The 72,089-nt window shown below is 40.4% G+C and overlaps 2 protein-coding genes and 1 pseudogene across 2 annotated transcripts; 2 read left to right on the forward strand and 1 right to left on the reverse strand.

The window, feature by feature from the left end:
* The first annotated feature begins 3,650 nt into the window (after positions 1-3,650).
* Positions 3,651-4,577, forward strand: LOC149450077 (olfactory receptor 11L1-like). The gene has a single exon (XM_089692374.1). It carries the CDS (start codon positions 3,651-3,653, stop codon positions 4,575-4,577), a length of 927 nt encoding a protein of 308 aa, XP_089548500.1.
* A 21,442-nt stretch (positions 4,578-26,019) lies between these two features.
* Positions 26,020-53,868, forward strand: LOC149450078 (extracellular calcium-sensing receptor-like). The gene is made up of 7 exons (XM_089692375.1): positions 26,020-26,090; positions 38,492-38,722; positions 41,431-41,722; positions 42,326-43,168; positions 47,587-47,811; positions 50,342-50,465; positions 52,895-53,868. Exons 1-7 carry the CDS (start codon positions 26,020-26,022, stop codon positions 53,800-53,802), a joined length of 2,694 nt encoding a protein of 897 aa, XP_089548501.1. The 3' UTR covers positions 53,803-53,868.
* Positions 28,715-28,829, reverse strand: LOC149450079 (U2 spliceosomal RNA; annotated as a pseudogene).
* Positions 53,869-72,089: the final 18,221 nt, after the last annotated feature.

The raw sequence follows: 72,089 nt of genomic DNA on the forward strand, positions 1-72,089 counted from the left end.
CTGCCTGCACCGACCCCGGCTATCCCCGACTATCTGCTTGCCTGCTCCCTTGCACTTGATTTGCTCGTTTGATCCTGACTCGGCTTGTCTGACTCTGCTGCACCTACTTATCTGTATCTGCACTTGGCTTGTATCCTGATGGCTGCCATACTTACCTGCTGCTGCACCCACGGTCCTGCACCCGGCCTGCATCCTGGTCACTGCTATACCTGCCTGCTGCCGCATCCATGCTCCTGTGTCCAGTGCCAGTCTGCATCCTGATTGCTGGCATACCTACCTGCTGCTGCATCTACGTTCCTGCACCTGCAACAGGCCTGCATCCAGATCTCCTGGGTCTTCACCTACCTGCCACCAGTTTCAGACCTACCTGGCACTCATGCCACTCCTGGCTCTGCGCCCTCTGTTCCCATTATCAGGGGCTCCGAGAGGGAGTAGTAAGAGGACGCCTCCTCTCAACGTCAGGCTCCCCAACCAGGTACGTGACAGGCTGCTTAATTTTCACTAGTGATATCCTTTGCAGCAGTAGTTACTGTTCTTAAAAATTAACAAAAATCATCAGCATTAACATTTAATGCAGACAGCTTGATTTAAACTTCTAATAAATAACAAGACAAAAATACCATAATGGCTTATAATACATGTTTGTTTTCTGACATACAAAAGGCAATTATAGGCATGCTAGTTACATTTGTTATGCTACTATTCCCTAAAGTCCAGAGCTAATTTTCCAACCAAATACATTCCCCTGTGTTATCACATCTCATTTTACATATGTTATAAAAGGGGTAAAACTGTTTTAAGCTCGAGTTCTTATTTACAAGATGTTCAAGCAAAACTTATTGAGCGTCACATTAATTATTATTAATGTTAAATTGACAAGAACTAAAGATGAAGCATTGTAAAACCACATTTAAATCCCAGCTTTTCAGCTTCAAGTAAGATGCTTTCATAAAATTATCCTTGTGACTTCTGAAATGTTGTTGTGTGCAATATGAAGTAGGGTAGATTAAAAGCTACAGGTTTTTTTTTGGAGAAATGCATTTTAACAAGTCTAATAAGCATGGTATGCAATTTTCTAAAAATCACTATAAATATCATAGTAAGATTAAGATACATGGGCATCACTAACCATATGGAAGAAAAATATATTAAAATACATTTTAAAAATATTTTTCCCATTTTGCCATATATTTGAAATGCTACACTTTTGGCCATATTCACTATATTTCAAAATATATTTCAATAAATAAATATATATATATACTGCACGTTATTACAAAATATATGAAAAATATTTGTAAAAATACATTTCAAATATACTGTATGTCTTTAAAAACACAAATCGACATTCTGGAATGCATTTATAAATGTATGTAACAATATATGGTTAAAATGACTTTTTTATATATTAATAAACATCTAAAGAATATATTTAAAAAATATATTTTTAAACGTATATATTTTTTAAATATATTCTTAAGATTTTTTTTAACATTGAATATGGCCAAAATTGTAGCATTTCAAACATATGGCAATATATTTGGGGAGAATATTTTTAAAATATATTTCAACTATATTTTTCTTCCATGTGGGTAGTACTTGTGTATTAAAGCCACTGATATCTTTAATAGCATTTTATTAATTGTTTTTGTTGCATGTATTACTCTGCTTTATTTTTAGCATATATTTTCATTTGAGGCTGTCCAGTACTACATTAAAGGGTATGTGACAATAATTTTGACCATACTCCACATGCATATATTATATCCATATTCATAGTTAATTTGCATTAGATACAGTTATTCATTTTCTCTCTTGCTTTTCCTCTGCTTATTATTAATTTCAGTCATGCCATTTTACATGCAATCAAAATACTTGTCCGGAAATGCTTCCTTCAATTAAAACCTTATTGTGATCTTTTGAAACATTTCATTGCATTACATATTCTGCTGTACTTTTAACTCAAATTGTCAGTGTACTCTGTCATTTTCCTAGTCACCGAAAAACATATAAAGTTATTAGGTCCAAAAGGTCATACTGGAATTTTACAGTACAATGTATTCCTTTATCAAAGCTATTAAGAATTATTTTATTATTATACTATAAAGAAATACACAAATGCACAAACATCTTATATTCAATTATGCTTAGATCTCCATAAGGAGAGTCACATCAATTTTGGTTGCACTTGATGTGTCTTTTTCACATTAAATTGTTTGTTTAATTACAATAATTTTTATTGAAGTTTAGAGAGCTTGTACATAAATGAAAAATAAGAGACCAAACAAGAAAAAGGAAAAAAAAAATGTTCAAGTCTGATAGTTGAAGGCACAAAACATATAATAACATCTGAGCTATAGGATTAACAGGGAAACAAAAGGACCAACCAGTTTCTGTTACCAGGGTATTGAAAGGCTATCCAGCAAAAGCCTTAGGGATCCCCGCAGTGAGAGCAAAGAGTTAGAGGCAGGGAAAGGAGAGTCCAGAGTATATGATGTGGCATTCTCCAAGATGTTTAAACAAAAGCATAACTATCAGGTGGAAGTGAGACATGGGCATTTTAAATCCATCTGGATTACAATTTGTGAAATTTTCTTGTGGGTGGACTTTTGACTTTTATCAACTTGACTATGTAACTGTCAGGAGCATGTAACACTTCTGTTCCATGGCAGATGTAAGTCATTTCAGCATCCTGGTTTTGGCTGAATTGAACTCTCCTCGTTTTTCTGTCCACCTGCAAGGTGATTGATGTAGACACAGCCTCTGGGTGGAGATCAAACCTGCTTTACGCCTACTAAGCTCTTAGTGTTATGCTAGTGTTTGAAACTCGTGCTTCAAACTCCCTGTGTACCTGCTTTGTTCCCGTTCCTCAACCTTTACCTTTTCTGGATGGATCCCCGCCCTGCCAACCAGTTTGGATTTCCATGTTTTCAACCTCGGATGGGACTTTGGACTACTCTCTGAACTATACCTGCCTTTTGACTCTGGATTTGACCCAGATTACTCTCTAAACATTGTCTGCCCTGAACCCATACTGCCATTGGACCTCTCTCCCTGTCTGCCACCCATGTGTACCTGTTTGCTGTGCTTAGCTCATGCCTGCCCCAGCGTGGTAGGCAGGCACTCTAGCATTGTGTATAAAACCTGGGGGCAACCGAGTATGGATAGGCCTTCTTGCCTTATGGGAAGGAGGGGGATGCTATAGGTGCAGAACACAGAGCCAGCTATAGTACCTGACCATCAATGCTAGGGGTGGACATGACAGTAACTATGTAAATAGCTATTTTGTTATATACGTTGAGAAGTCTTTCAAAACTATCTTTGTACCTGTGTTTCCAGCTCTGATTAGTTTCCAAAGCATTTTTAAGGAGGTTCCACTTTTTTTTGGAGTCTGCATGCATTTTACATAATGGAGACTACAGTAAGGAGGATTGAGATTCCATAGTCATGGCTAAAACGTCAAGTGGGTAGGTCTCAACTACTGAAGAAACCCCTAACCATACATATACAGGAGATTGAGCCCCAAAATAAAATACCTGTGAAATATTGTATTTTACTTGTGTTGCCCATTGTATGACTGTTTGGGTTATTTAGTGAGTTTGAGTATAATATCAGGTTTTCCTTCATTGTAGATACTGATTAGAAAGAAAATGGAAGAATTTAACATCACTACAATAGCAGGATTTGTTCTGCTGTCTTTCTCTGACTTTCACCAATACCAGGCTGTGATCTTTGTTTTGGTGCTGTTAACATATGTCACAAGTGTCATTGGAAACACAGCAGTCATTGCATTTGTTCAAACTGAACCTTCTCTTCATACGCCAATGTACTTGTTCATTTGCACATTTTCAGCTCTAGAAATCATGTTTGTTTCTTCCACTGTCCCAAAACTCCTAGCCAGCCTTGTGTCAACCAATAAAAACATTTCTTTCATTACTTGTTTTACACAGCTGTATGTATTCAACTCCTTGGGCATTACAGAATGTTATCTGCTTGCAGTAATGGTCTTTGATCGGCACTTGGCTATACAGCACCCTCTGCAATATCCAGCTATAATGAACACTCGACTTTGTAACAAGTTAGCGGTTCTACCATGGATGGTTGGTTTTGGCATTGTTATGGCACCAACAATCATCACGGCACAACTAGAATTTTGTGGTTCTGAGATTAATCATTTCTTCTGTGACTTTGCTCCACTACAGAGTATGGCATGCTCTATTCCACTTGTCCTCATTGTGATAACTAGTTCCATTGCTTTCCTTGATGTTGTAGTTCCTTTCATTATCATTTTAGGATTCTATGTACAAATCATCACAACTGTTTTAAAGATTAAGAGTAATGAAGGGAAGCTAAAGGCCTTCTCCACATGTTCATCTCATCTCATTGTGGCCAGCCTCTTCTATGGTACAGCTACCATTGTGTATGTAAAACCCAAGGGCAACCAGTATGACAAATTTCTTGCCCTTATGTATACAGCTGTTACTCCATTCATTAACCCATTCATTTACACTTTTCGGAACAGAGATGTTAAAAGTGTGTTAAAAAAATATATTGAACGAATTCTAAAGAAGCAATAGCTTCTACTGTTATGATCTTAGTTATGTTTGGACTTATGTTACATGCCTTAGATATGCATATTCTCACTTTTTTTCACAAGTAGACATTGGGCTGAGATGATATAATTTTGCTAAACTGTTAGGCGTCAAGGTGAAAGAATTTACAGATCACATTATCTGTAAATATAAATATTGTCCAGTTGCACTAAACCATTGATTTCTATTTCCTGCCCAGAGAACTTTTGACCATAATTCTTTTCCTCCTTTGATGGTTACATCCTGGGTCTTAGGAACCAAGGCACCATCTTACAAAGATGTACTCCTCACTGGTCTTAACCATTTAACCTTTGAAAGATTTTACCCCCTTCATGACCAGGTTATTTTTTTGCTATTCAGCACTGCATTACTTTAACTGGTAATTGCACGGCCCTCAAACACTGTGCCCAAATGACATTTATATACTAATAACTATACTAATGACACTGGATATGTAGTGGTTAACATTAGGGGCAATCGAAGGGTTAACTACTAATGTTTACTGTGTGTAAACTGTGCTGTTTTACCAAGCAATGGGCCTGTTTTTTCTCCCTGCTTTGCAGGGAGAAAAAAAACAGCACATTGCTGCTTTATGTAGAGAGCCCTGTGTTGTTATCATGTCATTTGCTAAGCTGATTAGTAGGTTCCGCCATACATCATTGATCGATACACACTGATCTGCACGGGCTGTCAAGAATGACAGCACAGACTGGGCATCGGGGGCATCTGGAAGAGCCAGGTTACATACGTGACCTGGCACAAAGGGGCCACTCTGCCACAGTATATCTGCGGTAGGTGGTTGGGATGTAGATAGAGTGTCAGACTGAGAAGTGGGGCCTGGGATAAATCAGACTGTTGTAGGCTGCAATTTTTTCTATTCCTGTTGAAATGCATTTGTCCTGTTTTATCTCTAACAGAGGCTCAATAGCCATAGTGATAGCTCAGCTGGTGTTATTGCCAGAGAGGCAATCGGATATTCCCTGGGTCAACTTTACTTATAAATGTTAGTAACCAGTTATAGTCTGTATCTAAGAAACGTTTTTTTCTGCCATGGGAACTGACTGCACTAGTGTGAACCAGGACCATTGGAATACATGGAAAACACTGTGCATGCATTTTTGATGCAGAAAAAAAAGCACACTGCATTTAGTGTGAACTATCCCTTAGGGCCAGTTCACACTACAAAAATGGACTCCGGATGCATACTGGATAAGTTTTTGCTTACAGTTAACACCACCCGCAGTTCCGGTGCAGTTTGCCATGTTCCAGTATGGTTATGTGCAGAAAAAATGCAGCATGTTCTACTTTTTTTTTCTACGCTGGAAACTGACTGGAAATTACTGCACTAGTGTGAACCAGGACCATTGAAATACATGGAAAACACTGTGCATGAATTTTTGACGCAGAAAAAAGCGCACTGAACTGCATCTAGTGTGAACTAGCCCTTAGTACTATGGAAAGCTCTTTTTTGGCAGATTAGATGACTGATCACCAGCAGCTGCATTCACCTCACATCTATCCTACTAAAAAACAGGAGATGTATAACTATGAAATGCAGGGAGAATGCCACTAAACCTCCGTGCATTCCCTGGGGCGAATGTAAAAAATTGACTGGGTGAATTTTGCAGTAAATCCTTAAAACATATTTTGTGATATTCATTATTACGCACCATCTTACAGATTCCCCAATGCATGCTACAACCAGGTGGGTTTATTGTGAAATGATGTTCTTTTCACTCCCGGATTATGGCCCCGACAGTGCTCACTGGAACATTCAGAAGTTTAGAAATACTTCTGTGACCAATGCCATCAGTATGTTTTGCAGCAATAAGGTTGTGAAGGTCTTGAGAGAGCTCCTTGTTTTTACCCATCATGAGATGACACCTTAGTAACGAGACACCTTTTTATAGGCCATCAGTTGAGACTGAACCAGCTGTTATTAATTTGCAAAGGGGTCAGGATTGCTTTCTAATAACTCAGATTTCAGCTGGTGTCTTGGCTATCCATGCCTTTTCGCACCTCCCTTTCTTCAAGTGTTCAATACTTTTTCCTTGTGTCATTCCATTTTATTACACATAACTTAATTTCTGAATGTATTTGTTTTGGTTTCTTTGTATGTATGGATTGCATGGGTTGTTACCGACATGCGGTGAACATTTCATGTCACTAGCACCTCTAGAAATATATTTACTGAGAAAAATGGGGATGTGTTCAATACTTATTTTAATTATATATATATACATACACACATACACATATACATACATACATATACATATATATACACATACACATATACATACATACATATACACACACACACTAATAGGTATAACCAATAGGTCCATATAATGTCTTGGACCATGCACCCCCATATAAATATCACTAGCCTCAACCTTTCGTATACAGTATGGCATTAACAGTAATTCACTGCTGAATCATGAGGATGAATGGTACGAAAGTAGGAATGTCACACACTATGGCCCCTTTCACACTGGTGTTCCGTATGTCCATTTTTCATCTGCCCATTTACGGATGATAAACGGACCCCCATGTATTTCTATGGAGTTGCAGATGTAAACGGATGAATATCTTTTTACATCCGGTAATGTCCGCATCCGTTAACATGTTTTTTTAATGGAAGAAAATCCGCAAAAAAACCCGGAATGGATGAAAATGAATGTAAGTGAATGAAAAACTGATCTAAGCAGATCAAAAATGGATGTAAACCAATGTAAACAGATGTAAATGGATGAAAAAACTGATGAAAAAACGAATGTAAACGGAAGAAACGGATGTAAACTCATCCGTTTTTATTTGAAAAAACATGACTAAACTGAAGAAAAAAAATTGGAACGCCTGTGTGAAAGGACCCTATAATTAGAATTGATTCAGAAGATAAAAGTAACCAACCGATGATTAAAGTCCAAAAGGAATCCAAAGTAACCCCTAGGAAACAATTCATATATTTTACCTTACCACCAAAAGCCCCATCCCAGTCTGAATCCTTACAGCATAATATTGCTAGGATTACAAGGGATCAACTAGACGCAGCTCTAGAGGTGAAAGATGTTAGAGCAGGGTAATTCAGGATAGGTGGATTAGAAGAGATTCTTTTAACCCTTTCACTGTCAGAGCCGTTTTGTGATTTTTTTTTTTTTTTTTTTTGCACACATTTAAAAAAAATCACTTTAGGCTTGAAGATGACTTAAAAGCCTTAAAACACTATATATTTTCTGAAAGTAGAAGCCCTGGAGAATAAAATAGTGGTAGTTTAAATTTTTTAAGTCACACAATATTAGTTCAATGGTTTATCAAGTCAAAATCTTAGTAAAAATACCCTAAAGTTATTTTGTTTGTAATATATAAAAGACGAGGTTATGCTGAGTAAATAAATACCAAACATGTCAGGTTTTAAAATTGTGTGCACACGTGATACAAGGACAAACTTAAGTATAAAAAAAAAATCACTAGGAGCGTCTCTACCTCCACGCCAGTATACACAGCAGGGATGCCAGTTTCCACAGGTTCCTGAACACAACATAAGCATATATTTGAGGAGAAGGCTGGAGTTTGCTAAAAAAAAAACCTTCACAGTACTTTATCTGGTAAAATATAAGTAATCTGGGACATCCAAATAAACCTAGGGGAACAGGAACGTGTTTCAGCCGAAGCCTTAGTCATGAGCTTTGACTAAGACTTTTGCTGAATGAGCTTGCATTCTGCTGGGTTTATTTGTTGGGTTTATTGGTTCTGTTCTTGGGCCCCTCCTTTTCTCTCTCTATACCTCCTCCCTGGGCCAACTGAACCTCCCATGGCTTCCAATACCACCTCTATTCTGATGACACCCAGATCTATCTCTCCACTCCCCAGCTCACCCCCTCAATCTCCTCATGTATCACAAATCTAAGCAATATATCAGTATGGATGTCACACCACTACCTTAAACTCAATCTTTCAAAAACTGAGCTTGTAGTATTTCCTCCCCCCCGATCCCCCACTCACGACTTTACCATTAAGATCAACAGCACAACCATAGGTCCTTCGCCTCATGCCAGGGTGCTAGGTGTAATCCTAGACTCTGACCTCTCCTTTGGGCCCCACATCTACTCACTGGCTAAATCCTGCCGCCTCAACCTCCGGAACATTTCCAAAATCTGCCCCTTCCTGACCAATGACACCACAAAACAACTTATCCACGCCTTAATTATATCCCACCTCGATTACTGCAAACACCCTCCTCACTGGTCTACCGTTACACAGGCTATCCCACCTTCAGTCTATTATGAATGCTGCTGCTAGACTCATACACCTTACAAACCGATCAGTGACTGCTGCCCCCCTCTGCCAATCCCTTCACTGGCTTCCACTAACCCAACGTATAAAATTAAAAATACTAACCACAGCTTACAAAGCCATCCACAACACTGCTCCTAGCTACATCACCAACCTCATCCACAGATACCGCCCAAATCGCCCACTCCGCTCCTCCCATAATATCCTCCTAGCTCCCTCATCACCTCCTCCCACGCTTGCTACCAGGACTTCTCCAGAGCCTCTCCCATCCTCTGGAACTCCCTACCACAGCATGTCCGGTAAGCCCCCACCCTGTCTGCCTTTAGGCAATCTTTGAAAACTTACTTCTTCAGGGAAGCCTACCCCACCTCCACCTAAGAACTGTACTTGAATCACCTCCGCCAGATCACCCCCCGCAGCTATCACCTTTTGTATCACCTCCCCCTTCCTTTAGATTCCACAAGCAGGGCCCTCCTATTCCTTCTGTACTGAAATGTATCTGTTGGCACTATATAAATCCTGTATAATAATAATAATATTAATATAATAATGTCCCAGATTTCTTATCTTTTGCCAAATAAAGTACTGTGAATGATTGTTATTGGACCATAGGGCTCTCTAAATTTTCCATAATCAGTGCTTTAAATGCCCCTATAGGTTAATTCAGTGTTAACTAAATACTGACCCTAGAATTATTTCTCACACTTCAGTATGTTCAGCAATATGTAGCATAATTGATGTTTTTGTACATAGGTGCTCCCAACATGTGTGTTTACAACATGTGTGCATGTGGGGGGCTCAAACATTTGGGATGGGGGATTAAGTGCTAGGGTGTAACTTTTTTTTTCAACTTTTTTTTTTACACTAAACTTTATTTTAGTGGACAAGCTTCCTTTAATGAGACATCTGGAGTTTTTGTTTAGACCCCTGATGTCTAACTTACCTTTGATTGAAGCTAATGGAGTGCAGATTGCATTTCACTAGCCTCTTCCCCCTGCCACAGTGGCTAAAGAAAGGAAAGATGGACCTGGATGTGATGTTTTACATGTTGCCTCTGGTTTCTTAGTAAAAGAGAAAGATCAAGGAATGTACATTTATTGATCTCCTTATCCCTCTGGCAACAATCATGAGTCCCATGGATGGAAACATGGAAAACATGGTGGGGGTGCAAGCAGGATGGGGGGGTACAATTGTTGCTGGGGTGTGTGGAAGGTATCAGGTGGCTGTACAGTAGAGTGTGTGTAAAACCCCCTGCTGCTGGCAACATATCGCATACAGTGTCAGCGAAATGGTTAAGAATTATGTAGGCTGCCATTGCTGTCCTTTTTTTTTCTGAAAACACTAGTTGTCTATCAAGCTAATCCTATGAATTTATTACCCAAGTCACTTCCCAAGAATAAATATTTAAATGAGGAGCTTTAATATTCTAACCTCACTGCTTCCATGCAGGTTTCATGTTGGAAAAGGGTCAACTAGCAGTTTGAGTAGGAGGTTATCATTGATATCTTTTGTGTCTTTTCCACCACATTTCCTTTTACCTATAGTATCCATGACCACTTAAATTTCTATATCTTTGCAAAATGGCCTGAATATGAGGTACAGTTACTGTTATAGGCCTAGGTTCAGACCATCTTGGATTAAGAAAAAGGCTCAGATACTCACATTTGTATTCCAAATTTGTCTCAAACACAATACAAATAGGTCAGTAGTTTTCCTTCTTTCTTATATTTGCTTAGTGGGAGAACCCAAGAGAGAATTGTATCATATGTTAGACATTGACACAAAAGGGGTTGACTTACTAAAACTGGAGAGTGGAAAATCTGGTGCAGCTCTGCATTGGTACCCAATCAGCTTCTTAGGCCCCTTTAAACAAGGCCATTTTCTAGGTGGACCCAATAGAACCACCGATTGTTCTCTATGGGGAGGCAGATGTAAATGGTCATGGGTTCATTTACTCCCGCCTGCATCCAATCCACTAAAGACAGATGGACAGTGGATCCATTCCCCATCTAGCAAATAGGATGAAAGTCGGATGTAAAAAGGTCAGGAGGCCTGTTTACATCTGACCACCCATAGAGAGCAGTGAGCTGTATCCATGTCCACTCTGCACAAGCAGAGCAGACATGGACCTGTCATTTATATATAACAAAACCACACCTAACTAAAAGTGTAATCTCCCACAAGCCCAATGCATAAATACCTCCCCCCCAGAGGTTATAAATGTAGGTACAGGTCGCTATATAAGCAAATTTGTCAGTGTCCAACCAAGATAAATAACGGGGAGTCCTTCTAAAGTTCTCCATGTACCCCGATAAGGTCTTCTTTAAATCTACCAATTCTTAGTGATCCTTAAAATCTCCAAAATTCCTCATAGCAATAAGTCTTCTTTTACCCTTAGTACTTCAAGAAAAATAAACTAAACAAACATAGTGCATTATCCTTAAACATAATAATGAATGGTGCGTGTGCTTCCAAATATTCACACAACCCATAACCAATGATCACAAATACATTCAGTGATTGGAGTTCCTGCTTTTATCCAAACAGAGCAGGATCTCTCTTATATAATCAACATTTCTCTATGTGGAATGAGTAGGTTCCATGCCACAATGAGTGATCAAAGTGCAATCAAATCAGGTGACACCTGTCAATCAATGTACCTTACCAGATCGACAGGTAGTGCAGACTTTATTATAAACCAACTCTCTTGCTCCAGGATCCTTCTTATATCATGGTGTCACTTATCCTTCATGTAATGTGAATCCATGCTCCAACAACCATCCGCAAGTGATCAAGTAACACATGTGATAAAAGATTAAATGTGACACCTGCCAACCCAAATCCTTACCAGACTGACAGGTATTGCAAGCCTTCACTCAGAACTGATTGCTGTCCAAGTTATAATGCCAAACTCTATTTAAAGAGAGAAATGCATGGACCGGTTCCTCTATGTGCAGCTCCTCCTATCCATCTCCTGCTTCCCTGGGCTCCTCTATGCTCCCCCCGGTGGCCACCCTCCCTCATCCCCTGCAGCACTGCCAGGATAGACTGTCCCCAGTGCTAACAGTTCCCCCACCTCCACAGACAGGAGAGGAGAAAGTTTGTTCTTTTTTTTCTCTTTACCTCTCACCAAAGCCCCCCAATGGGGTTCCTAAAAAACAAAAATTGTATAAAATAATTAAAATAACAAAATAAAAACCTACTGACACTTGTGACGGAACGACCAGGGTTGCAAAGGTTGCTTTTGTGACCAGGCCCTGGTGTTCCACCACTGGGCTCCAAGAAAAGGATCCTCGGGCTTAGGGGCTGCTCAGTTTAAAATGCTCTGGCCTAATTTTTGTCTCAGTCCAGACCTGCATAAGACACAGCAGAGGCTCCCACCCTCCCTCTCCTCATTGGCTCACTGGCTGTGGATGACAGCAGCAGAAGCCAATGGGAGGAAGAGTCCCCAGACAACAGAAGCTGTTGAGAATGTCGCTGGATCATAGGAGGCTCAGGTAAAGATTGGAAGGGCTGCTGCACACAGAAGGTTTTTTACCTTCATCAGTAGAATACACAAACGGTAAAAAAAAAAAAACTTGAGCCTATAGAACCCACTTTAAAGGAGAAGTTCAACTTTCAGACAAAAATAATAAATACACATTTTTTTGCAGGTTAAAAAAAATATGCATTTATTATTTTTTTGTCTTCAGGAGACTGGAAAGCATTGCCCCGGGGATCTATAGATCACTGATGCCATGCAGGTCTCCTGCAGACCTATCAGTATTTCTGCCCTGCTCGTAAATCCCATACGGCAAGCAGATATTCTAACAAGAAGATTCAATGAACTACCACAGTACTCCACAGCGTCATGGTAGTTAATGGAAAACTACAAGCCCACAGCCGCCAAGGCTGTCAGGACTTGCAATTAATTCATGGAAGTCCATGAATGAATGACGCAGCTGTGTGGGTGGAGCCTCGCATGACCGCACTGTTTTCAAATTTGACAGATAGTACAGGAAAACATCTCCTCGTACTGTCAGCCAGGGGGAAGGGGGTGGCAGCGGCTATGGGAACATGTTATATGTTCTACCCTAAAAAATGGGTGGAACATGTAACGTGTTCCAAAGGTGAACATATACTTTAAGCTTTGTAAAAAAAAAAAAAAAAAAACCTGGAAGCCGATTGTGCACTCTCCATTTTTAGCAAATCAACCCCAAAGAGAGAACTGGACATTACTATACAGACCTAGAGCCGTACCTGCTTTATGGGTTTTTAATTGGCTCAGCTATGTTAGGAAACCCACTGACTCTACCCATGGTTCTGTCTATTTTGGAGCAACTTGTCTTAGGACAATTGATAGTCAGCGTATCCGTTTTCTGTTTTGGTATGTGTAAAAGGTCAAAAGTAACATTAAATTATAACTTACTTGACTCAAGAAAAAAAAGTTATATTTATATTGGCTTATCGTTAGTTGGTGGTGGCTACATTTTCTCTCTTTCTTGAGGTTTTTTTTAATTTCAACTGCTGATCCTGCCAAGAAGATACTTCCTCTCCTAGAAGTACTTACTAAGTGACAGTGTGTGATAGGTCTGTTTATACCTACACATGTACTTGTACCTATCACACTATCACTTACCATTTGATATCCCTTTATTATTTTTATGTTGTATCTGTACATATATATGTGCACAATATATTTATGTACATCACCCATGATTTTCTATGTTGTTATAAATATGATTAGTATAAAAGTATATTATATTGTGTTTTGTTGTATACCTAATGAAGGGTTCTTTCTGGCCTCTCAAACTCATTGGCTGTTACTTAGTGTAAACCAATAAATTAATTTGGACTCTTTAATCATTTGGTCTGGCACTCCTACCATTGGTATATGATTTTTCCATGTTTGTTCCTGGGCAGCAGAGTTAAATGCCTTAATCCCATGTGGAAGTAGCGCCTGACTATATCATCTAGAGAGGCACATTGAAGCATAATTTATTCTTTCCCATAGTATACAGCATTCTTTTCTGCAATTCTGTGACCTGTTTTCAGCCGACAGTGGGCTTAAGTCCACTATTGGCTAATTTATTTATTTCAGGTACTTATATAGCGCTGTCAATTTACGCGCATTTTACATATATATTGTACAGTAACATCAGTCCCTAACCCTCAAGTGGTGTACAATCTAAGGTCCCTAATTTACATTCATACATACACATACTAGGGCCAATTTAGACCGAAGCCAATTCACCTAGCAGCATGTCTTTGGAGTTTGGGAGGAAACTGGAGTACCCAGAGAAAACCCACACAGGCACAGAGAGAACATGCAAACTCCAGGCAGGTGGTGTAGTGGTTGGGATTTGAACCAACAACCCTAGTACTGCCAGGAGGAAGTGCTAACCATTCAGCTAATGTGCTACCCAATGTCTAATGTCACTCAGCCCATCCAGTCGCTGGATGGATCGTGGCTTTACAGTCAGGATCCACCCAGATGCCTGAACTGGCAGCTTAGAGGCTGAACCAACTGCTCCCACCTCCTCCACATCCCAGTGCTCCAGTGAATGCTGGAGGAGCAGAGTAGAGAGACTGTAACTGACAGTCATTCTCTGCTCAGGGTGGAGGGGAGAACTGATCTATCAGTGGTCTTTGATAACTCAGTTCTCAGTGCAGAGGTGGTGGGGGATCGATGCTGTATACACCTAGGTGAGATTAAAGTTTTGTTTCTTGGAAACCCCTCTCTTTTAATAGGTTGCTCTGTCCATGAGTGTTTCCAGAAAATGACTGAATGAAGAACAGGGAGGAGCTTTGAACACTTTTGGGGATTATTAACAATAAGACAAGGTTTCAATTGATGAGGCTGTAAAAAAAGACATCCAAGAAGGCTGAAGGAACAATATGGTACTGTTTCAAAAGGTAATGATTTTAAAACACTTTTTTTCATCAGTGAAAAACAAAAGGACGTGGTCTCATGTTTTTAATCACATATTATGTTGAGATGATATCAGGTCATAGGACTCTGGCCCAGTCAGTTAATACACACGTTTATGGGTGTTGCATTAAGGCAACCCATTCATTTTGAATGGACTGTGAAAGCAACCCAGAGGCCGAAAGTGCACCTGTCCCCATAGTGCATTGTGGAATGCTACAATGTAGGTGATTTGCCTCAGTGTGCTGGGCTGCCATCTAAAATAAATGGCACCGCAGCACACTTAGGCTGGTCATACATTATACAATTTTCTTTAGAATTTTGCTTTAGATTTACCATATAATATAAGGTCAAACCTAAATAACACTTTCAGTTGTATCCAGTTAGACAGGCCCTTGCATTACATAGTTGAAGGTAAAGCTAAAGGAAATTGGCCAGAAAATTGTAGAGTATATGGCCAGCCTTACAAATGTAACATGCATTAACACAGGAGAGTTGCGTGAACCTACCCATAAAGCAGAGCTTGCACTGCAAGTTCCAGCTTGGCTCCCTCCCCCTAGTTAAAAACTGTAAATGGGTAAGTTAAAGTGTATTGCAAGGGATGATGTCACTATACTTTTATCAAAATGCAAAGTTGCCTAAATCTTTTGAGATGGGGCTCTAGCACAGCATAGGACCATTTTCTTACAGTATTTGAGCTACTCATTCCTCGATTAGTTAATCAAGGAATGCATTGTAGGACCATGCTGTTACTGCAAGCTAAACATTTGCCTTAGGTATGGTCCCATTCGCTTACATGGATGAGTTTGGTATCACCTGTCAAGCTTGACATGTTGACTTAAAATTACTGTATCAGGATGCAAAGTATTGCAATCTTGGCAATGTGTACTCATCTGAGCAGCACCACGTCTGCTTGTAGGTGGATGGTTTGGGGTGGTAAAAGGGAGTCAAATGCCTTTTTTTTACTGCTCCCTGGCCACTCGTGTCAAAAGAGCCTTAGAGAGGAAACTCTTGGGGGAATGTTTTAGACACCAATTAGATGCCATTAGGTTGCAGCAGTGAAAATGTCAGTGCTTACACCAAGGTGCCTTGGGTAGAAGTGTAAGGAAAGGCAAGTACATTAACCATCCCCCAAATACTTTTTTTTTCCAAGGTCTAAGGTCTCATTTGCATAGGGCATAATGTAGCATACAGCCATGCAGGGCCATAGACACAGGAATGCACAGGTGTTCCATGCATCTCCGTGAAGGTGGTCTCATTCATTTCAATTGGATCACAGAGGCTCCATATACACAGATGATGCTCCCAATTTAATATCCATGTAGGTGTGTGGCCCTGAATGCATGCTGTCTGCATTTGGGGCTGGACACCCACTCCATTGTCTAGTTTGGAGCCGTATGTGTGTCTATGCAGATACTGTGCACCAATTTACATCAATGGGACTACTTACATGGGGATGCATGGAATACTCTGCATGACTGTATGCTGTAGTATGCCCTGTCTGAATGAGACCATAGTAAGAGTCATTGGAACTTCACTAAAAAAGCAATATTTGTTTAGTGAGTGGAGGATTCTTCTAAACACCTTTGGTTGGTGTACACACACACAAACATATTTAAATGATTTATTTTAGGATTCGCTTAATTTGGGATCACCTTTCCAGGGAAAAGGATGTGCACAGATAGCATGTATGGTTAAAAAATTGATACACAGCACCTTTGGTTGACCTCATTCACACTGCATTGTTACACACACACTATATATATATATATATATATATATATATATATATATATATATATACACATACACACACACACACACACACACACACAGGTGTAATGATTTTACAAATGGTATTTACACTGAGCATTTCCTGTATTTCAGGGGTGATCAGATTAGCTGCATTTTCAGAAATTAGAAACTCTAAATGAAAGCATGAGTGCACTGGGGAAATGTGACAGGTACACAACCTGGGTGCAAGCACTGACACTTTCGCTGCTGCAACCTAATGGAATCTAAGGAGTGTCTAAAACATTCTTCCAAGAGTTTCTTCTCCAAGGATCCTTTCACATGAGTGGCCAGGGAGCAATAATAAACAGGAGTTTGACCCCCTTTTACCACCACAAACGATCCACCTACAAGCAGACGTGTTGCTGCTCAGGTGAGTACACATTGCAAAGATCGCAACACTATGCAACCTGATGCAGTAATTTTAAGTCAACACATCAAGTTTGACAGGCGATACCAAACTGAGCCATATAAGCAAATGGGACCATACCATATACCTAAGACAAATGTTTAGTTTGCAGTAACAGCAGGGTCCTACAATGCAAACAGTTTAAATGAACAAAAAAAAAAAAAAAAAAACGCAGGCATTGGAAAGCAGCGGTATCAACTCCCGAATGCTTGCAAATCTCCTTTTACTACCCACTCAAAGCAATTCATTGATCTCTTTTTAGAGAGCAGTAAACACTGGTACTAGTATGAAAAGAACCTAATTTGTTAATAGCTTTTCAGAGTCCTTCCAAAACAACACAAACTCTTCCCGCAGAGCCAATTACAGCCCTCATTTGTAGCTTCCCTACATCCAAAAAAAAAAAACAAGTTCTATCTCTGCCTCAGACCTTCACCTTTATCTCATCTGTAACCTAATTAGAGGTGAGAAGTGAAACTCCAGACTGGATCACAACAAACTCCAGGAGGAACCCAACACCAGGACTGGATTAGCCCTAGTTTCTCACATACGATAGAAAGCATGTGGAAATATACCTTCCCTTAACCTCTTTCTACCCATGTACAGCATATGTGTAACAGCACGGGCTTTGATGCCCTCATATACAGAAATGGGCAGCCAGAGATTATGTGCTGAGGACATGCTCACTGCATGTTTCCAGCACAGCGAGTGAGATGTCATAAACAGATCCCTATTTCTAATAATGACAGTGGTCATGGGATCAGGCAGATCTACCCTCTTCCTGAGCATAATGGGATCAGATCTACCCTCTCTGGGTGAAAAGTGGTTAAAGGAAAGGGGTTAGTAAAAAAATACTCACACTCTTACCTCCATGCTACAGCATTTTTGTGACACTGCAGCTTTCCCATGCCAGGTCCAAGACTGAGAGGTGAGTGATCATCTGATCTTTGATCAGTCAGTTCTTGTTCTCCTTGCAGTGGTGGTCAGAAGGATAGTCACTATTCAGTACAATAACAGCTTTTGTCCCTGCCCACTGCAGTGCACTGTCAGCCGGAAATAACATGGACCTGATGGGGAACTAGTCTCTCAGTTCTGCAACCAGTGACAAGTCATTTACCAAATATGGGCATTGGCCATAACTATGGCCATATTTAGGTATAGACATTAACACTGTTCCCCGCCCCTTTGTCTACACTTTTTAACTTTCAGCTAGAAAATCGCCCAGCTGAATGGGTCCAGGGATAGAGCACTGCACTGAAAGCTTTCACATTCATGACAGCTTCCCAGCTGTCAGATATCTGGGGGCTCCCTTAAAGAGGGGCTTCCAGATTTCGCTAAGCCCCTGGCCTTCAGATACCCACAACCACCAGCCAGGGTTGTGGAGAAGAGAACACTTGTCCTTATCAACATGAGGGCAAGATGGGTTCCCCCTGGCAAGGTGATCCCTATGTTGAGGGCATGTGGTCTGGTATGATTAGGGAGGATGGCTCCCTTTAAGGCAGCGGTTCTCAACCTGGGGGTCGAACGACGCTTCCACAGGGGTCGCCTAAGACCATCGGAAAACACATATTTCCGATGGTCTTAGGAACCGAGACACCGCTCCTCGCCGCCACGGCGCCACCGCCATCACCGCCATCTCCAGGTGTGGGCGGGATGACATGCCGCCCCTGTCATCTGGACACACCTCGAGATCAATCCTCGTCTGTGATTGGCCGCCGGCACTGTAGCTCAGGAGAGGCACACAGGCGGCCAATCACTGGCAAGGAGGTGGAGCTTGGAGAGGAGGAGCCGAGCGGCACCGCGAAGATCGAGCGAGTGAAGAGGAGGAGAGCGGCCGGAGAAGGAAGACAGCTGACAGGTAAGTGTCGGTACCATGGGAGAGGGAGGGAGCGAGCGAGCCCAGGCTGGAGCAGGGGTCTGCAAGGTAAGTATCATTGGTGTCAGTGGGAATAGTGCCCCATCATTGGTGTCACTAATACCAATAATGGGGCACTATTCCTCCCACTGACACCAACGATGGGACACTATTCCTCCCACTGACACCAATGATGGGGCACTATTCCTCCCACTGACACTAACGATGGGGCACAATTCCTCCCCCCACTGACACCAAGGATGGGGCACAATTCCTCCCCCCACTGACACCAAGGATGGGGCAGTATTCCTCCCCCCACTGACACCAAGGATGGGGCACTATTCCTCCCCCCACTGACACCAAGGATGGGGCACTATTCCTCCCCCCACTGACACCAAGGATGGGGCACTATTCCTCCCCCCACTGACACCAAGGAAGGGGCACTATTCCTCCCCCCACTGACACCAAGGATGGGGCACTATTCCTCCCCCCACTGACACCAAGGATGGGGCACTATTCCTCCCCCCACTGACACCTATGATGGGGCACTATTCCTCCCCCCACTGATACCAATGATGGGGCACTATTCCCCCCACTGACACCTATGATGGGGCACTATTCCTCCCCCCACTGACACCAATGATGGGGCACTATTCCTCCTCCCACTGACACCTATGATGGGGCACTATTCCTCCCACTGATACCAATGATGGGGCACTATTCCTCCCATTGATACCGATGATGGGGCACTATTCCTCCCCCCACTGACACCTATGATGGGGCACTATTCCTCCCACTGATACCAATGATGGAGCACTATTCCTTCCACTGACACCAATGATGAGGCACTATTCCTCCTACTGACACCAATGATGAGGCACTATTCCTCCCACTGATACCAATGATGGGGCACTATTCCTCCCACTGATACCAATGATGGGACACTATTCCTCCCACTGATACCAATGATGGGGCACTATTCCTCCCACTGACACCAATGATGGGGCACTATTCCTCCCACTGACACCAATGATGGGGCACTATTCCTCCCACTGATACCAATGATGGAGCACTATTCCTCCCACTGACACCAATGATGGGACACTATTCCTCCCACTGACACCAATGATGGGGCACTATTCCTCCCACTGATACCGATGATGGGGCACTATTCCTCCCACTGACACCAATGATGGGGCACTATTCCTCCCACTGACACCAATGACGGGGCACTATTCCTCCCACTGACACCAATGACGGGGCACTATTCCTCCCACTGACACCAATGACGGGGCACTATTCCTCCCACTGACACCAATGACGGGGCACTATTCCTCCCACTGACACCAATGAAGGGGGCACTATTCCTCCCACTGACACCAATGACGGGGCACTATTCCTCCCACTGATACCAATGATGGGGCACTATTCCTCCCACTGACACCAATGACGTGGCACTATTCCTCCTACTGCAAAATTACAGTTATGAAGTAGCAACGAAAATAATTTTATGGTTGGGGGTCACCACAACATGAGGAACTGTATTAAGGGGTCACGGCGTTAGAAAGGTTGAGAACCACTGCTTTAAGGGTAACTTCCAGATTTTGCCCTGGCCCACCAACCCCCACAACTACCAGTCAGGGTTTCAGGGCTGCGGAGAAGAGATTATTGTCTTCATCAACTTGAGAGCAAGGTGAGTTGCCAGGGGGTGTTCCCTCTGGCAAGGCACCGCTCTCCCATGTGGTCTGAAATGGTACAAAGAAGGGGGGGGGGAGTATATTCATCTCCCGTCTTTCCTGTCCAGTCAGGCTGCATGTTCTAATAAAGAGTATTGCATGAATTTTTTGTGGATCTCACCTTTTTGCATATGTAGTGCCCCTCTAGTTAGCCAGGGGGAGCTAGATTTTTTTTTAGATAGAGGGTGAATAGCAGTCTGAATAGCAGTCAGTCAGGTCATGGTAGGTCAGGGCTGGGGGTTCTTCAGGCCAGTTCCCTGATACCTCCCCCTGCTCTAGAAACTTGAGAAGTTTTTAGAAGGCAGTAGGTGGGGGTGAGGAGGGGCTGATCTGCACACTTAAGTGACTTTGGCCAATCCCCAGGCAGGAGGCTTAGCATGGGGCCATTGCAGCTCTTAAGTGTGGCTTAGTATGCTCAGCAGTAGAGTTTGGGTGGAAGATGGCGTGAGAAGCTGGGATGCAGAGGCCTGAGAGGAATCCCAGGGAGGGGCCTAACTACAGGCAGAGCTGCTGGACAGGAGGATCTCTGAGCCTCACCGCCCCTGACAGAGGACTGCCTGGGAAGCAGGGAAGGAGCCAGCCCAGGCCTGAAGGCAGCCACCAACCCACAAGCTTGCAGGAAAGGAGTGAGTAATCCGACACTCTCTAGGCCAGGTGAGGACATTCTGGTGGGAAATCTGACTAGCTCCTCACCAGGGACTGGCAATTTAAGTGGCAGATTCTGGATCCCCTTGCCAAGAGATTCCCTCAGGCAGCTGTGTGAAGACAAAAATTCATCTGGGGTAGTACACCCAGAAGGCTGGAGAGCTCTCCCAACAAAGATACTTTGCTGTTTACGGACTTGTACATACAGTCAGGTCCATAAATATTGGGACATCAACTTAATTCTAACATTCTTGGCTCTATGGATTTGAAATGAAACAAACAAGATGTGCTTTAACTGCAGACTGTCAGCTTTCATTTGAGGGTATTTACATCCAAATCAGGTGAACTGTGTAGGATTTACAACAGTTTGCATATGTGCTTCCCACTTGTTAAGGGATCAAAAGTAATGGGACAGAATAATAATCATAAATCAAACTTTCACTTTTTAATACTTGGTGCAAATCCTTTGCAGTCAATTACAGCCTGAAGTCTGGAACGCATAGACATCACCAGACGCTGGGTTTCATCCCTGGTCATGCTCTGCCAGGCCTTTACTGCAACTGTCTTCAGTTCCTGCTTGTTCTTGGGGCATTTTCCATTCAGTTATGTCTTCAGCAAGTGAAATGCATGCTCAATCGGATTCAGGTCGGGTGATTGACTTGGCCATTGCATAACATTCCACTTCTTTCCCTTAAAAAAACTCTTTGGTTACTTTTGCAGTATGCTTTGGGTCATTGTCCATCTGCACTGTGAAGTGGCATCCAATGAGTTCTGAAGCATTTGGCTGAATATGAGCAGATAATATTGCCCGAAACACTTCAGAATTCATCCGGCTGCTTTTGTCAGCAGTCACATCATCAATAAATACAAGAGAACCAGTTCCATTGGCAGCCATACATGCCCACGCCATGACACTACCACCACCATGCTTCACTGATGAGGTGGTATGCTTAGGATCATGAGCAGTTCCTTTCCTTCTCCATACTCTTCTCTTCCCATCACTCTGGTACAATTTGATCTTGGTCTCATCTGTCCATAAGATGTTGTTCCAGAACTGTGAAGGCTTTTTTAGATGACGTTTGGCAAACTCTAATCTTGCCTTCCTGTTTTTGAGGCTCACGAATGGTTTACATCTTGTGGTGAACCCTCTGTATTCACTCTGGTGAAGTCTTCTCTTGATTGTTGACTTTGACACACATACACCTACCTCCTGGAGAGTGTTCTTGATCTGGCCAACTGTTGTGAAGGATGTTTTCTTCACCAGGGAAAGAATTCTTCGGTCATCCAGGACAGTTGTTTTCCGTGGTCTTCCGGGTCTTTTGGTGTTGCTGAGCTCACCGGTGCGTTCCTTCTTTTTAAGAATGTTCCAAACAGTTGTTTTGGCCACGCCTAATGTTTTTGCTATCTCTCTGATGGGTTTGTTTTGTTTTTTCAGCCTAATGATGGCTTGCTTCACTGATAGTGACAGCTCTTTGGATCTCATCTTGAGAGTTGACAGCAACAGATTCCAAATGCAAATAGCACACTTGAAATGAACTCTGGACCTTTTATCTGCTCATTGTAATTGGGATAATGAGGGAATAACACACACCTGGCCATGGAACAGCTGAGAAGCCAATTGTCCCATTACTTTTGGTCCCTTAACAAGTGGGAGGCACCTATGCAAACTGTTGTAATTCCTACACCGTTTGCCTGATTTGCATGTAAATACCCTCAAATTAAAGCTGACAGTCTGCAGTTAAAGCACATCTTGTTCGTTTTATTTCAAATCCATTGTGGTGGTGTATAGAGCCAAAAATGTTAGAATTGCGTCGATGTCCCAATATTTATGGACCTGATTGTAGTTGCTAAGGAGGCTGTCCTCAGTTGCAGTTCCTTTGGGCATCCCATACACCCCTCAACTCCATACAAGTTAAATAATCCTAATAAAGCTAAACAAACAAGCTCAAGGACAGATTACTGTTTCTAAAATGCATATCTGTGAAAAATGTGTGTTGCCGGGCTGTGCAGGACTATAGGGGGGCCCAAATCTTCAGCAACTCCTAATGGTGTAGTGGTACACATTCATTCCACATTAAGACCCATACCAGACTTAAAGGGTCAGACATGCATTTTATTGTGTGTGTGGGGGGTACTCTATGCAATTTTTATTTTTTATACTTTTTGATATGCTTTAGCTAAGAGTACATTTACAAAGGAAAAAATTAATTAAGTTTAGGTTGTTGGCATATGAAACTTCTAATTTAAAAAAAAGTCTAAGTATTTTGGAGGACCTTTTTAATGTCGTTGTGCTTTTTTTTCTTTGTCAACAAATAACATTTTCCTCCTGGCTTCCTTTTTTTAAACATTTTATCCCTTTGTAAATATCTGTGCTTTAAAAACATCACTGCTCGCCGCATTGCATTAAAAAAAAATTGCATTAGCAAATTTTCCTCAGGGCATGCTATTATTTTTTTTTACACCTTCTTGCCTATTATCCCAGAGAATGAGCTATTTTATTTGAAAGATTCAACTACCACTGATTTCAATGATGTTAGGGTTTGTCATCTGTACTTTTCACCAAACCCAGGGATGTTCAGCTGCATAATTAGAACCTGTGACCAAATCATTTAGAATTCATTAACAGTTGATTTTAACCTGCAGCTGTTCTCATTTTCACCTTTTGTGTTCCCATAGACTTGAGGAGATATTAAAAAAAATCAAATGGAAGCAAGCAAAAGCCCATCAACACAAGTTCTTCCAAGTAATATCAGAATAAAAGTTCTACTGATGTTGGAAAGGAGAGGTTATAGGGTGCCTACATTGAGGTTCCACAGGCAAATGAACACTGTTTAAATGAAAAATCTTTAAAGAAGAATAGTACAATTAATTTACAGTATATTATTTATGTTAATGTTTTTAAAAAGTTTTCTGCTCAAAATAGGAATGCGGCCATTACAAAAACAGGCTTATAAAATAAAAGTAAGTTATTCACTCTCTTACAAGCTGGATGAAAATGAAATGTATTAGGGCTCATTTACACTATTATGCTGTACAGCATGACTCAGCTGGTGAGCAGGGCAGTCAGGGACTACATTTCCCAAGAGAGGTAGTGTGTGTGGGCGGGGTCATCTAAATATCAAAGCCCAGGAAACTAGCCAGGAGAGTGCAGGGAGAGACTGAAAGAGGAGGTGTGCTGACGGCTGAACTAGGCTGTGGAGTTGGAGAGAAGAAGAGCCTACTGACCACCTGGGTCTGCCATGCTGCCAAACAGGCCCATCTGACAGCAGGAGACCAGACGGGATGCCAAATATGAGCCGGAGAGTCCATGGACTCCGTTTGCAGAGAGACAAGCTACGATCTGCCAGACTACTTAATCGGTTGAGTGAGACCCATGCATCTCTAAAGTGAATACTGAAAGTTTGCCACCTCAGCTATCTACCTACATATAGTTGTGAACATTACATATAGTTGCTTTAGTATGTGGCCTAGGTCTCGCAGCCACCATTGTTGAAATTCATCTACATTGCAATTTCTTGTACAAGCTGACCGCAGGACATACAGTTGCAGGCCAGGATACAGCAGGAACTATATCACACATCTCAACTCAACTTCATACCAACTGGGCCCCAACGAGAAGACACTGTATTGTATTTAAAGGGACAGTGCTCAATTTCCAATGAGAATTTTCTTTACTTCACATCCAACCCTTGTCATCTAGCTCTGAGGACCCACAGTGAACTTACCTATATCTTGATAGTTTTCTGCTCACTGGGGATTCAGCAGTTCCCTCAGATTGGAGGCAGTGGATTATTTCTGAAAGCAGGCCTGCTAACAGTTATTGTTGCTGTATTGTAAATGTCGTTACTCTTGCTCGCAATTACCAAGAGTGATTATATTTACTGCATCTATCAATGTCATTTTGTTCTTTTATTTTACCATCTTACCTTTAATTCCTATGTAAACTTCATATTGGTTTATCCTAAATTGTGTGTGTGAGTCCATTTTGCAGTTGTTATTTACTTTGGTCAAGAAAGCATGGTAGTGTCAGTAGAGGTTGGACTTTCAACAAAAGGTTCAGATTGACAGGGAACCCAAAACTATTACTAAGCAACCCTTAAGGGGGTAATGCTACACATGTTGTAAAAGGTGAACTTATCCTTTAAAGCACATGGGTTAGTGCATCTATTTACATGTGTTATTGAGCTGTCAACACACCTCAGTACAATACTGCACACCATAACACACAGTATTCACATCTGTATGTTGTGTTGCATTATTTCACAGATACATTTACTATGTAGGTGTGATAGGTGCCAAGTAAAATTGATAGTGTGCCTAAATACCCATGCATTAACTTGTGATGTGGTAAAGCATGGTAAAATGCACATTTCATTTTTTGCTACTGCATTGCAATAGTGCAGTTGCAGATTTTGTGTTTCCTGATGTATCTTCATGGCCACACACAATTTGCTCTCTTTTAACTCCATAGGACAAATTATCTATAATGTTGCCCCAATCGCACCAACAGTCATTCTCTTTTCTATGCTCGTCATGGACAGGAAAGGTTTAGTCTCTCCTGGTCTAAAAGTCCCTACCTATGACCATCTTGGGACATTATATGTATAACAGCATTTTTCTTTAGGCTGCTGTCCATTCATTTTGTATAACTGCTTTTTCGTGCTTTGCCCCCAGCTTTTCCTGCATTCCAGAAAATGTCCTAATCCTTCTCCTGACCGTTTCCTCTGCTGTAAGATGTTTTGTCCCCATCCAAAATGTTGTTCTCAGTGCTATTGCGCGCGCGTGCATGCATGCATGGCTGCATCCCTTCTGGCAACTATTTCCTATACAGTGAGGACTTTGACCTCATTCAAGATGGCAGGTGAGCCACTTGCAACTAATATGCCAGGTGAGCCACTTGACACTAATATGGTCATGGCATGGGGGGACGACTGAAAAACCTTTAAAAATGTCATTATGTTGTCCAGGCAGTTGCCCTTAGGCCGTCTTGCTTGTTTGCTACCAGTCCTCCCATTCCCCTGCCTCCACTGCTCCTGCTGCATTGCCTCTTGCTTTTTGAATGGTTTCCTATTAAAGCCTCCTCTCTGCCAGTCTCTTCAGTGCAGAGTTTCATAACTATCAGAATTGTTCTAGCACAATGTTGGCAGGTAGAACCTGCCATGGGCACCATGTGACACTTGGGCACCATAGACAGACCAAGCACCCGGTTCCACAGTCTCCCAGAGGGAGCTCCTTACTAATGGTTCAGCTGTCATAGTTTCTATCCATGTTTGTGGCTTGATAAGAATCAGGCATAAGTCAGTTGTGACTTAGTTTTTGAACTTTTTACTAAAACTCTATAGCAGTTAGATTAAACAGTTCAACAAAGATTGAATGGCAGATATAAATGTAAATGGTAACACAGGCGGGCCTCAGAGAGTAGGCAACCTTCTCTGCACATAATAGTGTAGTCCTTCATAATTTCTTTGAGGTGTGGAAAGCTGTTACTCTGCTATCCCTACCACTCCCAGGGGCAATGCCACCGCTCCTGCTGGGGACTATCTAGGTCATGTGCTTTCCTGTAAGTAGGCCTCAAAGGTTTCCATGGGGGCCACACAACTAGAGGCTGTACCGCTGCCTTACTCTGCACCTACACACTCTTCCTTGAATTCCAGTCCACTAACTTTATACAGTGAAGGAAATAAGTATTTGATCCCCTGCTGATTTTGAATGTTTGCTCACTCACAAAGAAATGATCTGTCTAAAAATCGAATGGTAGGTGTATTTTAACACTGAGAGACAGAATAGCAACAAGAAATGCATGGCTAACAAATTATACACTGATTTGCATGTTCATGAGGGGAATACGTAATTGGTCCCCTATCATTCAGCAGGATTTCTGGCTACCGGGTGTCTTTCATACAGGTAATAAGCAGAGATTAGAAGCAGTCTCTTAAAAGGAGTGCTGCTAATCTCATTTTGTTACAGACACATGTCCACAGGAGCAATCAATCAGATTCCAAACTCTCCACCATGGCAAAAGACCAAAGAGCTGTCCAAGGATGTCAGGGACAAGATTGTAGACTTACATAAGACTGGACTGGGCTACCAAACTATCGCCAAGCAGCTTGGTGAGAAGGTGTTAACACTTGGTGACATCACTTGCAAATGGAAGAAACACAAATCAACTGTCAGTCTCCCTAGGTCTGGTGCACCATGCAAGATCTCACCTCGTGGAGTGTCAATGATCATGAGAACAGTGAGTCCCAGAACTACACGTGAAGATCTTGTCAAACATCTACAGGCAGCTGGGACCACGGTCATCAAGAAAACAATTGGTGACACACTATGCCAACAAGGATTGAAATCCTGCAGTGCCCGCAAGGTCCCTCTGCTCAAGAAAGCACATGCCCAGGCCCTTCTGAAGTTTGCCACTGAACATTTGAATGATGCAATGGAGGACTGGTTGAAAGTGTTGTGGTCAGATGAGACCAAAATCAAGCTCTTTGGCATCAACTCGCCGTGTTTGGAGGAGGAGGAGTGCTGCCTATGACCCCAAGAACACCATCCCAACTGTCAAACATATTAGTGGAAACATTCTGCTTTGGGGGTGTTTTTCTGCTAAGTGGACAGGACAGCTTTTTTTTTTTTTTTTTTTAAGTCCGCAAACGTGCAACTATATCGAAAAAAACCCGTAAGTGTCCGCAAAAAAGTGCAAGTGCAAAACACCACACGAAAAACGTGCACTTAGGGGTGTGCTGTGTCCTACCCCGAAAGGGGCTTGGACCGCTGTCCCTGATCCCCCGGGGCACGAAGCTCCTGACGGGGACTAGGTTCCCACTTGGTCCTCCTGACCAAAAGGCCGGGTGGACCACCGTTCCCTATGCCAAGCCGAAGCCGGACATTCAGTACTAGGCAAGGGGACTCTCCCGAAGAAGAGTCCTCTAGGGATCAGGGGAGGAAGGAACCGTATGGCCACACATCCTCCCCCTAGACTTCAGGGTAGGCCCGAGGACCCACACCCTCCATCCGTGAAAAACACACACATAAGGCAAAGAAAAAGTGACAAACGTGGGAGTGCATAATAAATAAAGTAAAAGATAAAGTAAGAAAATAATAAAAATGGTACCGTGCCGAAATGTGCACAGACCAGGCCCTGAGGCCTGTAGCAAAAATTGCCCTGAACTTAGCCAAAAGGCCTGGTCCTTAGGGCGCTGTGCAAAAAAGAGTGTAAAAACAGTGACCATGTGTCATTTTCACACCGTGGGGTCCCACACCCAAGTGTTACTAGTGACACCCCTGAGCGCGTCTCCTCAGGGGGCACTGAGTTTGCGGACTTTTTGCCTCCTCAGCCCCAGGCCAGACCAAGGTAGCATGTTCAGATCAGGAGGTACTGGGTCTTTCCGGTCTCCCCAGAGGAATTACTCCCAAGGCCCCAGAACGAATCATGGCGCTCCCTGGTTTCTGTCCCTCCGGTACTAGCCTTCCGGACCCCCATCATACCAGTGAGGGTACTATACAACAACCATCCCCGTAAACTAGAATGGTCGGGAGCACCCCCACTGGACACTGATAAGAACAGATACTACACTTGATCTTAGCCAAAAGGCCGAGAAGCGATGGACAGGACAGGACAGCTGCACCACATCAAAGGGACGATGGACGGGGCAATGTACCGTCAAATCTTGGGTGAGAATCTTTTTCCCACAGCCAGGGCATTGAAAGTGGGTCATGGATGGATGTTCCAGCATGACAATGACCCAAAACACATAGCCAAGGCAACAAAGGAGTGGCTCAAGAAGAAGCACATTAAGGTCCTGGAGTGGCCTAGCCAGTCTCCAGACCTTAATCAGATTGAAAATCTGTGGAGGGAGCTGACATTCGAGTTGCCAAACGTCAGCCACCAAACCTTAATGACTTGGAGAGGATCTGCCAAGAGGAGTGGGCCAAAATCCCTCCTGAGATGTGTGCAAACCTGGTGGCCAACTACAGGAAACATCTGACCTCTGTGATAACCAACAAGGGATTTGCCACCAAGTACTAAGTCATGTTTTGTGAAGGGGATCAAATACTTATTTCCCTCATGAACATGCAAATCAGTGCATAATTTGTTAAACATGCATTTCTTTTGAATTTTTTGTTGCTATTCTGTCTCTCAGTGTTACAATACACCTACCATTCGATTTTTAGACTGATCATTTCTTTGTGAGTGGGCAAACATTACAAATCAGCAGGGGGTCAAATACTTATTTCCTTCACTGTATATCACCTGGTGGCCAGCAAAGGGATCATGCTACACCTTCCTATAAGTATCATAATGGACACTGCATTCTCTGACAGGTTAGGGTAAGAAAAAAAAAAAAAGACGGTGAGGTTGTTTCATAGTTGAAAACAATGTTATGATATTTCTGCCCCTCTCAGCTTTAACCAGAGACCAACCCTACCAAACTGCCATAAAAAAGTCACTCATGCTCTTATTACTGTAGTCATGAGCCAATCTTTGCACTCCCCCTCTTGATGCTTGTTGATAAGATTGGCTCAACATGTTAACCTCCTAATGGAAGGTCTTTCAAAGACTTACTGAGGAAATAGCTCAAGCAGTAGGACATAAGAGTTATTGCTGTGCAGGTTAAGATCCATTTTTTTTTATCAGTGACAAAAACACTGAAGCAATGTTAGGGGCGCAAATGTCAACAGGGAACATGTCATTAACTCTTTAGGAGAATGATCAATGTCATTGCTCAAATATGGTCAGTGGCTATATTTGAGCATGGATGTTATCACTATCCTCACCCCTTTGCTTACATGGCTGGAAGATCTTGACCATGTAAGTCAATGGGGCTGGTTATATCAGCTGTTGCTAGGTACGCGGCATGTGCCAGCATCCACCCATTATAGCACCCATTGAAGGCCAGAGGCAGCTTCTATACAGTTGCAAGAAAAAGTATGTGAACCCCTTGGTATTACGTGGAGTTTTGCATGAATTGGGCATAAAATGTGCTCTGAACGTCATCTAAGTCACAACAATAGAAGAACACAGTCTGCTGAACATAATACTACACAAACATTAGATGTTGCCATGGTTTAATTGCACATAACATGTAAACATTCACAGTGCAAGGAGGAAAAAGTATGTGAACCTTTGGACTTAATAACTGGTTGACCCTCCTTTGGCAGCAATAACCTCGACCAAACGTTTCCTGTAGTTGCAGATCAGACCTGCACAACGATCTGGAGTCATTTTGGACCACTCCTCTTCACAAAACTGTTTCAGTGTAGCAATATTCTTGGGATGTCCGGTGTGAATCGCTCTCTTAAGGTCATGCCACAGCATTTCAATCGGGTTGAGGCCAGGACTCTGACTGGGCCACTCCAGAAGGCGTATTCTGTGCTGTTGCAGCCATTGTTTTGTTGAATTACTTGTATGCTTTGGGTCATTGTCCTGTTGCATCACCCATCCTCTGCGGAGCTTCAGTTGGCGGACAGATGGTCGTACGTTTTCCTGCAAAATGTCTTGATAAACTCTGGAATTCATTTTCCATCAATGACAACAATCCGTCCAGGCCCTGAGGCAGCAAAGCAGCCCCAAACCATGATGCTCCCTCCGCCATGTTTCACAGTGGGGATGAGGTTTTGATGTTGGTGTGCTGTGCCTTTTTTACTCCACACATAGTGTTGTGTGTTTTTCCCAAACAACTCAATCTTGGTTTCATCTGTCCACAGTATATTTTGCCAGTAGTGCTGTGGAACATCCAGGTGCTCTTTTGCAAACTTCAAACGTGCTGCAATCTTCTTTTTGGACAGCAATGGCTTCCTCCGTGGTGTCCTCCCATGTACTCCATTCTTGTTTTATGTTTTCCTTATTGTAGATGTGTCAACAAAAATGTTAGCATGTGCCAGAGATTTCTGTAGGTCTTTAGCTGACACTCTGGGATTCTTTTTTACCTCATGCAGCATTCTGTGCTGTGCTCTTGCAGTCATTTTTACAGGACGACCACGCCTAGGGAGAGTAGCAACAGTGCTAAACTTTCTCCATTTGTAGACAGTCTGTCTTACCGTGGACACATGAACATCAAGGCTTTTGGAGATACTTTTGTAACCCTTTCCAGCTTCATGCAAGTCAACAATTCTTGATCGTAGGTCTTCTGAGAGCTTTTTTCTGCGAGGCATGGTTCACATCAGACAGTGCTTCTTGAAACCAGTAAACCCAAAACAGGTGTGTGTTTTTTAAGGGCAGGACAGCTGTCAGCAACACATCCAATATCATCACACTGATTGGAGTCAAGGTTGGCTCACTCCTGGCTCCAATTAGCTCTGGGAGAAGTCATTAAGCTAGAGCCTCACATAATTTTTCCTCCCTGCACTGTGAAGGTTTACATGTTATGTGCAATTAAACCATGGCAACATCTAATGTTTGTGTAGTATTATGTTCAGCAGACTGTGTTCTTCTATTGTTGTGATTTAGAGGACGTTCAGAGCACATTTTATGCCCAATTCATGCAAAACTCCACGTAATCCCAAGGGGTTCACATACTTTTTCTTGCAACTGTATATGATGTTTAGCTCTTGCTGAACAGGGGACCTTATAAGCAAAAATGTGAGGTCTGTCTGAACACCTGAACAGCCAAAGTGTGGTTCGAACCTTGGCTCAGACTGAACCGCTGACTCATCCCTATTGAAAAACATTTGTCATCAAACAAATATGTGGGATGCTGCCTGCTTCCAGAAAAGGTAGCTGCCTGGATGTTTCTTCCATTAAAACTTTCCTGGTTATTCATCCAGGACAGTTTTGTAGATCATGCATTTTGTCTTTACTTTCTGCATATTTGTTGAGTGATATCCAGGCAATTTGCAATTTTAGATGATTAATGAAAGTTTATGTATATATTTTATTAAAACAAAATACACAAACCATAGCGCTAGCCTGTATACTGAGTAGGGATCTAGAACCCAGTGAACTGGGAATAAACCATGAAGAGCTTGGGAGCAATGTATGCCTTGTCTCAGGGATGAGGACACATGGAGAGGAGTGGTGGAGGTGCTTGCAACTTGGATCAACTGTACACCGGATGCAGCATCTGCACAGCCATTTTTGGAAACCAAGCTCAAAATAGGAAAGACAAAACAGCAGAGCGATGTCAGTATAAAGTCCACTTTATTGAAGATAACACAGCATTCACTTACACGTCAAATTAGGAACATCCAGCCTGGTAAGGAAACATCACACCAGCTCATGGGATGTCTTAGCAGGACCAGTGAGGAAAGAAACCAGAATCCATTTACTGCCCGATGGTGCAATTACTAAATTGCCAGCTGCCTGTCATCCCATGGCCCCATCTTTTCTTCGAAAAAGAATTTTGAAAGAGGCATTGAAAAAATTTCATAAGTCAAGGAAAGAGGATTCTGGGAAATCTAAAAATAAAATGGTGTTGCTGTGATAAGGAAGGGATATTTCAGTTTCATTTAGCGTCAAAGGAAAATAACTTTACAACCTAGAGTTTACCTTTAATTCCTGCATTGACTGTGGCCTTGAGGAATCAGATAGGACTTCCCTTGAGCATACTTTAATACTTCCTCCTGCAACATCTAATTTGCAGAACACAGAGCTTACTCAGCTCTATGAATACACCACAACCAAAAGTTGGCCACATCATCAAATGCATGCATCCTCTGTAGGTCTTCTCAAAATTACAACCTACTGTAGTGGTAATTATTATGATTTTGCATAATAACATGGTCAGACCTATTATTTTGTTGAAACTCATCATTAAGTCATTTCAAGTGCACACACAAACTGTCACTGGAACATCGATTATATAAATAGACTATCAAGGATTTATTTAATGGCACTGTAAATGCAGGTACAGTGCACTGCAACGCAGATCGCAGAAATATTACGCTTAACCATTTTAAATGACATGTTTTCATAGGAGGTATGAAGAGGAAGGTATTACCTGGCATGTTTTCAAGCATACAGTATTAAACCATAGCAGCATTTTATTATTTAAACATTTTGGTGGAAGTACATCATGCATTTTTTTTTGAATGATTCCACTCTGTAAAAGGTAACAAATGATTGCTTGGTTGTGCAAGTGATGGTAAAGCATTCCTAAACTGTCCATCTTATCTCTCTCCATATCCCATCCCTTCTGCATGTTTCATCTTGTTCATACATGTACATCTAATCTGTCCATATTATATCTTTTCCTAGTTACGATACCCTCAGTGGGACTGATTTACTAAAGGCAAGTATGCTGTTCACATTTCCTTAGCTTAGTGAATGAGGTGAAGCTCTGCTGACTTCCATCTTTCAATCATGTGCAAGCAAAAATATTTTTTTTTCATTTACTATACTGTTATTGGGTATTTTATAGTGAATTTTATACGTTATGGTGAATTGTATATCTGTTATAATGAATTTTCGCCCCATTTCCTAAGCTAAGAGAAAATTCCCTGAAAGTAAAAATGTCCTTGCAAAGCTAACTGTCTATTTGCCTTTAGAAAATCAAATCTTATATCTATCTACCCTTATATCCAAGCACCTCTACCACATATAATCTGTCTATTTTATCTCTCATCCTACTTCCCATCTTGTTTTACAAGATGATCTTGTCTCTCAATATTATATTATATTTCATCCTACATAGTATATCCTCTGTGAAATTGATTTATTAAAGGTAAGTAGGTTTTTCACTTTGCAAGGAACTGAACTAGCAGAAAATTCCTTGCAAAGTGAACAACTTACTTGCCTTTTAATTCTGCTAGTTCAGTGAATGAGATGACGATCTGCTGACTTCTATCATACAGTCATATGCAGGGATTTTTTTTTAATTTTCTATACTGGTATTGGGTATTTTTTGCAAAGTGAGTTTTCACTACATTTACTAAGTTAAGAGAACCTTTCATTGCAAAGTGAACAGCCTATTTGCCTTTAGTAAATGAATCATATCTATGCACACCTACCACATCCAATCTGTCCTTCTACTTTCCATCCTCTTTAGTATGTTCATCCTGTTTATACAAAGTTATATTTACTATTTACCATATCCTCTGTGGAATTGGTTTATTAAAGGCAAGTAAGCTTTTCGCTTTGTTAGGAATTTTCTCTTAGCTTAGTGAATGAAGTCCTCCATCATTCAATCATATGCAATGAGAAAAAAAAAAAAAATCGGTATTTTTTAAATGTTCTATTATATTAGGCATCCTTTGCAAGGCTTATTTGCCTTTATGAAATCAACCCCTGTATCTCAATGCATCATTACCACACCTAATCTGTCAATTTTATATCTTTTCTTATCTCCCATTCCCTCTGTAATTTTTCTTCTCTTCTATACATCTACCCCTGTCACATTATTATTATCAATACACATCTACCACATTCTATGAATGCATTTTAAATATTTACAATATACTATCAAGGGGCTATTGTATCGCAGCAATTGATTTGCATTTTTTTTCCTGTTTTTTTTTCCCTAAAAATGGCTAAGACTTGCATACATGTTTCATCTTTTTTAACTTATCTAGTAAACACAAATTATCTAGTAATACAACATTATAATAAAGTTTATAACATAAAACTCTAGCATCAGAGCTATATTATATCTAGAAGTCACAGTGAACTGAGCATATATAAATGATGATGTCTGAGCATTAGTTCACACCTATGCACTTTTTTAGTGTGTCTTGCAGAAACGCACTACAGTCCATTTAATATGGTTTCCTATAAATATAGTTCACAACTGTCAATTTGTTGTTTTTTTTTAAAAGGTTGGGGACTTTTTTCCACAAGCAGATTGAGTTTTGCATGTGACAGTCTTCAATGCATGTTGTGATTTTGATGCATTTTGCTTTTTTTTGGCGAATAGGAAAGTATGATAGTTCTGTTCATGAATTGCATCTTTGATGTGACTTTACACTCTCTGGCACTGTATGAAAGTATTTTAGTAACTTTTATGTGTCCAAAAGTTGCAATTTTATTTTGGCTAATAGGAAAGTATGACAGTTTTGTTCCTGTAGTGGGACTTTGATGCTACTTGGGTGTCAGAGAGTGTAAAGTAGCACTGCATGAACAGAACGGTCATACTTTCCTATTAACCCCCCAAAAAAACAGTATCAACTGCACACAGTCTGCATTATGTGCAAACATCTGTGGACTACCTTCTAATCATTTAAGGCTTGTTTTCACCATAAGGCAAAATAATGCACTCAAGATATGAGTGGGCTTTAATTGCAAGCTGTAGAAAAATAAATAAAAATTAGAAACCATCAATATCTAGAACTGCATACCCACAACTAATCCAGAGGAAGGCAAGGGCAATCAGATATTTCCTGGAAAAAGCCTCTGTGCGTATAACTTTTAAATGTTACTAGCCTGTGCATTTAGGAATGTATTAAAAACAATATATATATATATATATATATATATATATATATATATATATATATATATATATATATATATATATATATATATATATATATAGGAATTCTAAACAACCATTTGAACAGACAATAGCTATTTCCTCAGGGAGTCCTATTCCACATTTTCACTGGTCTTACTGTGAAGAAGCTTTTCTATATGCAGAAGGTAAATTTTTTTCCTCCAGATGCAAAAGTGATTCCTTAATAACATAAAAAATCCTCCTGCGCTCTTATGGTAAGTGGTGAATAAAAAAACTAACTAAAAAGCAGCCAGCATCTGTCCCATACCAAACAAGGGCAATATGAATAGAATGTAAAGTTGATGCAGCGCTAAAAGACTAAAGCCTAAATACAGTAAATAGCCAGATAGTAAATATGAGTAATAACATGACCCAAAACCACCTAGGGATAAACAGAAAAACAATGGCCCTTAATAGACTAGTAACAGTGGTTAAGTGCAGGATAAGGTGTCCATAGTTCATACAGGAGTGTAAGTGAATCACAGCACACTTCAAAGAACGTGACCCCGGGCAGTCTTGCTGCAATGGCCTCTCACCTCCACTCTACGACCCTACAGGGCCATAAAGCGTAATGTAGATCACCACGGAATCATCCAATTCAGGGACTCTTTAGATAGATTGGCATCACATAAACAGGGACCGAATTCCTCCAGGCCAGTAGGTGAATAGAATAGACTCTCCTCCGATGTCACAACCGCTCATATGCTCCTCCTCTCGGCACCAGGTAGGTAGTTCAGGTTCCCCATATTCAGGATGGCTCCAGGTCCTTGTCAGTGAAGACTTTACCTCATTGTCATCTGCAGTGTCGGGGTCAATCACCTGATCGCCGAGGGCCCCACTGACATGTAAGGTCTCCTCAGCTCTTGCCTCCTCCGTCTCCACTGTCCGGTTTCTGCTTTGCTTGGCTGCGTGGAATGTAGATTGAAAAAACTTTATTATACCTCGTAGTCCCGAAGCAGCCTAGACTGGTGGGCGGGGTCGGGAAAGTGCTCAGGAATTTGGGACAGTGGAGACGGAGGAGGCAAGAGCTGAGGAGACCTTACATGTCAGTGGGGCCCTCGGCGATCAGGTGATTGACCCCGACACTGCAGATGACAATGAGGTAAAGTCTTCACTGACAAGAACCTGGAGCCATCCTGAATATGGGGAACCTGAACTACCTACCTGGTGCCGAGAGGAGGAGCATATGAGCGGTTGTGACATCGGAGGAGAGTCTATTCTATTCACCTACTGGCCTGGAGGAATTCGGTCCCTGTTTATGTGATGCCAATCTATCTAAAGAGTCCCTGAATTGGATGATTCCGTGGTGATCTACATTACGCTTTATGGCCCTGTAGGGTCGTAGAGTGGAGGTGAGAGGCCATTGCAGCAAGACTGCCCGGGGTCACGTTCTTTGAAGTGTGCTGTGATTCACTTACACTCCTGTATGAACTATGGACACCTTATCCTGCACTTAACCACTGTTACTAGTCTATTAAGGGCCATTGTTTTTCTGTTTATCCCTAGGTGGTTTTGGGTCATGTTATTACTCATATTTACTATCTGGCTATTTACTGTATTTAGGCTTTAGTCTTTTAGCGCTGCATCAACTTTACATTCTAAAAGTGATTCCTTGTCCTTTGCAAAGACCTTAAATGATATCTTTAGTCTTCAAAAATAATTCATACACATCCACTACTTAATGGCCTCATAAATTATTTCTCAAGAATTTGTTTCTTACTGTGTTTTTCTGTCTCTTTGTAATGTCCTTCATGAGCTCCTGAACCTCACCTTTTCCTACTAACGTTTGTTTGAAACAAGCAGTGCATGTTAGTTGCAGTATGCATTGCTCCATGCATACTACACATCTCACAGTCCATATTCCATCTCAGGATTTAGCAAGAAAGGGTGAATATGTTCCTATATACAGGTGGGATCAAGAAGAATAAACATAGGCACCCGAAGAGGCATAGAATTGGTTAGAACTTGAGTGAGAGTTTAGCGTCATTTTAAAGTTGTGGCATTAGCTTGCTCCATCAATTTCATGGAAAGGAGAAGAAGAAAGCTTATTAGTTCAAATAGGAATATAGTTCTAAAGAAAACTTTTTTTTTTAAATTTCTTTTTCAAAACATTGTGACAGAGTGATGTCTGCAGAATACTCAGGAAGTGACATGAGGAAATATGCCCTTTGAAAGCCTGGAGGTGGTCATTGGATTTTGGGGGCCTGTATGTGGCTAGGCTGCCAAAAAGTCTCTCACATGTTGTATCTCCATACTCAGGAGAAGTAGCAAAATGTGGTTTGGGGTGTTATTCCACAAATACCCATGGCATATGTGATCAATATATTATTTAGTGGACAACTTTGTGTCATGTTTCAAAAAATTGTGGCAAAACAATAAAATCCTCCATGGACTAATAAAAAAAAAAGAAACATAGTTATAATATAACATATGTATGAATAATATAATTTAATATAACATTTAAATATTATTTATAATTATAATATCATAGGTATATAGGAAAATAGTTCAAATATTCTAATGAATTACAGGAAGTTGGGAAGTATGATTATGAGTATTTATGGTGATCATTTACCTTTATCTCTACCATAGCAGTACATGTTAACAGACTTTCTAAGGCTCTTTATTTACCCATTATTGTATATTTATTCACTGACTGAGTGAAAACATGACAAAATGAGCTACTACATCACGTGAACCTACTATCATAAAATACACAATAAGGAATCAAATAAAAATGTCCAACTCTGTAAGAGTAGAAATGCAACTGGTGAAAAATCCTACCTGCCACCATATTTTCTGTATGTGTATATATGAATATACTGTATTCCTATTTTGACAGGATGAAGATGAGATTGTACATGGCCTGTGTTTACTGCATGTACACCTTTGTTTTCCTATTAGAAAGTTGTGATACATCATCACCCAGTGGGTGCAGTCTGGCTCACGAAGACATTACTGGTTACTCATCAGATGGGGACCTCATACTTGGTGGGCTCTTTGCTATCCATTTAGATGTAATATATCCAAAAGTAACATTCCAAGAAAAGCCACCGCCTATTCAATGCACTACGTAAGTTTTAAATTAGAAATCTTTACATGTGAAAAGGAGAGGACAACACAGGTGCCATTGGAGCAGGGATCACTGCAATTACAAATGTAACTTTCCTATAGAGTACACTTAGCAACTTGGTAGCTATTTCTCTTTTAAAGTGGTTGTAAACGCATGCTGTATATCCAGTAAAGTGACTAGCCTCCGGTGATACACAGAGTTGAAACAAATCCCCTTATATAAGTTGTACCTGTTTATCTAAAGCAGTCTTTCCCCTACATCCATTCAAAGTGCAGAATTTACACAGAATCTCTCAGCTCTGAAATGCAGGGGGTGAGGAGCTGATGTTTTATCAGTGAGGAGAGCTCTGAGAGTTGATTGGATGGAAGGGGCACCCCCCCCCTCCGCACAGGAACAGAGCCGAGGCTGTCAATCTGCTGGAACTCCTTCGCCTGTCAACATTTTTCTCTTGGTGTCAGGAAAACTCGTCTGACTCATGTTTATTGCAGAGGAATGGGGCAATGGACAGAAATAACACTTAGTGCTCTGAATTGAGACAAATATACACTATAAAGGGATATGCTTTGTTCATATTTCATGTCTAAGGTTTACAACCACTTTAAGATAAACATTGCAACCATAGCGAGAAAGAGGAGTTGGACTACTGAAAATTAGAGCATAGTTTGGGTCAAGGAGGGATGGAAATAGGATACAGACAAAAATGGGATACAGACAATTGGATAGTGATTGTTGAGGTAAATAGTCTTTTTGGACTAAGTTTAGATGTGTGGCTAAATTGTTGCTCCTCTGAAAAGTGATCCACATATGAAGTCGGAAGACTGTGAGGGGATGATGCCACCTAGGGATTACTACCTTATTACCACACAAAAGTAAAGGGGAAAAAAGCTTGAAAAAGGATAACTAATGCAACGACCTTATCCAATGATTGCTGAGCAACAGCATATAAAATCTTTGTTTTTGGGTTTAGTTGCGCTTTAAGAAGAGCTCTATCTTAGGAACAAGCAGTCACTACTATTTCAAAATTTTTGTTTCTTATAGCTCTAAAATGTTTTGAAATATATCTAATACCAACTATTGTGAGATCTGTATAATTAGTTTTCTTCTGAAAGGTAGCTTGTATTTTATTTGTATTAGGCCTTTAAATAGTAACTGCTTTACCTGAACATATTACATCAAACTTGTCACTGCAGACTGCATTTTTAAGACCAAAAAAGCAACCTGATAGATCTGCATTACTGGTGTCATATGATATCTCAGGATCACCACTGTTTTTCTGACCTCCAGAACAGATGAATTGGTTTTCAATGCATTCTTATGGGAAACCGTGTTTTGGTTCACAAATTTTTTGCAATTTGAAAAGTCCCACAAAACGAATTAAATTCATAAACCGAGGTACGCCTGTATGTAAATAGTACTAAGCAAATAGCTTATAGAACTCAAAAACAATCCATAACTCTTGTTCAATGACACAAAACAATATAATGATGGTTCCACACTGGAGGTTTTGGAGGTTTTCTGCCTGCTCCAGGGGGGCCAAAGAGGAGGCTTTCACAGTCAGCAAAAATGGCTGAATCCCAAGCTCTGTTCACCCGGCTCATTCAGGTGTGTCCAGCTAATTCTGTTACTGCCAAGTTCTGGTTGTTTCCTCATCTTTTTTTTTTAACTCACACACAAACCAGTTAACCCCGGCAAACATGGTTTGGAGGTTTTTCATACCTAGTACTTCAAAACTCTGAAATTCTGGGTCCCCAATAAGGATTTAGCAATCCAAAGAGTATTAAAATTCAACCCTCTCCTCTCTAGTCATACTACCCCAGAACCCATCACGCTGCATAGATGAGAACCCCTGAGTACTCAACATATCAACTCGTGCCTCTTAAAGGGACCACAACCCAAATAGTAGGGGAATCTACTTGGCATCCTGTACACTGGATATAAATGTTTTCAGAAAATATTTTTAGAACAGGGATCTACAAAGCTTACTGTCCTTCAGACTTCAAGGAGTCCAGAATGACTGACCCTAGTGAGACAGCCTCAGTAGGAGTAAACAATGCTTCTGACTTAGTAGTCAGTGGGAGTAAAAACAAAATATTAATTGTGCCCCATCATTAGTGTCAGTGGAAGGGATAGTTCCCTGTCAATGGAGGGAATCATGCCCTATAATTGGTATTAGTGGGAGGAATAGTATTCCATCATTTAGATCAGAGAGAAGAATAATGTTCCATGCTTGGGTGTCATTGGAAGGCATTATGCCCAATTGTTGGTGTCAGTGGAAGGAATAGTGCTTCATCATTGAATTCAGTGGGAGGAATAGTGCCTCATAACAGTAGAAGGAATAGAGCCCCAAGGGCCTGATAAATGTAAGCAAGGGCTGCAGTTTGGAGAACACTGTTTTACAGCATAGCCAGATCTGTTCAGATCTGGGAGGACATAGGGCATTATTGTTGGTAAGCAGTTTTTAGTCTTCAGTCTATTATTGTCTCTGCTAAAATGGATCCAAATTGCAGAGTATAGAAGGGACAATTACTAAGTCTTGATTTTGTTGCATTTATCATGGTTGGCAATGGCAAGACACCAAACGTTTACATCTGAGTGACCAACTAACACATTTGGCTTATAATATTTTAACATTTTCAATGGTTATATTTATAGAACCTGTTATGTCTTTAAAACTAAGAAATTTAATATCTCTTATTTCTTTGTTTTAGATTTCATATACGGTATTATCGTTATCTTTTAGCTATGGTGTACGCTATTTGGGAAATAAACAATTCACCAAATATTCTGCCAAATATTACACTAGGTTTTGACATGTATGATTCCTGCTATGACCATGTTCGATCACTAATGGAAACAACAAAGATTTTATCAGGGAAAAAAACAGCTGCACTAAATTTTAACTGTCACACTAAGGGTGTTCCATGTGCTCTAGTAGGTGATATGACTTCTAAGGCCTCCATACCAATAGCCAGGATCCTTGGCCTGTATAGATTTCCTCAGGTGAGTCCATACATGAAAACAATGAGAAACCAGATTTGGGGCACAATTGTATCATTTTTATGATTCTAATTTTGGGCACACTTACCAGCTTAGCCTACAAAAAAAAAAAAAATTGACCCTAACAGTTCACATTAAAACAGAGGGTTTAGCTGCACACATTTGCAAATATAAGTGAAAATTGCATGCCCCACCAAGGCTCCTGTGCATACTGTGGTTCTAACTCTATATTCGAGAGTCTCCAAATTGGAACATACTGTATATAGCAGTGGATACATTAATGGTAGGTTTGCCTGGAGGGAGGCCATTTCTTCTTAAAGGCACGGGGACACATTGAACGCCCAGCAAGAGCACAATGACAACTGAAGGTATTGAATGTGTCCCAAATCCAGCAAACAAGCTGCACAGATAAGTGTCAACTTAGACCCTGTCTAAGTATCTGTTAATTATCAGTGCAATAGCAACATTGCTCTTTAAAGCATTGCAATGTTTCAGATCTGACCCTCAAGTCACAGCATAAGTCAGCTATTACACAAGAACTTTTGAAGCTTTATTTGTATTTTATTGTATATGCATTCATATTTTAACTTCTTCCTTCCTAATTAGATAAGCTATTCTGCAGCACACCCAAGCCTGAGTGACAAGGTACAGTTCCCATCTTTTCTAAGAACAATTCCCAATGATGATTATGAAATTGTTGAAATAGCTAATTTGGTGAAATACTTTAACTGGACATGGGTTGGAATCATAACTACAGACAATGAATTAGGTAGATCAGGCTCTCAACTCCTCTCCAGGAAAATAGAAGGTAATGGAGGCTGCATTGCATTCCTAGAAATTTTACCCATTTACAGCTCTATGGAATCAGTGAACCGTATCATTGCTGTTATCAAGAAGTCAAAAGCCACAGTAATTGTTGTATACTCGACCATGGAGAACCTTATTACTTTAATGGAGGAAGCTTCCTTTCAAAATGTTACAGATAAAGTGTGGTTTGGCTGCGGAAGTTGGTCAATAACTTCAGACTTTCCTCACCCGGACATCTTAACAACTTTAAATGGCAGTCTAGGTATGGCACCACCAAGTGGAAACATTCCAGGTTTTAAAGAATTTCTTTACAGTATACACCCAGCCAAATATCCAGATGATATCTTTATGAAAACATTCTGGGAGAAAGCTTTTGCTTGTGCTTGGCCTCCGTACTATCCTTATAATAATACATTTTCAAACACATCTGCAGATGGAAGGAATTGGTGCACAGGGGAAGAGAGATTAGACAGCATTGATCCCAATATATATGGCGTTTCCAACTTTAGATACACTTACAAAATTCATAATGCAGTGTTTGCCATTGCTCATGCTCTACATGAAATGCAATCCTGTGTACCAGGGCAAGGACCCTTTTTGAATGGATCCTGTGCAAGTATTTTCTCATATAAACCCTGGCAGGTATGGTATTAACTTGTTTAAAATGAACAGGGAATTGAATATGTTAGTCTTGTTCTAGTACCTTAAATGTGATGGTGACATGCTAAACTGAACTCAGTTTTTTAGTAAAGTAAGACCATTTAGTCAAAGAGAAAACATTCTCAATCTAGTCACGTGTCTCTAAAAGTATTTATGTTGCCTAGCTTTTTTTTTTTTTTTTTTTTACCATAGGTTCATATTAATTCACCCAAAAGCATTGCTAAACACCAAACAGTAGTCATGAAAGTATGCCTCTAGAGCTCCTTAATTTTGGGAGTATGGCGAAAGCTGTCAAATCCCTCCTATCGCCCAAGTTGATAGCATCGAGTGTCCCATTACCAGGTCTGTGCAGTGCATGTGAAGGGTTTTATGGAGTTTCTGCTGTAACTTTCTCACATTTGGCATTTCTATAGGAACTACCAGGGGCGGACTGACCATTTGGAAACTCGGGCACTGCCTGAGGGCCCGGGGTCAGTAGGGGGCCCCATGAGATGCCCCTGGTGCCTTTTTCATAGGCTTTTTTGAGTTTGGGCAAGGACACAGGGGCCCCATGATCCCCTATTGCCCGGGGGCCCCATGAGTTGTCAGTCCGCCCCTGGGAACTACTATGGTGGCTAGCAGCACTGATACTGGCAACTTTTATGTAGGTCCATCTGAAAAACACACAAAAATCTAGCAATTGGAAATAAATAATATATACAACCTTTACACCTTTCCAGATCATGTGAAGGTGTTGCAAATAAGACAAGTTAGAACTTTCACTGGCTGCTAGCTATAGGATGCCGGCTTTCCAGCATGTCCCTCGGAGAAAAGCTGGTCATTAAACCTAGGTATCTTTGAAACCTAATGAATGGAGGTGGTGAACCCTTCATTCATCTGCCTACCCTTCATTCATAGAGCACTTTTCATTGATGGTGTCACAAAGGGGATGTCACATGTGGTTGCGATCGTGGAACCTCCATGTCATCCGACAGTGTGCTCAGAGAGTATACCCATGCAGACCACAGCTGACCTGGTCCAGGGAAGAACAGAGATGAACACCTGGGAAAGCATGTACAACAGAACTCTCTAGTAAGAGACACTTACAACACTGGGGTACCAGGCTCACAGAGGGACAGGGGTAAAGATGTATTGTGGGATGCTGAGCTTACATGAAAATGGGGGGAAAAAATATGTATGAGGACTGATGAAGTCCACAGGTGTCCCAGGAAATGCAGGTACAGAGGATAAAGTTGGTGTACACAAAGAGTCTAGGACAAGGATTTCTATTGGAGCTGAACGAGAAGAACACAGCCTACCCACACATACAATGAAGAGCAGGACCCTAGGAAGGATTGAGGCTCAGAGTCTAAAGCCTAGTACACATTGCAAGGTTTTTTTTTACCTCAACCAGTGGGTTGAACGAAAAAAGGCTGATAGATCACCATATCAACACAAGCAATGCGCTATTGTATTCTGACGGGGACTACCCCAGCAGAATACACTGATCTGCACTTGAAGCCACTGGCTGCAAGCACTGATCAAATGCTGGATTTCCAGCATGTCCATTTTACAAAAGCTGGTCATTAGACTGGCTTCTTTAGGACAGACAGTTGAACACACTGACTGAAAGTCATCTGGTTCCTGCTGAACTGATCTTTGGCCAGTGTGCACCCAGCTTAACTACTTCAATACCAAGAACTTTCACCCCTTCCCGCCCAGGCCAATTTTCAGCATTCAGAATTGTCACACTTTGAATGACAATTACGCAATCATTCAACACTGTACACGTGTGAAATTGTTTATAATTTTTTTCACATAAATACAGCTTTCTTTAGTTGGTATTTAATAATCATTAGTTTTTATTTTTTTGCAAAAAAACCCACACAATTCTCTTCGTTTGTTATTTCTTGTTAATTTTGCAGATAAATGATCGTTTTTCATACATTTAGGCCAAAATGTATTCTGCTACATTTCTTTGGTGAAAATAACCTAAATCAGTGTTTATTATTTAGTCTGTAGGAAGGTTATAAAGTCCACAAACTGTGATATATACTGTATATCTGAAAACTGACCAGTCCTTATGTACTAAAGGCTGATCTTACTTTTTGAGAGTACAAATTTCCCCTAAATGACCCCTTTTTAGAATGTAGGCAGTCCAAGGTATTTAGTAAGGTATTTCGTTTTTTGAAAGCTTTACATTTTTGGCACAAGTTTTTGGAAAAATAGAAGCTGTGAAAAAAACTATTTTTTAATAATTTTTTTTTCGTACTGTCCCCAGTGTAGTAGTTTCATCATATAACTGGTGTGGTGGTGATCAGTGCAACTGACTGATGATTTAATACGTTTTAAATTTTTTTTTATATTTATTTTTTTATTACATTTTTTTTCTTTTTTTACGGTTTTTTGTTTTTTTTAGCTTTTTTTATCATAGCAACACTGTACTACTCTGGGTAGGTGATCATATTTTTTTTTGCACATTGATTGCTTATTACTGAATTTCACTGTTATAAACAACAATATTTACTAAATAAAATTGCTTCATTCAGTGTTTACTATTGTGATTAACTGTGACTGGCCACAGCTAATCACATGGTACTGATGGGCTCTGATTGGGCCATGTAATCACTGTGACCAATCACAGCAAGCATCATAAATGTACACAATGAATGGCATGAATGAAAACCATCCATCATGTACAATTGTCATGTGATCTGCTGTGATTGGTCACAACAATCATATGGTACTGGCGGCAGGTGGACACAGTAGGTGACAAATCGCAGTGAGGACCATTCTGGGAGGACATCTTGGGGTTTATTTACTAAAGCTGGAGAGTGCAAAATCAGACTCACTTTTGCATAGAAACCAATCAGCTTCCAGGTTTCATTGCCAAAGCTTCATTGAACAAGCTGAGGTTAGAAGCTGATTGGTTTCTATGCAGAAGGGAGTCTGATTTTGGACTCTCCAGCTTTAGTAAATAAACCCCCATATGACGTCCACCCAGAATAAGAGAGCTGCTCCTCGGCCATCATTTGACTATAGGCTGGGCAGGAACTGGTTAATGAACTGCCTGGTATTCTCTAGAGCTCCTGAAGATGGAGATGAGTTGCACTGCAGATAATTCCCAGGTTGTAGTTCTCTGAGCTACCCAAGCAAGCAGCTCCTGAGAACTAGAAGCTGATTTGCAAGGGACTCTTGTTAGCCTTAGAGAGGTCAGTAGATAGCACTGCCAAAACTGGAAGGAGTGTCCAAAAAACACATAGGGGAACTGGGAACAGGAAATAGTACACAGAGACATACAGAAATACTAGGAGTGAACAGCAATGCAAAGAAACAAACAAGAATCCCTAGCAGCAGATAGAAGTGCATGGGGACACAAAGCAGGACTAGGCATACACAGAGATAATGAAGCAATTTGCAGGCACAGGCAATGCTAGCAAAGAGCAGGCAGAAGCTCACGGGGATCACATAGGAGCAAAAAGTCTGAAAGCTGGCAAATGTATACAAAGGAAACATATTTACAAGGACACAGGAATGGTCATAGAAGACAACAGGTGCAAGGATACAAGTTGCAAGAAGGATCAGACTACAGGATCACTAGAAATCCCTGGGTCAGTAGGAGTCTCTTAGAAGTCAGGGACACTAGGAAACATTAGAGGTACACTAAGAATCTTCTCAGGAAGCCAGGGACACAATGGAGCACTGGTGGTATGCTAAGAATCTTCTCCACTAGAAAACACTGGGGGACACTAGAAGTCTTCTCTGTAAGGAAACACTAAGGGTACACAAGGTATTTTCTCCACTAGGGAACACTGGTGGACACTAAAAATCTTCTTGGAAATATAAAGTCACTTGGGGACCTAGCTCTAGGAACACTAGCTGCTGTTCAGATAATGCCTGAGAGAATGAGCCCATCTTAAGTAGAAAGGGAGATGGTCTAGCTGGGCTAGGAGCATAACTAATTGAATCAACAACAGGTGGAAAACCAGTCTTGACATGTCCATGTCACTGCCTGCACGATGCTTTGAGTGTTGTTGGTCCTCTTAGGATCCTGAAGATTACTGAAGTCATCAGAAGGGAGTGGAGGGGTTCCGTGACCTCAGGGGCCATCACAACTCTTGATCAGTGGTCCCCCACACCCAGAAATGGCAGTGCTGAGGGACCTGGGGGGGGGTTTAGGTGAGTATGTCTCGCTTCAAAAGGCAAGGAAAGTACACATTCAGGATGGGTTATGGAGGAAGGGAAGGGAGATCATATTTAGCCTTGAGTTTGGCTATAATGAAGGCTGAGGATTTGACAAGTTTGGATTTATGTTATCATGCTTATTTAGGATGTTAGGGTTTGACAGTAGATCTATTGTAGCTTCTACTTTAACTTATTGAAAATAATAAAATAATATGTTAATGTTTAATTTCTTACAGCTGCTTCATTATGTTAAAAAAGTAAATTTCAAAAATACTGCAGGAGAACAAATATTTTTTGATAAGAATGGGGATATTCCCATTTCTGTGGATATTCTCAATTGGCAGCTTTATCCCAATGGTAGCAATCAGTATGTCTATGTTGGCAGATTTGATGAACGTGCTCCAGAAGGCAGTAAACTGCAACTTGACGAAAATAAGATTATGTGGAATGGTCATAAACATGTAAGCATTTCTGCTTTTTTTTGCATATACTGTACATAGTTTAATACAAACTTTGGCACATACAAATGTAAGTGGGCTTTCTAGGAAATGCAAAATGTACGTGTGAGATAGTTCTTCAAATGGATGTACTGTACATCAGAGCAGTTAAGTCAATGAAGCACTTTTGCGTCACAAAGCAAAGTATAAATCAAGTTTGTATGGCTAACTTTCCACATCCAGGGTGGAGCATATACACATAAGGATACACAAATGAAATATACAAAATAAAATATAAAAATTGTTAAAAGCATAAAACATAATGCTTACCTCATAACAGAACCCAACACAACATACACAGTACAGAATATATACATATTGTACATATCTCAACTTTTTGAGCTGAGAAACAAGGGACACAAGTATAAATAAATAATAAAATCATTGGTTAAGCCAACAAATATTGCATCTGCTATTTTTAAAAATAGTATAAAGTAGAAGTATCTTTGGAAAAAACATAATTAAAAAGTTGGATAAAAGGATTAGTGTAGTGGAAAGAGAGAGAGGATTTAGTTCCGAACATGGAACAGTTGGAGCTATAATATATAAATCATATAAATTATAATTTAGCTAGCCACTGCTTAATAAGCAGGCGCCTGAGCACAGGTTAATCCCTTACGTGCAGGAAAAATACCTTTTAAGGCTTCGTTCACACCTATGCAGTTTGCTTTTTGTCCATTTTGCAGTTCGTTTTGCATTTTTCTACAGGTGTTTTTGCAGCGTTTTTACCTCGTTTTGATCAGCTTTTTTTTTTTTTTTACTAACCTCCCTAGCGGTATTCCCAAGTGTAGCCCGGGGTAAAATGTCAGTGCCAAAAGCGGTAACCCCGAGCTACACTCGGGCTTACCATGCGGCGCTGCATAGGGAGTCCCTGCAGAGCTTACCTTGTCCTTCGCTCCCGCGATGTGTCCCCTTACAGCGTCCCCGGCCATCTCCTCCGGCTGATGCCGGCATCCGGCTTCTGTGTTCCGGTCCCTGTGATGTCGGGACGTACGGGCGTCGGCGGTGGCGGGAAATTTGAAAATTTTAAAAAATTTCATTTTTTTCAAAACAAATTTTTCATAGTAAAACATTGCTGTTTCAACCCATTTCACATACATATTGTCCCTAGTGCTTTGTCCTGTGCCCTGCCTTCATTTTGTCTGTTCTTTCTGCCTGGAAACTGAGAAATGTCCATGGTGTCCAAAAAGTGTCCCTTTAGGTCAAAAGCGGGTTTAGATCAGCTAGAGAACAGCGATAGTAAATCAGAACCACTTGCAGAATTGAGTGATGATTCGTGGGGAAATTCGTTATCAGACACTGAAAACGATTTTGCGACTTTGCTCAGCAATGTACGAACTTGGCGCTCTATTTCAAATTGCAGTGTTTTTGGTTTGATTATATTATTGAATTAAATGTATTATTATATTATTTTTTATGATTATTTATGAAATTATAATTTATGATTTCGTGTTTCAAATTTTAATCATATCTGGGATGTTTAATAGACTCTTGTTCAGACAGATTTCAGTGAGTTATTCCTAAAAATTACAGCCTACAATAAAAAAAACTACATATTTCCATGCAAAATAATGGTACCACTTTCAGCACCAAAAATCTGAAATAATCATACCGCTAGGGAGGTTAAAGTGTAATTTGTTTTTGTTGGGCAGAATAAAAATGCACACTGTGGCAAAAATGCACTACCATGCATTTCAGCACATTCTCAATTGAACTCTATTGTAGCAAAAACGCTGCTTTTTGCTTTTATAAAAGTCCCTAACCCTTTCCAAAAACGCAGCAGCTCAAATAAAGCATAGATGTGAACATGTTCCATAGGAAACCATGTTAAATGGACTGTAGTGCATTTCTGCAAAAAGAAAAAGGCACTAAAAAAAACATTAATGTGAACAGAGCCTAAATGTTAGAGCTTACTGTGTGCTGTCAGATGGAAGGAAGGACGTTTTGTTACCCAGTATAGAAAATGGGAGAACATGGAAAAAAGAAAGAAGGAAAGTCCAAACAGTCTTGAGTATTAAACTAAAAAAAAATAAGTAAATGTGACACCTGTCACAGCAGCTGTAATATTTAACTATACTAGTTTACGAAAATTTTCATCTGATTTACTGATGGATCAAAACAGCAATTCTCTTGTTAGAGTAGGGCATACATTTAATGTTAAAAGGCTTACTTAATAAAGGTTTAACCCCCAAATAAGCATTTATTTCAACCATGTTTTTTTTTTATATTTCATTGGGCTGACAATAACTGTTACATTTTTATTATATTAAAGATCTTTATATTTGAATGTTAGCCTTGAGAACTGAGCCTTCTGACATTTACAAAAAAGATATACCTTTAGGATCACCTGAATATAATTTTTAATCTCCTTATGGAAATGTTATATATCAGTATCATAACTTTATCCTATAAACTCTGAATTGCACTTTCTTGCCAATTATTAAAATGTATTATGTTATCTAACTCATTCCCATTCCCATTCTTCTGCTTCTAGCCCCCTCTTTCTGTCTGCAGTTATCCATGTCCAAAAGGATATAGAAGAGCCAATCGTCAAGGACAAAAAATCTGTTGTTTTGACTGTGTTTCATGCTCTGATGGAGAAATACTCAATCTTAATGGTACTATACAAATCCAACTCCTTGTATCTGATAATGACGATGGTTATTTTTTTTTTTTTATAGAAGTTACAGTATATACATATAATATACACTGGTGGCAAAAGTGTGGACACTCTTGGAAAATGTTCATGTTTTGCAAATTTGCAGGCTTTTAGGAAATGTTATTTTACACCAAATTTAAATGTTTATATGTTAAATTAAAATACAATGTAATGCTGAATTCAATACAAAAAACAGAATTCATATATAGTATCTCACAGAAGTGAGTACACCCCTCACATTTTTGTAAATATTTTATATGTTTTCATGTGACAACACTGAAGAAATTACACTTTGCTACAATGTAAACTAGTGAGTATACAGCTTGTATAACATTGTACATTTGCTGTCCCCTCAAAATAACTCAACACACAGCCATTAATGTCTAAACCGCTGGCAACAAAAGTGAGTACACCCCTAAGTGAAAATGTCCAAATTGGGCCCAATTAGTCATTTTCCCTCCCCAGTGTCATGTGCCTTGTCAGTGTTACAAGGTCTCAGGTATGCAGGAGGAGCAGGTGTGTTACATTTGGTGTTATTGCTCTAACTCTCTCATACTGGTCACTGGAAGTTCAACATGGCACCTCAAGGCAAAGAACTCTCTGAGGATCTGTAAAAAAGAGTTGTTGCTCTACATAAAGGTGGCCTAGGCTATAAGGAGATTGCCAAGACCCTGAAACTGAGCTGCAGCTTGGTGGTCAAGACCATACAGTGATTTAACAGGACAGGTTTCACTCAGAACAGGCCTCACCATTGTCAACCAAAGAAGTTGAGTTCACGTCATATCCAGAGGTTGTCTTTGTGAAATAGACGTATGAGTGCTTCCAGCATTGCTGCGGAGGCTGAAGGGGTGGGGGGTCAGCCTGTCAGTACTCAGACCATACGCCCCGCATTGCAACAAATTGGTCTGCATGGCTGCAGTCCCAGGAGGAAGCCTCTTCTAAAGATGATGCACAAGAAAGCCCGCACACAGTTTGCTGAAGATAAGCAGACTAAGGACATGGATTACTGAAACCATGTCCTGTGGTCTGATGACACCAAGATGAACTGATTTGGTTTAGATGATGTCAAGCATGTGTGGCGGCAACCAGGTGAGGAATACAAAGACAAGTGTGTCTTGCCTACAGTCAAGCATGGTGGTGGGAGTGTCATGGTCTGGGGCTGCGTGAGTGCTGCCGGCACTAGGGAGCTACAGTTCATTGAGGGAACCATGAATACCAACATGTACTGTGACATACTGAAGCAGAGAATGATCCCTTCCCTTTGGAGACTGGGCCACAGGGCAATATTCCAACATGATAACAACCGCAAGCACACCTCCAAGACGACCACTGCCTGAGGGTAAAGGTGATAAACTGACCAAGCATGTCTCCATACCTTAACCCTATTGAGCATCTGTGAGGCATCCTCAATTGAAAGGTGGAAAAGCGCAAGGTCTCTAACATCCACCAGCTCCGTGGTGTCATCATGGAGGAGTGGAAGAGGACTCCAGTGGCAACCTGTGAAACTCTGGTGAACTCCATGATCAAGATGGTTAAGGCAGTGCTGGAAAATAATGGTGGCCACACAAAATATTGACACTTTGGGCCCAATTTGTACATTTTCATTTAGGGGTGTACTCACTTTTGTTGCCAGCAGTTTAGACATTAATGTCTGTGTGTTGAGTTATTTTGAGGGGACAGCAAATTTACCCTGTTATACAAGCTGTACACTCACTACTTTACATTGTAGCAAAGTGTCATCTCTTCAGTGTTGTCACATGAAAAAATATAATAAAACATTTACATAAATGTGAGGGGTGGACTCACTTCTGTGAGATACTGTATATGTAGTACAAAAAATGTTATATTTAACTTAAAAGAAAAAGTGAAGATCAGGCCTTTTCTGATACATTTTGTTTACATGTAAAAATCAGCTTTTTTTGCTAGAAAATCACCTAGAACGCCCAAACATTATATACAAATATATATTTTTAGCAGAGGCCATAGATAATAAAATGGTGGGTTTTTCGATTTTTTTTATATCACACGTGTATTTGCGCAGCTGTTTTTTTCACACAAAGTTTTGGGAAAAAATATACTTTAATGAGTTTAAATGCACACGAACACAATATAATACCAATTTTTTTGTAACAAATAAAAAGTAAACGGGTTTGACCTTACTTGCCACCTGTAAAAGCAATCCAGTGGCTAATTAGCTGCTCAGATGGCTTTTACATAAAAGCCAATTGCATCCTGTGAAAAACAATACTGGGTTCAACTTCTAAAAATGTCCACAATGTTTGCCACCACTCAATGTATTATATGTATTTTTAGTTATCTTGAATTGCACCTCCTGATCAGTATACTATATGTTAAAATATCAACTCTTTTCTTATGTTTATTTCATAGATACTACTGAATGTCTCAAGTGTCCAGAAGATCAATGGCCAAATACATTAAAAGAGGAATGTGTTCCAAAACCCATCCAGTTTCTGGCGTACGATGACATACTGGGCTCTTCTCTGGCCTGTATCTCAATTATATGTTGTCTTCTCACATTTTCTGTACTTTGCCTGTTCCTCGTTAAACACAAAACACCCATTGTTAAGGCCAACAATCGGGAGCTCAGTTATCTTCTTCTTATTGCCCTTATGTTTTGTTTCTTATGCTCATTAGTATTTATTGGGCGCCCCAGCATGGTGACCTGCATGCTACGCCAAATAGTCTTTGGCATTATTTTCTCAATTTGTCTTTCCATAATATTAGCAAAGACTATCACTGTTATCATGGTGTTCAGAGCAACAAATCCAGCAGACACTATAATAAGAAAGCTTGTGAGACTGAGGTTTCCAATATACATCATTCCTTTCTGTTCTTTGATCCAGATTCTCATTTGCTTAGTATGGCTAACTAGTTCTGCTCCCTTTGAGGAATTCAATATGACAGCAGAGATTGGAACAATTGTTATTGAATGCAACGAAGGATCCAAAGTATTATTTTCATGCGTTTTGGGATATATGGGACTCTTAGCTTTCATTAGCCTCATTGTTGCATTTCTGGCCAGGAATCTCCCTGACACCTTTAATGAAACCAAGTTCATCACGTTTAGTATGCTAGTGTTTGCCAGTGTTTGGATTACGTTTATCCCTGCTTATCTAAGCACCAAAGGAAAATACATGGTGGCAGTGGAAATATTTGCTATCATCTCTTCATCTGCAGGGATGCTCGTCTGTATCTTCTTTCCTAAATGCTACATTATTTTATTGCAACCAGAAATGAATGATAAAAAATATATAACAGGGAGTAGAAAAATATGAATTCTCTTGAGGTTCCGAGGCTCAAGAGTAAGCAAAGTGACCCGAATTTAAAAAGTGAAGATTTACTATGACATAGGGTACACCTAGAGATGTGATTCCTGTGACTTAGGCCACGTAGCTGTATAACTGCAGTATGAGATAATCTAAGGAACCATGCCTCTCACTAATAGTCTCATGAGATTTGGACTGTGGATAGGTTTAAAATATCTGTACTGTGCTGCTTACTCTTGCTGAAGAGAAAGGTGTATCTGTGGACCTTCAGTGTACGAATTTTCCTGGTTCTGATTCATCCATTCTGTGGATCTTTGCTTTCCATACCTCTTCTGCTGCTCCTTGAATGTTCCCACACCAGTCCTCAGAGGGGGCAAATCTGACATAAGGAAGCAAAGCCCTGATTCTAATAAGAAGGCCACATCCAGAAAGAATGGCCAAGGTTTATTAAAACTGGTGCACAAAGAATTTTGTGCAACTGTGCATAGTAACTAATAAGCCTCTTCAATTAAGCTTTGCGTTTTTAGGCCCAATTTCTACAGTTAAGGTCCTCTTTAAATACAGCTCAGATAATAGCCTAGTCTCTGGTAGCCATTTTGAGGAATGCAATGTTTTGTTTGGATACTGGTTTTCCACAGAATCATGTACATGTAGTATAGAAATCTGCAATACCAACCCAAAGTAACAGGGATGAAAGAACATTGAACATTTATATTTCAGGTATTGTTAAAGATGGTCCAGTTTATGTTAGTGGTGAATCATATTTAAACGTTTCAAACACAGTGACCCGATATATTACAAATGGCGCAATTCAATTTTAGCTGTACTTACTTTCAAGTACAGTTATCTTTTAAATGTCTTCTCAAGTCCTATATGTCCCTGCTTTTGTAATATATCCATTGTGCACTCCAGTTCAGACTACTTTCCTCAAATTTGCATCACATTCATTGCTATGGAATGCTCCTGCAACAATGAAACACTAGTTTGAGGGAATATTGTGGTATGCATGCATAAAATAAAGAGAACCTGGCCTTTCAAAAAAGTGGGTGGCCAAGGTAGTGTCTAAGAAGAGCCAGGACAGGTTAGTAAAAGACCTGACTAGCATGTTGGGGAAAAAGGGGACTTTTAAAAGATAATTGTGCTAAAAGTCTACTTGTACTTGAAGCATCGTGGCTGGAAATAGAAGAAAAGAACATAGTGATCTAAAAAAATATTGATATTTGAAACATCATGGATGTACATACGATAAATAAAGATAAATAGATTTTTGATCAACTTAAATCTGTTTTGATCTTATCCACCTTCTGTGGTGTTGCCCAATATAGATATACCTTTAGACACCAAGCCTTGTATCCTAGCTATCCTTGATGGGGGGGTACAAGATGTGTATATTAGAGAGGCAGCCATTGGAGCCCTATTCCAAGCATGTAGGCTTATTTTAGTGCACTGGATTGCTCTGAATAGCCCTACGCTTCAGATGTTTGTTGATAACACGGGTACCACACTTAGGTATGAAAAATTGATATACCAACACAGATGTAACCCATATAAATTTAAAAAGGTCTAGTGAAGCTGGTTGGTGATACCAGGCCTAGCTCCCGTGGACCTTATATTGGATAGACTCTTAATGTGATGACTGGTACTCACATCCTTAGCAATAAGAATTTCTGGCTTTCCAGAAGAGGGTGGAAAAGAAATGTTAGTAAGTGCTAACTGGATATACCCTGGTTCTCTGAGACACACCAAAAGTGACGTGATTCTGTGCTAATTGAACTATCTATATGCAACTGTGAAACTATTTCTGTGTCTACTTTCTGACGTTCAGTGACTCTTTGTATGGACTCTCTGAAACCTGTTTGTTTCTGTATGGTTTTTTTCTGATTTAAAAAATAAAAAAAAATCTGTTTGAACTGTTGATCAAGCTCAAAATGGTTTTTATTTTGAAATATTTTACCAATACCTTTAAATGTCTGATGATCAAACTAATATAAATAAATATGCAGATGCATTTCGTCAACTCAAGGATCAAGAAGATGAAGTATAGAAATAACTATTTACATTAGAAAATTTATTTTTTTTCTATTAGTTTAGCATTTTGGCTGAGAAAATGGTTCTAATCTAGGCAAAAGCAAGCTTTTTAATTAGCCCATTAAGTGAGTCTTGGATGCAGCTGCTCGGCCATGAAAACCTATTCCATGAAGCTCTCTACACACAGTTGTTGTGCTAATGTGAAGGTCACACGAAGTTTGGAGGTATTTAGCTATTGACTCTGCAGACAGTTAGTGACTTTTGCGCACTGTGCACCTCAGCACGCACTGACCGTGCTCTGTCATTTTACGTGGCCTACCACATTATGGCTGAGTTGCTGTTGTTCCTAGTTGCTTCCACTGTGTTATAATACCACTAATAGTTGATCGTGGCATATTTAATAGCAAGGAAATTTCATGGATGGACTTATTGCACAGGTAGCAACCTATCACGGTGTCATGCTTGAACTCACTGAGCTCCTGAGAGTGACCCATTCTTTCACAAATGTTTGTAGAAGCAGTGTCTGCATGCCTAGGTGCTTCATTTTATACACCTGTGGCCATGTAGGTGATTGGAACACCTGAATATAATGATTTGGAGGGCAGGCCCAATACTTTTGGCATTATAGTGTATGTGACTTTTGATTTCCAGTAACATCTTTCCTTTTTATATGTACAGTGACAAGGCTTTTGCACATAGACAGAACTTCAGTTATGAACAAGGCCAGGTTTCTTCATAGCTAACATATGGTACATAGGCTGCTCATGGACCATCTGAAAATATTTAATTGTATCGGTCCTTGCCTGAAACAATAATGAGCACATTTTTACTTTATGGTATATATATATAGTTGAAGATCTATTCCCTTTGAAAAGATTGAAATTGGGCACTGTTTGAAAATGCCTCTTTTTTAAAAATGGTTTCTATATAAAACAAGATAGCTATTCCAGTGATCTCCAATTGCTTCCGGATCCTGTACCAGAAGCTACCCTGGTGTATTCTGAACACAAGAGACCTGCCGATTATCACGGGTGCCATTTATAGAATGCTTTGCATTTCTTGATGAATGCAAAGTGTTCTCTAACTGGACGAGGTGGGGAGATCGGGACAGAGACATCACATATTATTTCATGCCATTTTCAACATTCTTAAAACTGCAGTTTCATTAACCTCCCTGGCGGTATGATTATTTCAGATTTTTGGTGCTGAAAGCGGTACCATTATTTTGCATGGAAATTTGGCGTTTTATATGGTAGGCCTGTAATTCTTAGGAATAACTCACTGAAATCTGTCCGAACAAGAGTCTGGTAAACATCCCAGGTAGGATAAAACTTAAAACACGAAATTATAAATTATAATTTAATAAATAATCATAAAAAATAATAATATAATAATAATAAATTTAATTCAATAATATAATCAAACCAAAAACACTGAAATTTAAAATATAGCACCAAGTTCGCACATCACTGAGCAAAGTCGCAAAATCGTTTTCAGTGTCTGATGACGAATTTCCCCCCGAATCATTATCACTAAATTCTGCAAGTAGTTCTAATTTACTATCGCTGTTCTCTAGCTGGTCTAAAACTGCTTTTGACCTAAAGGGACGCTTTTTGGATGCCATGTACATTTCTCAGTTTCCAGGCAGAAAGAACAGTAAAAATGAAGGCAGGGCACAGGACAAAGCACTCAGGACAAAAAGTATGTGAAATGGTTTGGTATAGTAATGTTTTACTATGTGATTTTAGTGATTTTTGTGAATGTCACTTTTTGTCATATTCAAATTTCCCGCCGTTCCGTCCCCGTACGTACTGACACTCGCAGAGGACGGAACCCAGATGACAGATGCTGGCATCCACCGGATTACATTGCCGGGGACACTGCAGGAGGGACATCCCAGGAGCGCAGGACAAGGTAAGTGACCGAGGGATCGCAGGGCAGCACCGCATGGTTAGCCCGAGTGTAGTTCGGGGTTACTGCTTGTGGTACTGAAACTTTACCCCGAGCTACACTCGGGAACATCGCCAGGGAGGTTAAAATAACTTCTAGTAATGCTGCCTTGAAGATGATTATTCAGGTACTTCTTGTGGTGAAGTTGTACTTAGTTTCCCAAAAAGCTAGATTCTGGCACAAAAAAGTGTCTGTTTATTTATTTCAATTGGCTCTATATAATGTTTTTGTGCTTTACAAAGCAATTGAACAAAAGTGGATCCTTCCTAAAATTCCTGGAAGAGATCATCACAGCCTTTTTGTATCCAGAAGGTGCTGTAGCCCAAACCCCCAACACAGATGCAGTTAGCCAGTTGCATGAGAGGCATTCTCCCTTTTGGGTTCCTGGTACCCAACCCAAAGGACACCCCAAAGAAGATGTTGTGTCTGTAGCAGACATGGAATTAGACGTGACACCCGCTTTTTTTTGTCCCTCCTGTCCTGGACAACCTGGTCTCTGCCTCAAGGTCTGCTTCTGTCACTACCACACACTAGTGGAGTATTAGTATATGGTACAGCACGGCACAGTTCAGGGCACATATTTACACAGGATCTCGAAAGAAGTTAGGTAGTCAGGAAACTGGCTATCGCATTTTGAGAGACCCTACAATCTAGTTTAAGTTCAAGTTAAAAAAAAAAGTAAAAAAAAAAAAGTAAAAAGTGCAAGTACAAAAATTAAAAAAACAAACAAAAATAGTTTTAGTTTTTGTTGTTAATGTTCTACTGTTACTATTTTTTGTTAACCATTGCTGTTTCTTTGCAAGAATGCCAGTCAGATGCAGCACCAACTTGTTTACAGTTGCAAGAAAAAGTATGTGAACCCCTTGGGATTATGTGGAGTTTTGCATGAATTGGGCATAAAATGTGCTCTGAACGGCATCTAAGTCACAACAATAGAAGAACACAGTCTGCTGAACATAATACTACACAAATATTAGATGTTGCCATGGTTTAATTGCACATAACATGTAAACATTCACAGTGCAGGGAGGAAAAAGTATGTGAAGCCCTAGCTTAATGACTTCTCCCAGAGATAATTGGAGCCAGGAGTGAGCCAACTTTGACTCCAATCAGTGTGATGATATTGGATGTGTTGCTGACAGCTGTCCTGCCCTTAAAAAACACACACCTGTTTTGGGTTTACTGGTTTCAAGAAGCACTGTCTGATGTGAACCATGCATCGCAGAAAAGAGCTATCAGAAGACCTACGATCAAGAATTGCTGACTTGCATGAAGCTGGAAAGGGTTACAAAAGTATCTCCAAAAGCCTTGATGTTCATGTGTCCACGGTAAGACAGACTGTCTACAAATGGAGAAAGTTTAGCACTGTTGCTACTCTCCCTAGGCGTGGTCGTCCTGTAAAAATGACTGCAAGAGCACAGCGCAGAATGCTGCATGAGGTAAAGAAGAATCCCAGAGTGTCAGCTAAAGACCTACAGAAATCTCTGGCACATGCTAACATTTTTGTTGACACATCTACAATAAGGAAAACATTAAACAAGAATGGAGTACATGGGAGGACACCACGGAGGAAGCCATTGCTGTCCAAAAAGAATATTGCAGCACGTTTGAAGTATGCAAAAGAGCACCTGGATGTTCCACAGCACTACTGGCAAAATATACTGTGGACAGATGAAACCAAGATTGAGTTGTTTGGGAAGAACACACAACACTATGTGTGGAGAAAAAAAGGCACAGCACACCAACATCAAAACCTCATCCCCACTGTGAAACATGGCGGAGGGAGCATCATGGTTTGGGGCTGCTTTGCTGCCTCAGGGCCTGGACGGATTGTTGTCATTGATGGGAAAATGAATTCCAGAGTTTATCAAGACATTTTGCAGGAAAACGTACAACCATCTGTCCGCCAACTGAAGCTCCGCAGAGGATGGGTGAGGCAACAGGACAATGACCCAAAGCATACAAGTAATTCAACAAACCAATGGCTGCAACAGCACAGAATACGCCTTCTGGAGTGGCCCAGTCAGAGTCCTGACCTCAACCCGATTGAAATGCTGTGGCATGACCTTAAGAGAGCGATTCACACCAGACATCCCAAGAATATTGCTACACTGAAACAGTTTTGTGAAGAGGAGTGGTCCAAAATGACTCCAGATCGTTGTGCAGGTCTGATCTGCAACTACAGGAAACGTTTGGTTGAGGTTATTGCTGCCAAAGGAGGGTCAACCAGTTATTAAGTCCAAAGGTTCACATACTTTTTCCTCCCTGCACTGTGAATGTTTACGTGTTATGTGCAATTAAACCATGGCAACATCTAATGTTTGTGTAGTATTATGTTCAGCAGACTGTGTTCTTCTATTGTTGTGACTTAGATGACGTTCAGAGCACATTTTATGCCCAATTCATGCAAAACTCCACGTAATCCCAAGGGGTTCACATACTTTTTCTTGCAACTGTATACTGACAGCAACAGGGTCTTGCTCTCAGAATATACATAAGTAGGTGTGTACAGTGCTGTTTGATGACAATTTTCATCTGCAGTTAAAAAAGAGCAATATACGCCGAAGCATGAGGCCCTGGGGTGCCAGTGGGTGGATGGCTCCTATGCTTCGTTATATAATTTAAAAAATAAATTTTGGTAGATTTCTTCATCCACATCAACTGAACAACAAAAAAAAGAACAATTCATTTCAGGGGAATCCTTTCTTTTGACGTCCTATTACTCACTTGAGCCTATGAGGAAGGCCTGATGGCCATATTGTGATATTTCATGTGAGTGCAATACCATTTATTTTGGATCCTTATAATAAAGCAATATTACACTATTGGTGCCGCTTTGTCCCCTGGCTCGTTTATTTGCGAGCCTTTCAAGGTGGAGCACCCTGCAGAATACTAACAGGAATCTGGACGACTTTGGACTCACCGGTGGATTTGAGGTGACCTCCAAGTGTGGATTACACCATCCCTGTGAGTCTGCCACAACACCGGATGTCACCACAACCGATGACCAGACCTGCCACCACAGATCATACATACATACATACAAAGCTCAGATTTTATGTACTCCTGGTAAGTGCATTACTGTACCACAATATTCACGCCAGAAGATTATATGTTATGAAAGACCGAATTTGAGTACAGATTACTCGGCTCTTTGACGGTCACTACACTGTCAGTAGGTGGACTAACAGGCACAATATTATTTTTTGGAGGATGCTTATATGCTATTTGATATTTGATTGTGTGGACATTTATATATTATTTGATACTAGTATATTTTAGGTTTCTTCCTTATCAGTGCTGCATATTTGTTTATTTATTTCATGTGTGTCAACCATTAGAAGATGGTGGATGCAGGGCGGTATATTTTATTGGTGGGCATACCACACACTTTTTCTAGCAGAGATTTATTTACTCTTTTTTCATTCAGCCCACAGGCTGCATAAAAAAAAACATAGCATATATACCCAACAAGGACCAGCGACATACTGGTACATCACAGTGTAGGCTATTGTAATTTGCTATACATATATATACATATTTATGGTGTATTCTCACATTATTGAACAAGCCAGCATAGGACTGGACTAATTGTATTTTACATACCGAAAGGATAGCCAAGGACTCCTTACTATGTTAACTTAAGCAGGAGGTAATTACCTTACCTTTGTTATGTTGGGTTAACCTGTTTTTAGGTAAATATGTGTAGAGTCAGGTGGAGGTTCAGAGCAGGTTATTTGCAAATCAACCAGCATTGTAAAATGCAAGTTTGCCTGATTAGATTTGGAAAGGTCTTAAATATTCATGATGTACTTGGTGAAGAGAGCAGTTTTTACATAAACAATACAAGGAGTATCTATTTCAATTTTTATTTAAAAACTAAGCATACATCTGTTCTAGGTCTAGACACATACGATCAAACATGCTCATAAAACCAACCAATCAGATTGCTCAACACTTTGGTGAATGGGAAAAGGTGTATATTAGGGAAGGTTTTTTATGGTTGACTGCGGTCTGCAGAAAGGACATAGTTGAAAGGTCTGTCTGGAGAAAGAACATAGGAGAAAGGTCTGTCTGGAGAAAGGACACAGGAAAAAGTGATGTCTGGAGAAAGTGGGTCCTTTGAAGGTTTCTGATGATTCCATGAATACTCTAAGTATCCTGTCATCTGCCTTGTCTGTACCTCTGTTTTATGAACTGTCTCTGAACTGATTAAATGCATCTCTCTGGAAAAGAACTGTTGGATTAGTTGCTGCGGGGAAAGTACATTTATACATATACGCTCCTCATCTGTTTTCCAACTGAGATAAGACAACAGATTTGTCTTATGAAATGTTTCTGTGTGGACCTCCAATAAATTGAAGACAACACCAAGGTGCAAGGTCTAGGCACTAACTGGTATTCACCAGAGCTCCTGATGGAGATGGGTTTTGCTTTGTGCTAGTACCAGATCACTGTCCTCAGGATGTGGGCAGGCTAGGTCCTGTAAAAGATATAGCAGGTAGGGATCAGGCAAAAGTGTAGTCAGCAGACAAGCCAAAGTGGCTTAAGGTTGGGATCAAGCAGAAACATAGTTGAGGAACAAGCCAAAGGTAAGTAACAAATGGTAGCAAAAATACAGCAGGAGTGACTAAACTGAGATGTTGGCTAGAGAGATCAATACAATTTGCCAATCAAGAAGTGCAAAGGCATAGCTTAAATAGGAAGCTCATGGAAAGAGCAAAACGTTCAAGGTTTACCAGAAACAAGGTTTAAGGAAAGATTGTCCAAGGAATTGTCCAGGGAGCTGTCAATCATCTCAGGTGATTCAGAAGGAAGAGATACTGCCAGACATAGCACAGGTTGCAGGTTCAGATCTGGGTCTTGACAACTAGAGTATACTATTTCAGAGACACAAAAGCCAAATATTCCTGATTGCCCAAGAAATAGTATACTTAAGTATCTGTAAATAAAAAATTCAAGTAAAAACAACAGCAACCCAGCAGCGAAACAACAATAGAGGAGATTGCTAACACACAAAAAAGTAAAAATAAAAGTAAAAGGACTGTTAGTTCAAATACCTGTTAATACAATGGTGGTATGCAATGATATGTAACCCACTGCAATGCAATTCAGAGTTTTGTAGCACAATACAACACAATGAATACATGAGGATACACTACACACTTTGTAGCCTATCACACTGCAATTCACTAATGTGCACCACAAAGCTCCAAATTGTATAAAGCACCATAAAGCTCTGTATATACTGTAGAAATATATGCACTGTAAAGCAGTAACTGTCTATCCCTAAAACAGCAGCCAGCACTCCCTACCCACTCTAATTCCACATACACAAACTGACAAAAAAACAATGGGAACCTTTCCTTTATTTAGAGAAAGGGGCGGCACATTAGAAAGCTCCCATTATTGGCTTTTTTATGCCACCTGAGCACACTTCAAAGACCAGAAATTGTATGGTTGGCAGTTTGATAACCTTTGATAACGTGTGTGTACACGAAACGCGTCAGTGAGGAGCCTACCTGCTGATGTCACGCTGCTCTGTTCATACGACGGCCATCTTTGTAAGTGGATTTGCTCTGTTTTTATGCTCCATGTGGATGCTCTTTTATACTTTAATAAAATTTACTGCACCATAAGAGGTTCTCTTTTGGCTTCTTTTGTGAGCTTTTCCCTTCAAGGTTGGGCCATTTTGCTTTTGAAGATTGAGCCACCTTTTGGGGGAACCAACTGTTTCTACTGAATTTAAGTGGTGCATATCATATACCTTTGCTTGGCAGTGGATAAGGCTTACCTGCTGGAGAATTTTCTAGTTTGAACGCGCACTCTTTTTGTGTTTCTGGTGAGTACATTAGGAGGAAGAATTGTCACGGATTCACACACCACTTGATATCAAGTTTATTTACAATTTCCGGACACTTTAACCACTTGCCCTTTAGAGGATTTACCTCACTTAATGACCAGGCCTCTTTTTGCTTCTCGGCACTGCAGTAATACAACTGATAATTGCACGGTCAATGCTGTACCCAAACAAAATTTACATCCTTTTTTTTCACACAAATAGAGCTTTCTTTTGGTGGTATTTGATCACCTGTGCACATTTTATTTTTTGCGCTATAAACAAAAAAATGACAGAAAATTTTGAAGAAAAATTATATTTTTTACTTTTGGCTACAAAAAATATATAGTAAACTCAAAGTTAGTTATATATTTAGGCCAAAATGTATTCTGCTACATGTTTTTGGCAAAAAAAGATCCCAATAAGTGTATATTGATTGCTTTGTGTGAATGTTATAGCGTCTACAAACTATAGTATAGATACTGCAATTTACGTCTTTTTTTGCTATACAGCACTGCACTAGTTTAACTGACAATTGCGCGGTCATGCAATATGGTACATAAATTAAATTTGTCCTTTTTTCACACAAATAGAGCTTTCTTTTGGTGGTATTTAATCACTTGTGCACTTTTTATTTTTGACGCTCTAAACAAAACAATTTTGAGAGTTTTTTTTTTTTTTTAAACGATATTTTCTAATTTCTGTGATAAAAAAATAGCCAAAAAAACTAAAATTTTGTCATAAGTTTAGGCCACAATGTATTCTACTCCATGTTTTGGTTAAAAAAATCTCAATAAGTGTATATTGATTGCTTTGTGTGAAATTTAGAGCTTCTACAAACTATGGTATTGATAACTTCCTCATTTCACTTCCTCACTACCTATCACAGTTTCGAAGGCCCTGAAATGCCAGGGTAGCACCAACCCCCCCAAAATTACCCCTTTTTGGAAAGTAGACACCCCAAGGAATTTAAAAAGAGGCATGTTGAGTATTTTGCAGATCTAATTTTTTCTCACAAGGTTTTGAAATAGAAAATAGAAAAGAAAAAAAAATGTTTTTGTTTTTTTTCTTCAATTTTCAAAAACTTGTGGCAACAAATGAGATCTGCAAATTACTTACCATGCTTTTTATCAAATTCCTTGGGGTGTCTACTTTCTAAAAAGTGGGCATTTTTTTAGGGGGGGGTGTTGTGCTATCCTAGCATTTCAGGACCTCCGAAACTGTGATAGGTAGTCAGGAAGTGTAAGAGGAAATAATGCCCTTTAAAAGCCTGATGGTGCTTATTGGATTTTGGGGTCCTGTACTTGGCTAGACTGCAAAATGTCTCTCACATGTGGTACCCCCATACTTAGGAGAAGTAGCAGAATGTATTTTGGGGAGTAATTCCACATATAACCATGGTATGTGTGAGCATTTTCCAAAAACTTGTGGTAAAAAAATTAATTCTTCTATTGATTCAACATGCCTCTCAGCAAATAGTTTTGGGCGTCTACTTTCCAAAAAGGGGTCATTTTGGGGGGGTGGGGGCGTTTTATGCCCAGCATTAGAAGTTTATGCCACACATCACTCACTCTTATAACCACCTGAAGACCAAGCCTTTTCTGACACTTTTTGTTTACATGAAAAAAATCAGTATTTTTTGCTAGGAAATTAATTTAAACCCCCAAACATTACATATTTTTTTAAAGCAGAAACCCTAATGAATAAAATGGTGGGTGCTGCACTTTTTTTTGTCACATAGTACTTGCACAGTGATTTTTTAAACGCAATAAAAAAAATACAGTTTTTTTTACTTTTAATGCACAAAAACACAAAATATTGCCCAATTATTTGGTAAAATATAAAAGATACCAATAAATAAATAATTTGCGCTAGTAAATGTGTATAAAAAGAAATCATCAAATCATAAGTCCAGAAAAAAATATATCCAGAAAAAAAAATATATATGCCAATACCACAAAAAAAAATAAAAAAACTTTTAAGTGCAAAAAACTTTTGTGCAAAAAAAGTGTCTAAATATGAAAAATTTTTTCACCAAAAAACCTTGATAATATAATGGCAGATCATCCATAAATATATCTTCAGAAACGGAAACTCTGCAACACACCGATCCTCATCGATCGAAATAACAGGATGAAAAACTTTGTAGTTAATCGAAAATCCACTTCTCCAATAGATAAAGGACCACCTTCAAACGTATCCATGGGGGGAAATGCCAAGCACTCGAGAGAAACAGAAAGACTTCATGGTGCAATATTATAAAAACCAATTCCTTTATTAGGTACTCATTGCACTTACTCAAGAGGTGTCCCAGCCGACACCAGCATCAACAGCATAACAGCAATCACATAAACGAGCCTGGCTACTCAGCACATGCGCAGTAGCTGGCAGCCAAAAACGTAATGACGTCACATCAATCAAGCTCCGCCCTACGCGTTTCGTCATCGACGTCCTCACGGAGCGGATAAAATAAGGAGAACCCACCGGGGAGACCCATTGTGAGTGGGATAAATTCTTTATTTGCAAGAGTTGGTGAATATGTTGATACTTTTCTGAAAAACATTGTTATGACAAATAGGGCTTTTCTGAGAGATGGTGGACATCTTATTAACATCCTTAAAGAATTACATAATGTTGATAATTGTATGTTGGTTACTATAGATGTAGAATCTTTATATACTAACATCGATCAAAATGATGGAATTAATGCGGTAAAATGGGCCCTTAAACATAAATCACTCCTGAAAAGATCGCAGAGGAAATTTGTTGTTGAATTACTTGAATTTGCGATGAATAACAATTTCTTTTGGTACAACAACACTTTTTTTCAGCAATGTAAGGGTGTTGCCATGGGAGCTAAGTATGCTCCCAGTGTGGCAAATCTGGTAATGGATAAATGGGAGGAAGAAAGTATTTTCAATAAATGGCCAGAGATGGCGCTATACAAGAGGTATATTGATGACATTATAATGGTATGGGATGGATCCAGAGAAAAGCTCCATTCCTTTATGGAATATATTAATATGAACCGCTATGGATTGAGATTCACTGTTATGAGTGATTTTGAACAAATTAATTTTTTGGATCTGGTCCTATACAAAGATAATGGCCAAACTTGTACCAAAACTTACTTCAAGGAAGTGGACAAAAACAGCTATATACCTATTTCTAGTGGACATCATCCAAATTGGTTATAAAGCACTCCAAAAAGTCAGTTTACCAGATTAAAAAGAAATTGTAGCGCTAACAAAGATTTTTTTCGACCAATCTGAGGTGTTAATTGAAAGATTTATAGAGAAAGGGTATGATAAGACCTTTTTGATTAAAGAGAGAAATTCGATTGGTATTAAAGATAGGGAGACGTTTCTTGGAAATAGAAAGGCTCATTTGGGATTTGAAAATAATGTACCCTTTATTACTAACTATAATATGCAATATAAAAATATTGAACAAATTTTTAAAAAATATTGGCCCATTTTGTTAAAAGATGATATACTAAATAAATTCTTATCTAAAACTCCTAAATTCATTTATAAGAAAAATAAGTCTCTTAGGATGAAACTGGCTCGCAATGTCATCGAACCCCCAAAAAAGTTCGATCTGTTTCCAAATTTAAATGTTTTTTTTCCTTGTAGGAAGTGTAAAGTTTGTAGGACTGTAAAAGTTGGTAATAATAAAAAAAGAAAGTCATTCTGCTCTTCATTTTCCAAAAAAGAATATGATATTAAATCCCTGATTACATGCAATTCTACACATGTGATTTATGTTTTAGAATGTCCATGTCATTTGAGATATATTGGGAGAACTGGGAGATGTTTAAAAACAAGAATAGGCGAACATATAAGAAACATAGTAAAAGGATTTGATAAACATAGTGTATCCAAACATTTCAAATTGGTACATAATTGTGATCCGAGCTTACTTACCTTTTATGGGATCGAGATGGTAAAACCCCATTGGAGGGGCTCGGATTTGGTTAATGAGATTTCCAAAAAAGAGACGTTTTGGATTTATGAACTAAATTCCTTGCAACCTTTGGGGTTAAATGTCGATATAGATTTGAATTGTTTTCTCACAAATTTTTAATTTTTAATTTTTATGTTATTTTAAGTATATTTTTATATAGGCAACTGTTTAAAGATGATATATGGGAGATTGTATGTTTTTTGTACAATTTTTGCATTATTTTTGTATTATTACTAGAGTTCCCCTTTATTTGTGTTGAAAGTGTTACTGGCCCTTTAAGTTCCCTTTTTGAAACACAGTCTTAGAGGGTGCTGGCCCGTTAATGTATTTACTTATTTAATTTATTTATCATTAGTGTTTTATTCAAATTTCTTTTTATTCTATTTTTGTTCTCTTGTTTTAAAGTTTTTTTGCTTGTGATGGCAAATATATTGGATACATTGTATATCCTTTGTGGACTCCTGTCATCTGTGGGGCGGCTTGCTTTGCTTGATTCCCCATTGATGTCAGCTGTTCGTTTCCTGTGAGTGAATATTTAAGGAGGTTGAGACGTCTCACATCTATCCGCTCCGTGAGGACGTCGATGACGAAACGCGTAGGGCGGAGCTTGATTGATGTGACGTCATTACGTTTTTGGCTGCCAGCTACTGCGCATGTGCTGAGTAGCCAGGCTCGTTTATGTGATTGCTGTTATGCTGTTGATGCTGGTGTCGGCTGGGACACCTCTTGAGTAAGTGCAATGAGTACCTAATAAAGGAATTGGTTTTTATAATATTGCACCATGAAGTCTTTCTGTTTCTCTCGAGTGCTTGGCATTTCCCCCCATGGATACGTTTGAAGGTGGTCCTTTATCTATTGGAGAAGTGGATTTTCGATTAACTACAAAGTTTTTCATCCTGTTTAGAGATGAGCGAATCGAAGTATCCGAAGTGGAATTCGAGTCGAATATCGGAAAAATTTCGATTCGTGCCGAATCCAAAAAATAGCCTAATTCGGACGCGCGAATCGAAATTTTTCAGAAAATGGCGGCTGACATGTGCGGCGACGGAGCGGGGATGTCTGGGAAGGCGCGCAGACAAGGCGCGCTGACCCATAATGCATTCCTCAACTACATGTGATCGCATCAGCCAATCAGCAGCCAGCCAGCCAGCACTGTGTAATGGTCGAGCTATAAATAGCGGCCATTTTGGAATTCTTCATTTGCCTGCAGTTATTGAACAGAGGCAGACCGCTCTGTACTAGGGACAGGGACAGAGTTAGGGCCACAGAAACGATAATTGGGGACAGAGAAAAGTTACTTAGGGACAGAGAACCATTACTCAGGGACACAGACTTGTTAATGAGGGCCACAGAATCGTTATTTAGGGACAAAGAAACGCTAGTTAGGGCCACAGAATTCATAATCAGGGACAGACAGAATTGTTACTCAGTGCCAGAGAATTGTTACTCAGTGCCAGAGAATTGTTACTTAGGGCCACAGAAACGTTATTAGGGCCACAGAATTGTTACTCAGGGACAGACAGAATTGTTACTGAGTGTCAGAGAATTGTTACTTAGGGCCACAGAAACTTTAATTAGGGCCACAGAATTTTTACTCAGGGACAGACAGAATTGTTACTGAGTGCCAGAGAATTGTTACTCAGGGACAGACAGAATTGTTACTGAGTGCCAGAGAATTGTTACTTAGGGCCACAGAAACTTTACTTAGGGCCACAGAATTTTTACTCAGGGACAGACAGAATTGTTACTGAGTGCCAGAGAATTGTTACTCAGGGACAGACAGAATTGTTACTGAGTGCCAGAGAATTGTTACTTAGGGCCACAGAAACTTTACTTAGGGCCACAGAATTGTTACTCGCACAGACACAGAATTGTTACTCGCACAGACACAGAATTGTTACTGAAGGCCACAGAACTGTTACTTAGGGCCACAGAATTGTTACTCGCACAGACACAGAATTGTTACTCGCACAGACACAGAACTGTTACTGAGGGCCACAGAACTGTTACTTAGGGCCACAGAATTGTTACTCGCACAGACACAGAATTGTTACTCAGGGCCACAGAACTGTTACTTAGGGACAAAGAAACGCTAGTTAGGGCCACAGAATTCATACTCAGGGACAGACAGAATTGTTACGGAGTGCCAGAGAATTGTTACTCAGGGCCACAGAAACTTTACTTAGGGCCACAGAATTTTTACTCAGGGACAGACAGAATTGTTACTGAGTGCCAGAGAATTGTTACTCAGGGACAGACAGAATTGTTACGGAGTGCCAGAGAATTGTTACTCAGGGCCACAGAAACTTTACTTAGGGCCACAGAATTTTTACTCAGGGACAGACAGAATTGTTACTGAGTGCCAGAGAATTGTTACTCAGGGACAGACAGAATTGTTACTGAGTGCCAGAGAATTGTTACTTAGGGCCACAGAAACTTTACTTAGGGCCACAGAATTGTTACTCGCACAGACACAGAATTGTTACTCGCACAGACACAGAACTGTTACTGAGGGCCACAGAAACTTTACTTAGGACCACAGAATTGTTACTCGCACAGACACAGAAGTGTTACTGAGGGCCACAGAACTGTTACTTAGGGCCACAGAATTGTTACTCGCACAGACACAGAATTGTTACTCAGGGCCACAGAACTGTTACTTAGGGACAAAGAAACGCTAGTTAGGGCCACAGAATTCATACTCAGGGACAGACAGAATTGTTACGGAGTGCCAGAGAATTGTTACTCAGGGCCACAGAAACTTTACTTAGGGCCACAGAATTTTTACTCAGGGACAGACAGAATTGTTACTGAGTGCCAGAGAATTGTTACTCAGGGACAGACAGAATTGTTACGGAGTGCCAGAGAATTGTTACTCAGGGACAGACAGAATTGTTACGGAGTGCCAGAGAATTGTTACTCACGGCCACAGAAACTTTACTTAGGGCCACAGAATTTTTACTCAGGGACAGACAGAATTGTTACTGAGTGCCAGAGAATTGTTACTCAGGGACAGACAGAATTGTTACTGAGTGCCAGAGAATTGTTACTTAGGGCCACAGAAACGTTATTAGGGCCACAGAATTGTTACTCAGGGACAGACAGAATTGTTACTGAGTGCCAGAGAATTGTTACTTAGGGCCACAGAAACTTTAGTTAGGGCCACAGAATTGTTACTCAGGGACAGACACAGAATTGTTACTGAGGGCCACAGAACTGTTACTTAGGGCCACAGAATTGTTACTCGCACAGACACAGAATTGTTACTGAGGACCACAGAACTGTTACTTAGGGCCACAGAATTGTTACTCGCACAGACACAGAATTGTTACACAGGGACACAGACCTGTTACTGAGGGCCACAGAACCGTTACTTAGGGCCACAGAATTGTTACTCACACAGACACAGAATTGTTACTCGCACAGACACAGAATTGTTACTCGCACAGACACAGAATTGTTACTGAGGGCCACAGAACTGTTACTTGGGGCCACAGAAACGTTAATCAGGGACACAGAATTGTTACTGAGGGCCACAGAACTGTTACTTAGGGCCACAGAATTGTTACTCGCACAGACACAGAATTGTTACACAGGGACACAGAACTGTTACTGAGGGCCACAGAACCGTTACTTAGGGCCACAGAATTGTTACTCGCACAGACAGAATTGTTACTCGCACAGACACAGAATTGTTACTCGCACAGACACAGAATTGTTACTCAGGGATACAGAACTGTTACTGAGGGCCACAGAACTGTTACTTAGGGCCACAGAATTGTTACTCGCACAGACACAGAATTCTTACTCGCACAGACACAGAATTGTTACTCAGGGAAACAGAACTGTTACTGAGGGCCACAGAACTGTTACTTAGGGCCACAGAATTGTTTCTCGCACAGACACAGAATTGTTACTCGCACAGACACAGAATTGTTACTGAGGGCCACAGAACTGTTACTTGGGGCCACAGAAACGTTAATCAGGGACACATAATTGTTACTGAGGGCCACAGAACTGTTACTTAGGGCCACAGAATTGTTACTCGCACAGACACAGAATTGTTACTCAGGGACACAGAATTGTTACTCAGGGACACATAATCGTTTAATTAAAGAGTATGTCAGACAACATGCAGAGGAGTGGCAGAGGAGGCAATGTTTTAGGAGCGAGCAGACGTGGCAGCAGAGGAAGGGGTCGAGGCAGCACTATTCGCAGCCAGAGGCCAGTGCTCCCGGTGTCATCCAGCGGTCGTGTCTCCACCGACAACCCTGCCGTCATCGATTGGTTGGCTCGGTCGTCTTCCTCTTCCCAGGTCACCTCTGACACCTACAGCCAACGGTCGGTGGGTACGTCAGACACAACCATTAGTTGGCATGGCCCGGGACCAAGCCCACTGAAATCACGTGTCCTCTACCTGCCCCTGTCCTTTGGTGTTCCCTCACCAAGCGAAGTATCGCATGCTGTGGGCTCAGCCCCACTGTACAGTGAGGAAGAGCTAACAGAGGGCGGT

Source organism: Staurois parvus, unplaced genomic scaffold (assembly GCF_062004578.1).
Source record: "Staurois parvus isolate SC_StPar_1 unplaced genomic scaffold, SC_StPar_1.0 ptg000583l, whole genome shotgun sequence".
Taxonomy (NCBI): Eukaryota; Metazoa; Chordata; class Amphibia; order Anura; family Ranidae; genus Staurois; species Staurois parvus.

What these genes read in the sequence shown, in the direction of transcription:
- LOC149450078 (XM_089692375.1), top strand. Translation starts at nt 26,020, where the DNA reads ATGCATGGCTGCATCCCTTCTGGCAACTATTTCCTATACAGTGAGGAC. An exon ending in GACCTCATTCAAGATGGCAG is followed by an intron (nt 26,091 to 38,491) that starts GTGAGCCACTTG and finishes CTATTTTGACAG; the next exon opens with GATGAAGATGAGATTGTACA. An exon ending in TGTGGAATGGTCATAAACAT is followed by an intron (nt 47,812 to 50,341) that starts GTAAGCATTTCT and finishes TTCTGCTTCTAG; the next exon opens with CCCCCTCTTTCTGTCTGCAG.
- LOC149450077 (XM_089692374.1), top strand. Translation starts at nt 3,651, where the DNA reads ATGGAAGAATTTAACATCACTACAATAGCAGGATTTGTTCTGCTGTCT.